General features: G+C 40.1%; 2 protein-coding genes across 4 annotated transcripts; both read left to right on the forward strand.

The window, feature by feature from the left end:
• The first annotated feature begins 1532 nt into the window (after window positions 1–1532).
• LOC121318696 (liver-expressed antimicrobial peptide 2-like) lies at window positions 1533–5092 on the forward strand. Its single transcript, XM_041255646.1, has 3 exons — window positions 1533–1675; window positions 3059–3237; window positions 4421–5092. Exons 1-3 carry the CDS (start codon window positions 1607–1609, stop codon window positions 4458–4460), a joined length of 288 nt encoding a protein of 95 aa, XP_041111580.1. The 5' UTR covers window positions 1533–1606; the 3' UTR covers window positions 4461–5092.
• Window positions 5093–26421: 21329 nt separating this feature from the next.
• LOC121318697 (phosphorylase b kinase regulatory subunit alpha, skeletal muscle isoform-like) lies at window positions 26422–60505 on the forward strand. 3 transcript variants are annotated; one of them, XM_041255647.1, is made up of 33 exons: window positions 26422–27404; window positions 29992–30150; window positions 30565–30612; window positions 31906–32074; window positions 32632–32714; window positions 33562–33642; window positions 34438–34536; window positions 35476–35622; window positions 36547–36600; window positions 36711–36833; window positions 36972–37067; window positions 37596–37703; window positions 38208–38286; window positions 39463–39597; window positions 40409–40518; window positions 41932–42076; window positions 42521–42599; window positions 43157–43335; window positions 44725–44895; window positions 45053–45150; window positions 45441–45577; window positions 49136–49292; window positions 50467–50546; window positions 50637–50715; window positions 50988–51117; window positions 51435–51536; window positions 53476–53588; window positions 55157–55195; window positions 55731–55781; window positions 56186–56344; window positions 56604–56657; window positions 58301–58501; window positions 59089–60505. In XM_041255647.1, exons 1-33 carry the CDS (start codon window positions 27327–27329, stop codon window positions 59260–59262), a joined length of 3717 nt encoding a protein of 1238 aa, XP_041111581.1. In that variant the 5' UTR covers window positions 26422–27326; the 3' UTR covers window positions 59263–60505. The 3 variants fall into 3 exon arrangements, with proteins under 3 accessions (XP_041111581.1, XP_041111582.1, XP_041111583.1); XM_041255649.1 differs by having other exon boundaries at window positions 26423–27404; window positions 43157–43236; window positions 59089–60504; XM_041255648.1 differs by lacking the exon at window positions 55157–55195 and having other exon boundaries at window positions 59089–60504.
• Window positions 60506–60948: the final 443 nt, after the last annotated feature.

Genomic DNA, 60948 nt, shown 5'->3' on the forward strand with positions numbered 1-60948 from the left:
TAGCCTCACTCCTAAAATAAATGAAACGACAATGTATTTTAAGGGGATATCACAACTCTTGCTCCTAGATTTTTTTCAAATGTCACTCATTTGGATGATCTTGTTAAATCAATATTTTATTTAAAAATTAAGCTCCAAACTTGACAGCCATACCTGTCCATTGTAAGCACATAAATAAAGAATATTGTATGATTATTTGTTTCTGTTTTTAGCCTGGACACTCCTGACCTTGTGACTCCCCCTGCACACCACATGGTCGTGCCTTTAATCCCTGGCCCAGTTCATCTAACACTATTGGCAATGAGGGTCAAAGTTGAACAGTTTGTTCAGAACTTGGGACTGTCGACATTATTTGACCTTAGCTGTTGCATTCTTGTTTGTTCAACTGTTTGCCAGTAGAATTTTCCCTGATTCATGAGCAGTTGAGATTTGATGGTGAAGTACAGTGTCCTGTGCAAGCAGCTTCTACCCACAGCCAAATAATGATCCTCCCTGTACAAAAGTTCCATATCCTATGGCGTAATAAAGAGTGATAGAAAGACTATGCATTTATAAGAGTTGAGGTACCTGCACATATGTAACCCCCATGCATGTACGTACTTACTCTGTGCCACACTTATATTTAGAGTTATAGCTTCAGAACTGCTTATCCAATTACAATACAACTTATATATGACAATCTTTACCACAATTCATTGAGAGTATCACAATCTGGGGATCAATGGAGGAACTTGTATGTACTTAATGGGGAACCATATGTACGTAGTGAATTGGCATCAGCCGTTTGAGTTGAATAGAAAGGCAAGCCATAGGTGCAAAGCACTGACCATAAGTTTTAAATACTCACTTACCCTAGAACTAAAGGGCAAGCTTTGTCTTCGAGGGGCAAGTATGTTTCTTATGCTGACATCAGTCTTATTAGCTTATGCGCCGCCAGGAAGAGATTTATTACACAGTATTTAAAGTTCTTATGCATGGTGGAGGTAGGTCACGAAGATCTACTGTTTATGATCATTTCATACTTACAAGTCATGGCAGGGGATGTGTGTTTCTAAGATACATATTAGAATAAAGGGACTCACTGAACAATATAAAGTAGAATGATAATTAATCAAGTGCTTAAAATGTTTGGACAGCAGCAAGCAGAGACAAACATATGGCTCCAGCCTCATACTTCATGAAGTGTACTGTGCCTGCTGATCCATAAAATCTCTGCTACTTGCATTATGTACATTACATCCAAAATAATTTTAGCAAAATATGTAAACATACCAGTTAAATTCCTCTGAAATATATAAACATTTATACAAGAATTGATGAATGACTGTTAACTTGATGCACTCACTGAAACTTCAAAACAATGTTGGCAGTCAGATAGCACATCATTCAGAATAAAGACAGCAGTCTCTATTTTATCGAAGATCTGGCTTGTGCCAGACAGAGCAATTGCCTCAGAGTTGGGGTAATGTAACAGTTAATCAGTACAAGTTTCCAGTATTTAACAAATGTGTGACGTCAGCCTGGGTACATATATCAGAGTGAGAGATGAAGTGAGGTTGGAAACACAGCAGGATTGCTAGCAAGAACTCCATCCACTTCCTTCACAATGCTGTCACACATCTTTAACTCAAGGGCTATAGCAGTGTGCATTGGGGTGCTAATGCTCAGCTATCAGGTAATATACAAGATTATATCATAATGCAAGACATTTCCTTTCATGATTAGGACACTCTGAGATTTGCAGCTGTCAACATTAATTTACAGAAATGTAAACTTGGGAAACTGTGATAGTTAACTTTAAATCAAGGTAAAAGTACTGTAAAGCTTTTTTTTAATGCATATACACACCTATAAAAATGTACCACAGTAAATGTGTACAGTAATGTTGCAGTCTGGTTTTTTCCATGGCTATACTATGCACTTAACACAGTTTACCATGCTTTGCTTTACCATACCTCCTTGGAATTTACCATGCTTTCACTATATTAGACTTTGCTATGCTTTTACTGTTGCAAACTTTTATCAGGGCAAATATGGTAAATTGCAGTATTGGAAAGCATGGTGAAAACTGTTTGAAAAGTATAGTAAACAATATAAGTATGGGGAAAACATTTTATAAATGACCATGCTCTACTTGTAGTGTTCTTTGAGCTAATCTTGTGCTGCAGATCCAGCCTGCTGCTCGTGAATGAACAGTGCATTGGGAAGCTTTCTTTTCAGCAAACTGCAGCCCCAGAACTGAAGAGAGCGGAATTGGGATATTCATCCTTAGACTTTGCTCAGTTCAGTTTTCCGACTGTTTGACTGATGTGGAAATAAGCACAGAGGAAGGTCGTCTGCAAGAACAGAACCTAAACAAATAACTTAATCGTTGATTGGCTAACTGAACCTTAACCCTTTCTCTCCTGTGTTTCATTCACATGGTAGCATTGAGGATTCCGATATTTAGAGACTGAATGTTACTTACATTCTGTTTTTTTTTTTTTTTTTTTTTTAAACTTGTTTTGGAATTTTATTAGCTTAATTACCCAAAGTAATTTCTATTTTGTAAATTTGGTCAAAGTTGTAATTTGGCAGGGTAAAACTGCACCAACACATTTAAAAACAAAAGTATAAGAAACTCAGATACACTTTAATGCCTTTTTGTCTCACAAGGTTACATTGCAGTAAAGTGGGGTGAAGTTGAAATCAAGACTATTTCTTGAAAACTAAAGATAGCAGGGTGTATTCGGTTAATCTAAACAATGGGGAATCAAAATACCGCCAGCATTGAAATATTAAAAATAGGACCGAACTTGGCATTTTACTAGAAGAGACTCACATACATACACACTCTAACAGGAGTTCCCTTGTTTTACTGTTTTTAGATCTTAGATCAAATGAATAGGATGTGAATTCCTATTGCAAATCATGTACAAGTATGAACATCTGTATTATGAATTCCATATTTATAAAGGTATATTTTAAATACTAAGAAAAACAATGGACTATTATAAGAATAACATGCATTGAATGAGCACAGTATGAAGTATAATTGACTGCATTTCCTTTTTGCCAGGTCTGTTCAAGTCCCATCCAGATCGTTGATTCCTCTAGTGTGGTTGACAGTCCAGCCTCCCTCAGCTTGCAGGCTCTAAAAAGGTTCGCTCGGATGACCCCCCTCTGGAGAAACATTGGCACCAAACCCCACGGAGCGTACTGCCAGCACCACCACGAGTGCTCAACCAAGATCTGCAGGCAAGTCCAGCATGGCCAAGTGCTTGTGCTGCTGGGTGTGATATACTCCATTCTCATTCGTTTCGTACAGTGAGCAAATCAGAGTTTAACTAGACAGGCTGTGGGTCAACAGGGGTAGCCAGGACTACACTGGTTTCACTTGATGAGTCTGCACGGTGTTTAAATGGTTCCATTCCTCAGTGATTACCATTATAGACATTTTCCCTAGTGAAAGCATAGCAAAATGTACTAAAGCACAGCAAAAGCATGGTAAAGCATAGGTAAGCATTGTTAAGCACAGAGAGGTATGGAAAAACTTTGCAGTACATGGGAAACTATGGTAAATGCAGAGGATAGCCATGGGGAAAGTATGGGAAAACTGTACATATAAGTACTATATCTGATTCCTTCAGGGATGTTAAGGGTGCTGTGGAGTCTGCTCTCCAGACTGACTGAAGCTAATACAAAGACACATACTGTGAGAGGAGAAAGCAATTGTAACAACAAATAACTAGAAAGAAACGACTTAGATGCACGAAAGAGCAACTGTATTCATTTTCATGATGATAATACAGAAAAATCTACTTCTCTGAAATTTAACTTCAAAATATGGCCAGCATGTACTTTACACATCAGTGACTAGTATCAGTCTTACATGCTGATGCATCTTTCAGCTGGTCACCTGCTGGTCAGATTGTCTGTTTAGTCAAGTACAATATCAGGGCTCCCACTAGCTTAACAAATTAATCAGTCTTGTGAGAGATGGCCCCTTTACATAAAAGTGCATGTCACAATGTATATTTCATATAAATGAGCTCTTCATACTATGGGCAGAACAACTCCTAGTACAGTAGTCGCCTAGCTGACACTGAAAAAATGTGCTCTGTTTGTGAACATACTGTTTTGTAACACTATGCTGTTTGTGCAATGCACTTTTAACACTGCTTGTTTTTTTTTTTTTAAACTACCTATTCATGTTCTCAGATGTTATTTAGATGTTAATAGATTTGCAAACACAAATACTCTTCAATGACATGCTGTCGACCACCCGTTTCTGAGGTCGACTGTTACTTTTGTATTTCACTAGTTCACTATTTGGTGCTACCCCTACTCCATACCATATATAGGTCAGAAGGGTCTGTCTGAAATCTGCATTGGTTTAACATGAAGCCTTTTCATTGAGTTTGTTTCTCCTTCCTGACAGGGAGGGCCATTGTTCGCTGAACCAGCACTTCAAATCCTAAGAGGAGTGAGAGAGGAGTTTTATTTGGAAGAAGGAACAAGTATGAGCAAGTGATGGACTGCAATTCTTAACTACTCCAGTTACTGAAATATTGAAATAATACCAGTACTGTATATTTATATATTTGCTATGTTATATAATCAATGTGAATTGGAAAACAGGACTGTTTCAAATTTTATGAGGAAAGGTTATTATGAAAGCTCATGTGTAGAGTACTTTGTTATAGTATCAAGTTACTAAAAAACAAAAGGGTTGCTGTTTAATGCTTTAAAGAAATGCTGTATTCTACCAAAACGCCTGGAAGCAAAAAGTATGCTAGGCATTGACTTGGGTAGTCCAGATTGTGCAAGTTAATAAGCATTAATTATACGATTTTCAGCTTCCTTATGTAATATAATAAACTTCCAGTAGATCAAGACAAGCGCCCCAGTATTTAATAAACTGACATGAGCAGATTTGTATACAATAGACAATGAAAGACAACAAATTCCCCCCTTTTTTAACAGAAAAGACTTGAATGTACAAGAAGATAAGTTAGCCGGAGTCAAGGTTTTTATACCAGCAAGAGATTTAAGACATCCACTTAAGACATTGGTGGCTTGCACTATTGGCTTTAAAGAGTGCGATGTAAACTGTTTTAATAAAGTAATATAAAAAAAGCTACTTGTTTTTGGTGTAATGTCTATCACAACTGTTCTGCATTTGCTATATGATGGAAAGTGATAATCAAAGCTATTGAGCACTTTTGTTAAAATTAACTATCCCTAATTAATGATTACTGCAGTAATAGTGAAAGCATAGCAAAGATAACCTGCAGCTAATTGTTAAGGTTAGCATGGTAAAGCATGGAAAAGCAATTAAACTGCAAATTCTGTGCAAATTTAACAGGACGGACCTTTTATAAAGGAAAGCCCTCCATGTATTTTTGCATAGCTCCCAGTTCATAATTTCAGCCAGTCAGTACATTACAAAGTAGGTCACTGTAATCCATATGAACAATGTGGCTGGAAGTGTCGGGCTCAATGTTCCAATGCAGCCGCTGTGAGAAGAGAGCGACCTTTACCCAAGTCTGCCAGCCTGTCAGACACCATGTCATTAGTATAATACATCATCCACTGTTTGTATACACACTGTACGCCATGGCCTCAAATATAGAGAGAAGATGTGTACTGTAATTCTGTTGTAATCCAGCTGGAGTGATCATCCTTTTTCTCACAATATTCATTAGAAAATAATTCAGACATTCAGCTTTATTAGGCCTGTCTGACTCTACTGTCAACTCAGCAATCTCTTGTGTAATGCAGATTAGCAGAGGTGAGAACCTGCTTCCCTGCTACTGGTGTAAAAACTGCTTATATAAACGCAGATTATCCACTGTGCACACTAACCAGATAAACAGTGTGTTCTTGTGACAGGATGGTCGCAGTGCACAGGTGTGTGGTGATGTCACAGACCAGGAAGAAGCGAGACAGCACTCAGGAGACGTGGAGTGTGGTAAAGCTGAGCGCTTGCTTGCAGTCAGCATTTAATAAATGAACAAACAGAAAATAAAAGGTTGAACAAAATACAGGACATGGCACTGGTAGCCAAAATAAACAGACAAACAAAATGTACAATCACTAAACTAAAATGACACTAACACACAGGAACGAATATTAAACTTACTCATGTTTTAATTCTCCTTCCTCACACCCGTTCCTTCACCCTGAACACACAACCCCAAGTGAGTGAAAACATGCTGCTTTTATGCAGCTGTACCGAGACTCAAATGCTAATCAATCATTGATTGGAGTCTCGGTCCAACTGCACGTGAATTAATCTAGTGCAATTTCCCGTGCTCACACATTATTACGTTTTACCTGCACATGAGGTAGCACACATGGCCTCAATCGCCACCTCCCTCCTTAAAATCCCAAAAGTCCCAGTCGAAGTCTTGGGCCGTGAAGGGAGGATTCACTGGGCCCATGGCTGAAAATGCTGTCAGCTAGTGGCACGGCTGACAGCATGGTGGTCCACTCCTGCAGCGGAAAACCTGCTGAGGAAAGTGGTCTCCTGACCTTTCACCCCTTCTTCACAACTGACAGCTCCCTCCTGTGGGACTCCAGTCACAAGAACTCCTGCAGGGACATTGCTGCGGGGGGGAGGGGGGTGGTCTCCTGACCTCTCCCCCCTTCTTCATAACCGGCAGCTCCCTCTGGTGGGGCCCCGGCTACACTGACCCCTGCTGCCAAGCTGAGCTGACGGCAACTCCAGGCGAAGCAGTTCCGGCGACCCCAGATGAAGCAGAGCAGGCGACCCCAGGCAAAGGCAGCAGTGGACCCTCGGGAGGCGAACTCAGGAGGGGAGCCTCTGGCCATAGAGGCAGAAGTGGGAGATCCACCCTGCAACCGGTGGCTCTACAGGCAATGCGGAGACAGAGGCAGCCCCAGGCGATGCGGAGCAGCAGGCAACCCCAGGCGATGCGGAGCAGCAGGCAACCCCAGGCGAAGCGAGGCAGACATCCTTGGGCGGTGTTGTGCAGGCATCCCAAAGCGATGACGTGAGGGCATCCTTGGGCGGTATTGTGCAGGCATCCCCGAGCGATGACCTGAAGGCATCCTTGGGTGGTGACGGAGTCAGGACCAGTCATGGTGCTGTGGTTGGCCACTGTGGCAGTGGCTGTGGCAGTGCTAACCCTCTTCATGGCCGCTGTGGCCAGGCTGTTTTCCGCTGTGCTCCCCTCAGCAGACTATGCAGTGGCTCTCGAGGAATGCCAGCATCATGTCCTGGTCCTCCTTCTGGTGAAGGGAGTGGAAGCTCCTGCTCCTCTCCCCCTGCCCCTGGTGGTGATGGAGGCAGAGGCAGCTCCAGCTCCTCTCCTGGTGGGGGAAGTGATACCAGCAGGCATTCACCCTCTGCTGGTGGAAATGGACCCAGCAGGCATTCTCCCTCTGCTGGTAGCCAGGGACCCAGCAGGCATTCACCCTCTGCTGGTGGATGGGGACCCAGCAGGCATTCACCCACAGTGGCCAACCACAGCACCACAACTGGTAGACGGGAACCCAGCAGGCATTCGCCCTCTGCTGGTGGAGGTGGTGGAGGCAGAGGCAGCTCCTGCTGCTCTCCTCCTGGCAGTGAAGGTGGCGGAGGCAGAGGCAGCTCTGCTCCTGCCGGTGGAGGTGGTGGGAGTGCCGTGCAGTCTCCTGGCGACGGAGGTGGGAGTGCCGTGCAGTCTCCTGGCGACGGAGGTGGGAGTGCCGTGCAGTCTCCTGGCGACGGAGGTGGGAGTGCCGTGCAGTCTCCTGGCGACGGAGGTGGGAGTGCCGTGCAGTCTCCTGGCGACGGAGGTGGGAGTGCCGTGCAGTCTCCTGGCGACGGAGGTGGGAGTGCCGTGCAGTCTCCTGGCGACGGAGGTGGGAGTGCCGTGCAGTCTCCTCCTTTTGCAGGGGACTGGTGCGGCTCTTCTTCACTTGCAGGGGACTGGTGCAGCTCTCCCTCACTTGCAGGGGACTGGTAGGGATCTCCCTCTGGTGGGGCTTCTCCCACTGACGCTGGACACTTGGGAGCCGACGGCAAGAGGGGAGCCTGGAGAGGCAATGGCAGGTACTCCTCACACGGCGGTAGAGGTGAAACCAGCAGGCATTCTCCCTCTGCTGGTGGAGGTGGGAACAGCAGGTATTCTTTCTCTGCTCATGGAGACTTAGGCTGTGGACGTCCTGCCTTCCCCTGGATGCTCAGGCTCCTCCCATTCAGGTGTAGGACGACTGGGATCCTCATCATCTGGCTCCTGCTCTGGGCAGTCCTCGTCCTCATGCCCATAGGCAATGCACATGATGCACCACCTTGGCTACTTCTGCTTCCTCCTCACCTTTCCCCCTCTCTGCCTCCTTCTCCTCACTTTCCTCTCCTGGGCCGGTTCCTCCACACCCTCTTGGTAGGGAGAGCGCGCCACCTTGTGCCCGAACTCCCCACAGGCAAAGCACGCACTTTCCCTGGTCTGACTTGGAGGCTGTGGTTTATCCCAAGCAGGACACCATATGTGACAGGATGGTTACAGTGTGCAGGTGCGTGGTGATGTCACAGACCAGGAAGAAGCGAGACAACACTTAAGGGGATGGAACTTTGTGGCTGAGAAATCTTTTAATTATCCTTACACATGTTCTTTGATCCCCAGGGTTCTGCGCAGACAACAAGTTTATGATTAATAAAACAAACTTTATTAATTCTCCACAGGGTTAGGTAAACACACAAAAGGAAGCTCCCACTAAAACAAACACAAATACAAAGTCAAGAAATACTACTTTGAGCTACCCTCACGTGGGTAAAAAAAGTCGATTAATAATCATTGCAAATCCAACAAAGGAGACAAGGTGCAATAATAATGCAGTTCGTAGTTAGTAGTCCAGAATCCTAGAAAGGAATGGAAAAGATTGAAGAGTCCAAAGAGGGGGGTGCTACACTCCCTCACCATGCCTGCCTGAGATCGTCATCCTCCAGGAGGCGCTACACCCACCAGAACCATCCTCCAATCCACCACCAACTCTAGAGAGGGGAGATCCCAGGAAACCTAGGAAAGGTCAAAAGTAGCTATCAAGGAAGACGAAATACAGGTAAGCAGGTTCACAATTCCCCTAAATCCAGCAAAGCTGGTTACTTCCCTTTAGCTGGACTTGTGCCCTTGCGTGTCTCCACCTTTTTGTCTCCCCAGCCCGGATGGAACCCGTGTCGCCGCTGCTCTCTCCTGAACTCTGTAACTGTATCGACCAGTCCACAAATCTCAGAGAGCAGCACGAAGAGGGAACATACAACACAACAAGAAGCCACACACAAAAAGATAATACCGGGGCTACCACAATATAGCCTTTGGTGCGGCCTCCAAATAGTTTCCACTATTTTCTGTTAAAAACAACCCTTTTACATAAAACCATCAGTCTTTTCCTTCTTTGTATAATAATAGTTATGTGCCAGGTAGAGTCCAATAAGGTGCAGTATTCAGACTAGAAAAGAAAATAGAAACAAAGAAATAATTGTGGCAAAAGATAAACAACACACAGTCCCAATCCAACCACAAAGAAAATAAAGTCCCAAAACAAATGGCTGTATTACCTGTGCTCCAATAAAGTCCCAATATCCAAAAGAATGATCCAAAAGTTTACAATGTTCCCGTTCATATTCCACACCGCCAGTCTTAGATCCTTCTTCTTCCAAATATCATTTACTCAGAGAACCATCCTTCCATGCCTCCAAGGCTCTCCCCAGTGCTTCCTCCTTCCTGGTTCTTTAGCCACCCCCTTTATACACCCCCTTGATCTTGCTCAACCAATCACCAGTCATGCAGTATGCTTAAGGAAAAACCTACTCAACAGTGCTGATGAAAGCACACTGAGGTAACACAAGTAGTGCAGTCAGAAATAAAAGCAAACATTTCAGTGCAGCAGATTCAACAAAACAGTCCACAGTGCATAAACAATATAAAATAAAATAAAACAACACTAACTCTGCGGTTTGTCACCTGTGACAATTGCACAATCACTCCACCTGCAGATTCAAGTGGGCATCAGTATGGAAGCACGGAGAGTGCAATTAGTTCACGTGCAGATGTACCGAGATGCCTACTGAATGACTGATTAGCAATCAAGTCTTGGTACAGCTGCATAAAAGTGCTTCATGTGTGTTTGAGAATGGAGAACAGGTGAAGAGAGAGGAGGGTTAAAAACGAATAACACTTGCTAACCTTGCTGGCTTTTAAACCATCACGAGACGTGCTCTTTGTCCACTGTTTGTTTAGTGTTAGTCAATTCTGTTTGTCTATTTATTTTGGCTCAAAGTGCCGTGTGCTGTTTTGTTCAACTGTTTTATTTTCGCCGTATTGTTAAAACGCACAAGCATATCACGGGGCTGAACTCAGCCTAAAGAAAAACACATTATAAAGGGATAAAGATACTGTTTACAATTGAAGTGACTATTATGCAAGCCTTCTCTTCAGTTCTATCTTTACTGTGTAATCCAACATCCTTGTTTAGAATTACAGTAATGTTCCATCAGGTTTACATTTATATGAATATACAAGTGAATTCAAGTTATTTTATGAAATTTCAACACAACTATTTTAAGAGTAATGTGATATACGTGCACATATTATGATAAAGGTGAATTGTATTTTTTATGTATTGAATGCTCTTTGCAGATACTTCAAAACTGCACTTTGGTCAACTTGCAAGAAGTTGCTATTTATAGGAACAGAAAGGATTGGTGCTCAACAGCAAGCCAATGCATGAAGCTTTTGGGAGTTTGAGTTATTTTAAAGAAAATGTTTTTTTTGTTTTTTTTATAATTATTTTTTGAAAAATATATGTTTAAAAAAAGATGCTCAGGAAGAATGATTGACCAACCAGCATTTAAAAGAGTAGTGGGGTTCTAAAAAATAAAACAATACACCCCCCACGTGTTGCTACGACTGTTTAAATAATGCAGCTGTTTTCTTTTCATTGTTAACATCCTGCAACCTTTTACATTTATAACTTTAAAGTCTGTTTCAAAGCTCTTTTCAAAATGTCCGCTCTTGTGCACTGATAGTGTAAGGATTATTGCCCACATTGTCAAAAAGGTAGCATAGCAATAACGATGCATGATGCGGTACGGAACAGAAAAGCCAGACAACCTGTAGTTATGTTTTTTTGTTTTTTTTTAATTGCTCTTCCTGCAGTGATTTAGAGTACAGATCTCAAACCAAAGTGCACTGGAGCGGCCATTTTGAAAAGAGCTTTGAAACAGATTTTAAAGTTATGTGTAAAGTATATTTTTCAGAAACTACTCTTTAAATAGTTTTCTCTGCAAGAACTCAGACTCCTAAAAGCAACTTACATGTGTTGACTGCGTTCTTTTAATGGGAAGTGCATTATGGGAGTGCAAAAGTGATGATAATACATACTTAAGATACGTAAGATTTACTGAAATAATTGTGTTAGCACCATGTACTTTGAACAGTTTTACTAGGAGTACATCCTGTAAATCACCCCTCTTTCTCTTATATCTTAAGGACTATATTGGGTGGGAGTGGTTTGTGGTCAGAGTTAAGGTCCTATTAAGGAGGTTGATAGGCCTGGCAACTGATAGCTATTGTGCCAGGGAACAATGTTCCTCCTGCTACATGTGGTCACATCCTGCTTTGGTTTACTTCAATATAGACAAACAATCAGGGTGTTTTGAAAACGCAACAGTTAATTAAACTAGCTCTTCTTTGGAATCACTCCAAGAAGTCACAGTTGATCACCAGACCCTGTCTAAAGTTGTTTTGATGGGCAGCCAAGTGACTGTGTATTTATTTAACATTATCATGCGTTCAGTTGGGTGGGTTCATTGATGTAACACTGGTTCTACAAAAGTATTGACTTGTAGTCTCATAGACGCCAAGTTTCATCACCTGGAATGCTAGTCCAGACTATTTGCTGTGGAGGGGTGGAGATGGGTGTTCAGGGTATCTCCCTTCCTCGGGAACATTTTAGACAACTATTAATCTGATCTAAATTATTCAAATTACATTTTGATTCAGTAAAAGAAAAAGAAAACTACATCAATGAATGGAGTGTACATACAATAGTTTGTTGATAATGACAAACCCGTTTTTTACATCCCCCAGTGATCTTACATAAAAGTTTCATTTTGCAAGTTGTGCAATGACTGTCGTGGGTCAGCAGGTTATAATGTCAATTAACTTGGGTGGTCTATTACAGCTGGTTCTTGTTATAAAAATAGTTTATCATGAAATGTATTGTCACACCAGTCTCTTCTGAAAAAAAAATAGCTTTTCAGAACACATCCACTGTATCGGTTGACCTTGAGACTGCAAAATTTTATCATACACTGCTATTATTGCATTTGTTAATGACAACGAGATGAGTGCTGCTCCTGATATAATGATGACCTGGATTTTGTTTCTTCTTTTTAAAACTTTATTTAGAGTACCCTGGATGTTGTCCCTAATTGAGAATGTCCAGTTATGTTCACTGCAATTCCAATAGCAGTTCCGGAGAACTGAAGGTCCAAGCGAAGACTGCCAGCTTGGCACAGCCAAGAAGCCACATACGCTCCCTTGACTGTATAACACCATGAGGCCATGCTTTTACCAGATGAGCCACTCTGGAAGCCTCATGACCCTTACCTTCTGAGGTCTAGCTACAAAAAAAAGTGTGCCGAGATTCATCCAGATTTTCTAGGTCTGCCAGCGGCATCAAAGCCAGCCCAGTGCAAAGCAATCATTAAACCCAATTAAGCCAACTGCATATGCCCTAATATCTGCATAACAAGGATGTGAGTTGCAAAACATTTAGTTCAAATTTGATTCCTCTATAAAGAGCCCTCAGGGGGCAGGTGAAGAGAAATATTGAATTTTTTTTTTTTTATTCATACAAATTCAGGTACATTTTTCCAGTGTCTTTTCTTAAGGAAATGTGAACTACAACTACCACAATGCATTGCATAAACTGCATTGTCTCAAACAGACCTGCTTGACCTGGAGCCATATGGCCACCCTACTCAGTGTTTAAAAGTTCATGGCAAAGGTGATCTTTGACTACAGTGGAGAGCCAGCCCAAAATAACTCTCATGGTCATTCCTGGGTCTGCCACTGGGGGTCCCTGTGGAGTGAAGCGGTGGTCTGTAGTAGAGGAAAGGGGCTACTTTAGCAGGCAAGAATGAAGTAATGAAAAGGATACAGAACAGTGCAGCTGCATTTCTGCTGATAGGAATGAACAGTAATGGCCTTGAGGTGGAAAGTGACTTTACATGGATTTGTTTGTTTTGTTTCCTAATATCTATGATCATGTGTGAGCCAACTGGCTGGAATTCAGCATATTCTGAGAACTCAATGACTGCTGTACGTTTCGTTTCTTTGCAAGAGAATGGCTGTCTCTCTCCCCCCTTTGAATTGCCCTTTAGAAAGCTGGTCAGCCAGCCTTAGTGGATATCACCCTTCAGACCACAAAGCTTTATACTAGACCACATTGTTTCTAAGAATTATATAATATTTTTTCATTAAATCAGTAGCAAACTACCCACTGCCATTGGGTAGGACTCTAAGACACAAATAGGCGAAGCAGTTCCAGCGACCCCAGGTGATGCCAGGAAGGCATCCTTGGGCAAAGCGTTGCAGGGATTTTTGGACAAAGCTTGGCAGGCATCGTTGGGCGAAGCGAGACAGGCATCCTTGGGCGAAGCGAGACAGGCATCCTTGGGCGAAGCGAGACAGGCATCCTTGGATGAAGTGAGACAGGCATCCTTGGGCGAAGCGAGGCAGGCATCCTTGGGCGAAGCGAGGCAGGCATCCTTGGGCGAAGTGAGACAGGGAGTCAGGACAAGCTGGGGGGCGGGTGTTGGCCCTCTTCTTGGCCACTGCGGCCAGACGGTTCTTCTACTTGCTTCCCTCAGCAGCCTATGCAAAGTCTGTTGAGGACTGCCATCATCTAGTCCTGGTCCTTCTGGCGAAGGGAGAGGCAGCTCCTGCTCCTCTCCCCTGATGGTGATGGAGGCAGAGGCAGCTCCAGCTCCTCTTCTCGTGATGGTAGGGGAAGTCATACCAGCAGGCATTCATCCTCTGCTGGTGGGAGAAGTGATACCAGCAGACATTCACCCCCTGCTGGTGGACGGGAACCCAGCAGGCATTCACCCTCTGCTGGTGGACAGGGACCCAGCAGGCATTCACCCTCTGCTGGTGGACAGGGACCCAGCAGGCATTCACCCTCTGCTGGTGGAGGAGGCAGAGGCAGCTCCTGCTGCTCTGGTCCTGGTGGTGGAGGTGGCAGAGGCAGAGGCAGCTCCTGCTGCTCTGCTCCTGCCGGTGGAGGTGGCGGAGGTGTGTAGTCTCCTGCCGGTGAAGGTGGCAGAGGCAGAGGCAGCTCCTGCTTCTCTGCTCTTGCCGATGGAGGTGGAGGGGGCATGTAGTCTCCTGGCAGCGGAGGTGGGAGCGACGTGTAGTCTACCGTTATTACAGTGGACTGGTGCGGCTCTCCCTCACTTGCAGGGGACTGGTGATGCTCTCCCTCACTTGGAGGGGAAGGTGATGGAGGCAGAGTAAGCACCTGCTCCTCCTCTCCAGGTGGTGATGGTAGGGGAAGTGATCCCAGCAGGCACTCACCCTCTGCTGGTGGAGCTGGGAACAGCTCCCTCTTGGGCTTTGGATCCCTGCGGTCCCCCCGTCTGGGCACTGGAGACCTTGCTACCTGGGCTGCTGTTCTATTTATAGATGCCTCCAGGTAGCAGAGGACCAACTCCACACCTTCCTCCAGGGAGTTTGGGGTGTGTTCCCTCTCGTACACCTCCAATCGCTCCCTGTCCATCAGCCAGAGGACCCGGATGGCTATGGACATGGACTGTGCCTTCAGACCAGCATTGTCCTGGATCCAGTCCCTCAGTCTGACGACATCTTCTGACATTTTTATTATTTTTTTTTAAACAACAAATTGCGGTTCCTGCTCTGGTCGGCGTCTAGGTGCGCCGGTAATCCCACTAGTGACACCATGTGTCACAAAGACGGCCGGAGTGGGGGACGTCCAATCAGAAACAGGAAAATAAACAAAGAGAAAGGTGGAGTTTGGTGGAGCTGAGCGAATGATCTCGCTCAGCATTTAATGAATGAACAGACAGAAAATAACGGTTGTAACAATACAAAAACAGGACACGGCACATTCGGCAAAATAAATAGACAAGCAAAACGGACCAAACAAAACACGGTGAGCAGATATTTTATTACTACTATGACTGCTATTATTATTATTCATATTACCTCCGTCTCCAATCCCGTTCTCCACTCACCGAACACACAACCCCGAGTATGTGAAAACATGTTGCTTTTATGCAGCTCTCGATTGCTAATCAATCATTCAGTTGGAGTCGCGGTACAACTGCACATGATTTAATAAAGTGCAATTCTCCATGTTCACATATTATCACTTTTTACTTGCACGTGAAGTGCTGTGCAATCCTCGTGCCTAAATACAAATATACATCTTAAACACTCGTGTTACACAGACCTGCTTATATCCTGTGTACAAATGACTATACACCAACATTAACACACAACATATAACACAAAATATACACAGGGCGGGCACTTTGCCACAAGGTTGTATGGTTACAAAAAGGATACTGGTAACAAACTGGAAAAATCTAGAATTTGCAAATATGGATGAAGCTTTTTTTAGAATTCCTTGTTCTGGAAGTTTAAATATCCTTGAGGTATCTGCAACAGAAAACAGCTGAGAGACCCTTACCTCAAAAACCTCAAAACTAAACTGGCAACCTTGAATTCACTGGGAACTCTTGATCAAAAATAGATGGTTAAAAGCTCAAGAAACTACAACGAAATATGTGATGAACTTTGTGTTACCCACATTTTTTTGTTTGTTTTTTATCTCCATTTTTTTATTTGCAACTTCTGTATAAAACTCATAATCAATAAAAAATATATGGTAGTAGTACTTTGTGTTTTTTTTTTTTTTAAATGGCAGTGCTCTACAAACCTTGCCAATCCAGGCACGTACATCTGCAGTCTACAATCCAATCTGCAACTGCATGTTCCACACAAATCAAAGAGCACCTGTATGCATCATGATTTTGCTCACCAAGAGAAAGACCTTGGTGTTGTAATATACTTACTTCTGTCCAAAGGCAAACAGAATGTTTGTGTAGGTAATCAAAAGTGTAGCACAAATCCAAGGATTGTATGACTCACTGGTGAGACCGCATTTACAGTACTGTGTCCCATTCTCATCGCGCAGTACCAAATGGACATTGTGGCCCTAGACCGAGCCCAGCAAAGAACAGCTAAACTAATCCCAGGGCTTAAGGACTGAGCTACAAAGATGGGCTGAAAGTATTGAACCTATTTAGTCTGGAACAAAGATGATTCGGTGGGGGGACAAAGTTAACCCTAGCCAATACTTTAAGCACAACACAGAACAAACACAGATGAAAATGAAGTGGAGCTAGAATCAGAACAGTGCATTAAACTGAATCACCCACCATGAGCACTACAGCACGCACCCAGGGCTGGTGACTGTGTTTGTACATTGTGGGAAGGATACTTGTGTTTATTGTTTGGGACTGCAAACCCGTTATTATTTACGCCGTGCATTACACATTGCTGTGTATGGCCGGGGATCACTGTTTGGTCACCAGACCTGGATTGTATAAAATAATAAAAAGCACTTTTCTAAACAGGATTACAAATCTCTGTCTGTTCATTGCGCACTGCATTACTCCAGCACCTGTACACAATCAGCCACTTCGCCACAATCAGTTATGTACGATTCATATAAATATTTTACTTGCCCTGTTTATTGCATGAACTTTCAATTTTCAAATTTTTTAAACATATTTCTCAATTTAAAAAAGGAACATAACTTGGCCGTCGATATGATTTTGAAGCGTTCTTATTTGATTTCCACATTCTGTGGATCGGACTGCTATAGTTTACTATGTGAAAGTGCAAATTCCAGTTGTTGCTGTAAATATGTAAAAGCTTATGATATTATTTTTGTTTATGAAGCTGTGATTACATTTCTGTGCTGTGCTTCTTTTAATTTAATTTAGTGCGGTTCAAAAAATAAAGCTTTCTGTATTTGCACTATTTATATACAAGTTATAATACATTTATTTACATATTGCACGCCCTAGACCACTAGTATCTTTCCAATGGTACCACAAACATACTAGCAAATGTCTACTTTTCTGTTTGTCAGATGTATTGTGTAATGAAGATAACAGTTAAATGTGCTGGATGGTTAACCTGTAGCTAGCATTTCAGCATATATTCTGTCTCAGTCATCAGACTCAACAGATTAAAGTACCCCTGTGGCTTCACTAGAGCTAGTGAATGCAAGAAATACAACATTTGTCCTATGTGGAATTTATTTCATCCACTAGGGGCAGAGTATTAGTAAAACTCTGGTGTACCATCTTTACTGAGATGTAAGGCATTTCTGAGAGCTCTGTGGAGGCCCTGGGTTTACACAATGTGCTGACTGAAACAGAAAATTATACAAAGTGATTCTAAACAAACAAACAAACAAACAAACAAAAAATACAAAATCTCTGATATTTCACCCCCATATTAAACTGTTTGTAACTAACAAAATAATTCAACAAATCTTAATGTCATGTTATTGTAAAACATGTTGTCTGGTTGCTGCCACTAGGATACCAACAATGATAAACACAAGCGTGGGGTTGCTGTGGTAACCCTCCCTCGGCATACCAACAATGGTAAGACCATTAATAACCGTTATATAACAGGATCATACAATCCCCTCTAAATCTAATCTACTCATTTTTCAAACACTCCTGCTAACAGTGAATTCTAAAACCATGAAACAATACAGAATTGTGACTGCTGTGTCTGAGCACTGCTTGCTTCATAGCTGATTGAACATGATTCTTTCTTTCCCTCACCCTTTCTGAGGAATGCCTCCCCCTGCATGTGCCTCGTATGCATCTGAGAAGTCAAAGATGGAAACCTGTCCTTGCCACAATAACCGATGAGCTGCCTGCCCCATTGAGTGACACATTTGCAGCCAGTAATATGTTATGACCCAGAAGACACTGCTAGAGTGAAATGACCAGGAAGTGCAAGTAACCTATTTCCTGTGAAAAAAAGGAGGGATACTATTATTATTTCATGTTCTTGTATTATCTTGTTGCCAAAGCATTAACTTACAGCACAATACAATTACCAGTTGATTTCCTAATGAAAACCAGTATGTGACTGAAGGAGATTCTTGTTTGGGGCCACATTAACTGATAATAGCCATGGCTCCAACCCTGAAATGAAGATAAGGGAGATCTGGTATGTCTTCCCAAGGATTCTCGCTATCACGTTTTCTTTTACCATTACAATGGTGAAGCAGAGTCGCAGTCAAGGCTAGTCAGTGACAGAAATAGCAAACAGAGACCCAGAAAACTGCAATTTCGCACACTTTTTATTAACTCCCAAAACAAACTTTTTTTAAACAAACACACATATCAAAACCCTATGTAAAACAAAACAGTACCCATGCTGCGGCTATCTTGTTGCATAGACAGAGAGGACATTTGCTGCTCTCTATCCTTCTCTCATTTTCTTCTCAACCCACAAAACATTTCTTTCTTCTCCAGGTGGCTAATTGACTGATTGATCAGCCAACCAGGAACTGCACGTCTAGCTGATCAATAAGTCAATCAACCGCCCCAGAAAGGCACCACACCAAATCAATTCACTTAAGATATGGCTGTGAAAAGGGACTCAATCTTGGCTCCAGGCTGTTCTCTCACTCTTGAGCCCAAATGGCTGCATGACACAAACCCACATATTTGAAAATGCTGGGCCTCTCTCCTGCCACGACAATAAACACAATGAGCTCCATTTAAAAAGTGATATCTGTTATCATACTAAGTTAAAAAAGTTCCCAGTTTGCATGCCTTACTTTCATGTATTCTGTTAACAATGCCTTTTCATTTGGAGAGCTAGACGGCTCTCCCTCTATAACTTTTTCCTTCGTCTCATTAGCCAACACATTTCTTCCTCTAAAGATGCATTTGGAGCCAGTGACAAGAACATAAGAACACAGGACATCATTGATAAGTGCACAGCACTTCAGCATCATGCTGGTCCCAGATGTCAATGTAAGAACAAAAGAACATAACAAATTGTACTAAAGAAAGAGGTCATTTGGTTCGTCAGTGCTTGTCCAATTCCAAGTTGTTTGATCTCAAATTATGTCAAGTCGGGTTTTAAAGGATCTCAGTAATTCAGTATTTGCATTTGGGCTTCTAGTTTGCAGAACCTTGATGTAATCTCTGTTTCTGTGTTTTATCCAGAATGTGTCTATCGTGCAGAATAATGTGTCCCCACCCCGCTACATACTTTGCTATCATTTGCATGCTAGTAATTACCCTTGTTTGAAAATATGTATACAGGGGTGTAATCAGAGTGCTTGTTAGTTGCTGTGAGTTTACAAAAGAGGAATCAGTTCAGAATACTGGAGTCAGGTCAACCCAACCTTTTTCTTTAGCATCATAAGATCTTTGCCATAGACCAGCTTACAGCTCATATTGATAAATCCCTGCTCTCACTCAGACAGTAATGAATGCTCAATTCACAACCTTTCAAAGACATTAGCCTTCTTGTGCATGAACAGCTATTTATTATCAGTTGGATAGAAAACATGATGTACCCTTTGAACAAAACTAAAACAGTGGTAGTAGCTAACTAAACAATTCCATAAACTGTACCTGTCATGCACCGTAGAGGTCGTGTTATAACACATGTATTTTAATTTTAATAAATGGCATCTGCTATGTATATATTGGTGTGTAGCGTCCTTAAAGGAAGTTGGGGGTGGACATCAGTGCAAAAATGTGTTCTGCAGCATGCATTTGAGACCACCTTGTGAAATACATGCGATTTGTTTTGCCCATCATGACTGAAACTGATTTGCGATCATTTTAGTATTATGGGCTACATATAATCTTGTTTTATGGTGAAATAAAAATCAGAAATTGAACATAATAACTGGTTTGTATAGAAGCCCTTCAATTAACTGTAAGTTGTTAGTGCTTAATTATGACTTTTTAGCAGTTTTTTAAATTTCATTTAAAAGAGTGGATCATTTATTTGCACTGTGGCAAAACACTCTACATATGGCATAGTTTACCATGCATTTATTATAGTAGTACCTCATGGTTTACCTTATGGTCTACTCAAGATTCTCAATGCCTCAGCATTCGTGTTGAATGTACAGTACTTGTGTTGCAAGCAATGACTCCCTTTCCCGTGACTGTTTGTTAGTTCTGCCCCCATGTGGACAGAATTAGAAGCTGCACTTGTAATATTACATGCACTGGAACAATGCTGTGCAGCCACGGTCCAGTTCACAGATACAGAATCTGCTCAGTTTGTTTTACAAGCACAGCAGGGAATTAAACCCCAGTTCAGATAATGATAACATTTGACGTCACAGGTGCTGGAACGACAAACATTTTATTCACTTACTTAATTACTGAATAGTAAGGTAAAGCAAACAAAACCACAGATTATTTTCCTTTTATTTAAAATGTATTGAAACGTTTTTAAAAACCTAGCTCTAGATGGGTTATTATTTAGCAGCATGCAGGTCTGTTTTATCTAATGTTGGTCAGTTATACGTGTGTTCCAGATTTGACCAACCGAGCAGTTTAAATATCATCTCTGTGAAGTTGAGGTAAAGAATAAATAAACATGCTAAAAACCAAATGAAAGCTTCAGTAGTTTTTTTTTTTTTTTTTTTTAAAGCCTCAAAAATAGATTCATTGGGGTATTGTATTCAAAATATGGTAATTATTGCTATAAACAAGTCATTAATTAAAACAGTATACACAGTTACTGAACACGCTATAGTTAAATAACTAAACTCTTTTTTCAACTTCAACGCATATTTCTGTAAATTCCTAGTTTCTCTTTACAACAATATATTATTGTTAGTATCACACATGAAATTGTTCCACTGAAATAAGATGACATTACTAACTCCATACCGTCTTAGTAACTTTAAAGATGTCATTACTAACCCCATACCGTCTTAATAACTTTAAAGATGTCTTTACTAACCCCATACCGTCTTAGTAACTTTAAAGATGTCATTACTAAGCCTATACCGTCTTAGTAACTTTAATTTAAGGATCGCACCTAAAGTATTCTGAAGCAGGTTTCCACATACCAGCCAAAAATAAATAAAATGTTTTATTTTACCACTAGATGGCAGCCGATATCAATTAATTTTAAACTGCCTCACGATGTTTTCCTTCCTGGCTGTGTTAGGTACTTTTATGAACGTCAGACATGGCAGTGTATAAACCTGTCTGAATTAATAATTATACTGTTAGGTTTAAAGTACCCCCATAAAGCTTGCATTTTATATCCCATTCGTTTTTGTCTTAAACTTTAAACAAGCGAGTGGCGTTGTACTAACAATTAAATACTAGATAATTCGTGCGCTTAAATTTCAGTTATTTTAGTCCTGACTACTTTAGCACTCTATCTTCTCACAGAACGTTAGGTTATAATCATAACCCTTGTTCCCTGAAAAGAATGACAACCATTACCGAATGACAAGAGCACTCTCTGACCATCAATCACTGAGCATATTTTAAAAAGCTGCCCTATCAAGGCCCTGCTGTGAGGAGGAAGTCCCGCCCACCTCCTGCTGAAGAGGGTCGTCCTCACAGTAGCATATGGCCATTTTCTTTCGAAATCAGAGGTCAGCTGGGGACATGACCTGGAAGGGTAATGGTTGTCATTCTTTTCAGCAGCCAGGGTTATGATAATAACCTAACGTTCCCTTTCAAGTGGAATGACAACCATTACCGAATGGAAAGCTGTACCAAAGCTGTCGTGGCTCCAGATTACTGACAGTACAGCCTCACGGCGATAGCCTCAGAGCCCACATGACGCCTAAGGGCATGCCGCCTGCAATACCCTAGAGCCCAGAGAGGGCCTCGCTCGGTTTGCAACATCAAGGCGGTAAAAACGTGCAAATGCCTGACTACCTGTCCATGTGGCAGCATTGCAAAGCTCATCCAAGGAGGTGCCATGAAGGAAAGCCCACGAAGTTGCTTGGCCCCTGGTAGAATGGGCCGTAATGTCCCCCGACATGGGGGGTCCATCTGTTCATACGCCAAGCGTATGGCATCCGACACCAAGTGTGCTAGACTTTGCTTCGATAGGGCTTGACCTCTAGAGCGGGACCCATAGCAGACAAACAGATGGTTGGACTGTCTCCAGGACACTGCCCTATCCAGGTAACAGTGCAGAGCCCGGACCGGGCAAAGCGAGTGTTGTCTACGGTCCTTCTTTGACTCATGCGGGAGAGGTCTGAAAGTTTTCAAAACCACTGGTTGGTTAAATGGAATGATGAGACCACATTTGACAAAAAGGCTGGGTTTGTTCTTAATGTTACCCGCGAGTCATTTCCTGTGAAAGCCATACATGTGTCATCGATGGACAGCGCGTGAAACTCACTTACTCTCCTGTCAGACATAATGGCTAATAAAAACGTCACTTTAAGGGAAACAGGGTGCAGCTTTGCTGAAGCTATGGGCTCAAATGGGGGACCCGTAAGGACCGCAGCACCAGTTCCAGATCCCACTTAAGGACCATGCTTTTCATCACAGGACGGCGCCTCCGAGCCCCTTTAAAAAATTGCACTGCCAGGAAGTGTGCCCCAGGGGACACAAAGTCAATTTTATCGTGGCACACTGATATTGCAGCCAGGTAGACCTTCAGAGTGGATGCGGATTTTCCCGCATCAAACAGGTGTTGTAAGAAGGTTAGGATTGTCTCAATAGGGCAGGTCACAGGATCGTGACCCTGAGCAATGCACCAGTCTTGGAAAACGTTCCATTTATATGAATACTGGGCTCTAGTGCTCGGCGACCTAGCAGACTGTAGTGTCTGTAGAGCTGCCACTGTAGAGCTGCCACGGTTGACCCAACAACATGTTGGAGAGGAGAGCAAACCAGGGGTGCTTTGGCTATCTGGGTGCAACCTGCAAAACCTGTGCTCTCTCCACCCTGATCCTTTCTACTGTCACGGGTAATATCGTTAGCCAGGGGTGAGCTAGCACGTCTACTCCCAGGGGGCCCCCGTCTCTCTCTTATAGAGAACCATAGGGGGCAATGAGTGGACTTGGCTGTGGCGAAGAGGTCAACTTGAGCAGTATGAAACCTCTCCCAAATCTGTTTAACTCTCCACTCCGAGCTGTCTAGAGCTCCTCTGGACAGGAGGTCTACTGCCCTGTTGTCTGCACTGGGGAGGTGAACCGCCCTGATGGAACGCAAGTTTCTGTTTAGGAAAGGAGTCTGCGCGTTGCGTGGTGAAGGCCTGGCGAGCACAGACCGCCTTGGTGGTTTATGTAGGCTACTACTGTAGTGTTGTCCATCCGGACCAGTACATGTTTGTGCGCTAATTGTTTGCGAAAATGAGATAGTGCCAGGGCTATTGCTTGCAGCTCTTGGGCATTTATATGCGCTTGCTGCCAATGTCCCTTCCACTGACCTCTTATTCCCCTCCTATTCCAGACCACTCCCCAGCCCAGGCTGGAGGCGTCCATAGTGACAACTTCCCTTCTGTGAAGGGAGCCGAGAGGAGATCCGAGGCGCAGATTGCTGGGATGGAGCCACCACTCCAGTGTCTTCCGGCATTGTCTGGACACTCGCACTAGCCAGTACTGATCGTGGACTGGGTGCAACTTGAGTGTATTTAACCAGGTTTGAAGTGGGTGCATTCTCAGCAGCCCTAAGGGAAGGATTCTCGAGGCAGCTGCCATCAGCCCCAACAACCTTTGAAATATTCTGACCTGTAGAAGAGCATCCTCTCTGAATTGGGATAGTGTGACTTCCAACGACCGAATACTGTCTTCTGTCATTGAGGCAAACATGCTCACAGAGTTCAGTGGACTGAGACGGTACGAAGTTGCTCTTCTGTTGATGGATGGAGAGCCTTAACTTCGTCACATGATCTATGACCTGTCTGGTGTGTGCCTTGGCGCGTGCTTTGGAACACGCGTGAACTAGCCAATCATCCAGGTATTTCAAGATCTGAATACCTCGCAGCCTGAGTGGAGCCAGTGCTGCATCCATGCACTTTGAAAATGTGCAGGGCACCAGCAAGAGGCCAAACGGCAGTACGCAGAATTTGCACATGTTGTCTTGAAAGGCAAAGCGCAGATATTTACTTTGTTTGAGGAACATGTTGAGGAACCTCAGGTCCAGAATAGGTCTGAAACTGCTGTCCCTCTTTGGCACCAGGGAGTAAAGTACCTGGAGTAGAAGCCACTGAGGGCATCGCTTGGGTTTACCAAGTGCACAGCGTTCTTCTGTTTAAGATTGGCGAACTCCTGTTGAAGGAGAATCACGCACGCTGGTTCAATGGTGGTAAGGAGCACACCCTTGAAGGGAGGCGGGCCGAAGCGGAATTTCAGAGCGTAACCTTATCTCATTGTCGATAGCACCCAGGAGTCCTGGGTGCAGCCTTGCCATGGGTCCAGTGGTCAGTCCGGTTGTGAGGGGGGAAGGTGGCAGCCAGAGCCCCTCAGTGGCGGTCTCCCTTGGGCTTGGGATGGGACACGTCTTTCTTGGGCCCCGGCCTTGGTCTCCAGCCGGAGAACCGGTTACCCCCGGCCGGTGGTGGTCCCTTATCGCCAGCTCGTCCTCTGCCTGATTGCTCGGTCTGGGGTGGAGGGCAGCATTCAGGCCCAGTTGCCCTTGCAGGCTGGGAAGGCCACCTAGGGCATTGGCGGTAGGCAGGAATGCGCAAGAATTTTAAAACGACTTCTGTGGCCTTGTGGGACCTCTCAAGGCTCACATCAATGGTTGCTCCGAATGTCTACCCCGGTGTTATAGGGGCATCTAACAGCGCCACTTTCTTGGTCTCCACAACCTTGGCCTGGGTTAGCCAGAGGTGTCAGCGAGCGGCTACCAGCGACGCTAGAGACCTGCCTGATGCCTGACCTAACTCCCCTGTTATGGCCATTGCATTCGCCACCCTGACTGATAACGCCGCTGATGCATATGCTTTTTTTGAGCGTGGTGTCAGTAGTTCTGCAAGGCTTGGACGACCAAATGGGTCTTTGTCCCCTCTGGTGACGGTGGAGCCTTGCACCAGCACCGTGACCTTGTCCCCGATAGTAGGGAACATGCCTAGGCCAGCTTCTTGGGCTCCTGCGGTGTATAGCAGGGACTCTGCCAATCTGGAGCCTGAGGGTGTGGACGCTGGGTTGCTCCAAGATGCGCGAACCAGCTCCAGGAAGTCATGACACAAAGGTAGGGCTTGTTGTGGGTGCCCTTTTTGTTTTAAAAATGGTTCCCCTTCCCCTCCTGTTCTGCCAATCAGGGAATGTCCGCGGCAGCAGCTGTACGCTGCATAAAGTCCCGGAATTCCTCCCTCTGTGATACATGCGGAAGGGGTGGTATGGAGCCCCTCTGCTGTGGCCTGCCCAACTGAAGTGACAAGTCTGACCTCAACGCTGTAAATGACAGCTCGCCTGGTTTTGGAGGTCTCGTGGGAGCGGGGATGGACAGCGGGAATGGGGAAGCTGGGGCTGCCCGGTGGTAGGGGGCAGTCTACCCTGAGACTTCAACAGGGTCTCCAGCATGGTCTGCTGGGCCCTCACTGTCTCCGCAAGCTCTTGGAAGCGTCAGTGCAGAGCTTGTTAGCAATCAGCATCGATGTTGGCGTCAGCGCCAAGGAAGCGCGGTCGGTGCTGAGCAGTCTGTGCTGAGTCAATTGGCACCGAGGAGAGCGAGGTTGATGCCGTGCTGATGTAGCCGAGTCAATCGGCGTCGGTGTCGAAGGGAAGCGCAGCTCGCTAGGAGAGCCCGAGGCTTGACAGGGGCGTGTAGGCCTGAACTGGAAGGCAGTTGAGGCCGAGAAATTTGGCAAAGAGGACGGCGCCATAAGCCAGCGGGGTCAACCTACAGCACCACAAAAGCTCTATCAACGGTAAATTAAAATACACAAGGTAGTGAAAGAGAATAATGGCTGCTTGCCAAGCTCATCAGAGGGGTCGAAACCAACTCTAATCAGTACTGACTACTGACACCAGACTCAGGCAATGAGCAATCTCAAAACACTCAAAGGTGTAGCTTACCCTTTGTATGAATTTTGTAGGTCGAACCTGTACAAAATCAACCAAATTCCAGAACAATGAAAACACAAGGCAATCTAAAACCACTCTCAGTGGAGTGAGAGAGAAAATGGTGATATGCTACTGTGAGGAGGACCCTCTTCAGCAGGAGGTGGGAGGAACTTCCTCCTCACAGCAGGGCCCTGATAGGACAGCTTTTTTATACATGCTCAGTGATTGGCGGTCAGAGAGGGCGCTTTCCATTCGGTAATAGTTGTCAATAGGGAATAAGCCAACAGACATGCTTTTACAATTTGCACCGAAAGCACGTGCCTCTTTGACCTTAGAAGTGGATAGGGAAACCTGAATGTCCTTACAGGGTCAAAAAAAAGGTTAAATAATATTACATCATCAAACTAAAGAAAATATATGAAAAATACAGCTATTAAACAAGTAGATAAATGACGTACAGAGTATAAAATTAGGTGCAGGTGGTTTTGTATCATAATTTTTTTAATATATATTTTTTGTATGAGTTCCAGGACCTGCTCGTTGTCAGCTCTGTTTTGTTTCTGTGCGAGTCGGGTTGTAAAGTAAAGGGAAGAGGGAAACGAACTGGCAGTAGAGGGTTTTTTTTGTTTGTTTTGTTTACCGAAAGAAATTAAAACGTAAGAAAATAAGCACGCTTTTCAAACTGAATAAAGGAGTTTGCTTTTTTTTTTTTTACATATAAATGACATACAAAAGTCCCGAGCAGTGGATCTATATAACGCAAAGTTTGATTAAGCGGAGGGCAGTTCACTTTGAGTTTTGAAAGTCACGTATGATATCAGTTGCAAGGCTTTTTTTTTTTTTTTTTTTTAAGAACAGATATTTCTCGGATTACATGTTGTTTATTTTAAAAATGTAAATTAAACTGGCGGCATTAGTTTAAAATAAACTATAAAATAAATAAATAAAAATAGGGAATCTTTATTTTACCGGCAGTTGTTGACATTTTATACTCGGGAACGTCAACAATTCAAAACAAGAGCAGCAAGCTGTCAAAACTGAGTGAAGGTCTTTCTTATCACCATCAGAAACTGGATAGTCTTACTTGCTTTATTTTTTAAAATCCTAGAAAACGAAATCAAACTTTATTCATGGTTGAGTTGTGTTTATTTATTTTATGCAATGTTCTGTTTTTTTTTTTAATGTGAAACTGCATATGCCACTTTTGGAGAATTACCTGTAAAGCTACCAAACCACGCTAAGACATGAGAAGTCGAAGCAACTCTGGAGTTAAGCTTGATAATTATGCCAGACTGGTGCAACAGACCATCCTGTGTCACCAGGTGAGTACACAAATGATCTGTATTTGTTTTACAGCTAGTAATAGTCACCTGTATTGCTGTATGAGCTCATGACCAACTTAAAGTGTGGTGTTTGTGTTACTACAGTTTTGTAGCTGCATATTATCGTGACATATTGGTGACATTCTTGTATGTCGTTTTGTATTTACTGACTAGTTTTTGTGCAGTTTTCTAACGCATTTGAACCCTTATTTGCCTTGTTCATATTTACGTAGGGCTATTCCACCAGTCTGATAATATGTCTCCTCAGTTTGGTCTGCTTGCATAAAAAGTGGTCAATTACGTTAGAAAACAATATTAATCTTTACATATCAAACATTATGTTTTTAGATATTTTTTATAGATACATATCACCTTTTAAATGTCACCGGTATGAATAATCGGTATGAGACTGCTCTGGCAACACAAAGAAAGGCGATTGGAGTATTATTACTCCAGTACAACTGTCTCCTTTTCAGTATGTTGACAAAAGAAGCAATTTTAAACATTATTCAGTGTATTTTTTTTTTTTTTTACTGATGTTTGGTTTACACCGTGATAGTAGTTTTTAGCCATTCTAATTTAGCATGAGTACAAAGTTTGCCACGTGTTTACTTTCTGGGATGCGTTAAACAAAAAATGTGGCCATTCCCGTTCAGGACATCGTTCAGTGGGTGTAGTCCAATGACTTCCTCAGAATTTGGGGCGGGGGAGGGTATTTAATATACCCCACACCCAGACTTTGAACCCAGACATTTGGTTTGTAGCGTAATGTGCCAGATATTAATCTTATTGTATGCGTAAAATCCAAACAAACTGAAAACGAGTTGTTATAGGAGGCTGCGTGGTACAGTGGTTAAAGAAAAGGGCTTGTAACCAGGAGGTAAACGGTTCAAATCCCAGCTCAGCCACTGACGTTATGCGACCCTCCGCAAGTTACTTAACCTCCCTGTGCTCTTTTGGTGAAACGTTCTTGTAAGTGACTCTGCAGCAGATGCATAGTTCACACACCCTAGTCTGGTATCTTATAAAGCACTTTGTGATGGTGGCCCACTATGAAAGGCGCTATAAAGATTATTAGTGTATGGGTGTGTGTAATCTCAGATTTTAAATTGGAAAAGATGGTTCTGACACTGGGTCTTGCAGTCAGTTGATTGTAAACCAGGTTTATGGACATGCCTTGCCAATGTGCTCTTGATCATGATGAAAACCTCAATCCCCATTACGAACACCAGAGAAAGCAAACATCTTTCAAATCTACAGTATTGCTAGCCATCTATATGGTGTGAATTGTATTAGCTTAGGTAGGAATACATAGCCTACTTGATGCTCTTGAAAGAAGACGGTTGGCAGGACCAGAGTCTGCCATCATTATTTTTTCACAGAGGTTGTAATGAGCCTTTATTACTTGATCATTGTACCTTTTAAGTAATGTAGTTCATTTGCTACTGGTTGTACACTGGAATGTCTCTGTTGGGAGTCGAGACGTATTAGGAGTAACATGGATACCAGTGGCCTAATAGTAGAAGTACTTGACTCAGTGACATGTATGTTATAGAATGAAACTCTGGAACTACTGTAGGCTATGTATGGTTTGAAACATTTGACTACATGTACTCTGTGCTTGTATCAACAATCTGCAACTGGTGTCTCTATACTGCCTTCATGGCTACCCATCGTTAAAAGGTATACTCAAGCTGTGGCGAGGTTGTATTGCTCCAACTGCCTGGTTTCCATACAAACTTGAACATAATATTGGCATATTAGTACCTGTTCCAAAGAGGTAGAAGAGGGCAGCCAAATCTAACTGTGAAGGGGCCAAGTCTCTAGCACCTGTTTCTGAAACGTTTGTGTCAGCATGTTCATTTTAAAATAGACAATGTCCTGTCAACATAGTAAACGAGGAAGATGTCATCAGCAAAAGATCATAAGACGTCTGTTAATAATCAAGTCTAACCATAACCCTTCTTTGTTCTAGGCCAGTTAGATTCAGTTCCCTCAACTCTTCATAGCTCGTACCTTGTAGGGTTACTGTGGTTGCTGTTTGATGGACTCTCTCTGTCTCTCCAAAGCTGCAGTTTTTCAGTATGCTCAATGTGGTTTCACCAGTGCATTACTATTTGTAATCTACAGCTATGACCAAAAGTTTTGCATCACCTCGAATTTTAGGGTTAAACATTATTTAAATATTTTATTTAACATCACGTTTTTTGCAGTCATGTATTTTATCATAATATATGTGGAAATAATAATTTGATTCCAGACAACCCTCTTCTCCTGATGATATTATCTAAAAATATGGAACAGAGTACATGTTTTTAATACACCTCTAACATATGTCTGATATTGTACTTTAAGTGCTAAATGGAGACTGTGATTAGCAGAACAAAAGTACACTTGGGGCCTATAGTCAGTATGCGCACATTGAATAGGCAGTGCTTTATTAGTGATCTGCAACTTTTCAAAATCACTAAAGTATAACAGTATTGTTTAAATAAATACATAGATAAATGAATAAAGTGGTTATTAGAATGTAAATCTGGAAGTGTTTGAATCTTATGTTTGTTTGTTTGTTTTTGTTTTTTTTTAGGATCCAGTGACTGGCCTGTTGCCTGCTAGTGAAGAGCAGAGGCACGCCTGGGTTCGAGACAATGTGTACAGCATTCTGTCTGTGTGGGCCCTGGCGCTCGCCTACCGGAAAAACGCAGACCGGGACGAGGACAAGGCAAAAGCATACGAGCTTGAACAGGTGCATACAACTGCTGTAATAACATTCGCATTGCAATGCAGTAGGGCTAAACTTGATTCTAACAGTCAGTTAAACTTGTGTTGTATTATTTATAAAATTCAGTACTCCTCCAAACTCTCTTTTGAAATCAAAATGACCAGGGCTGACAATTGTCATTTTTCAACCCATTTAGAATGTTTTTTTTCAGTAACCATTTCCTTTTATACACTAAAGCAGAATATACAGTATCTGTTGAGAAAAGCCATCCTCTCCAGTGTGTTGTTTTGACGTGACTAACGTTAAGGGGAAATGCCATGCAATAATGTGAGCCTGGTATAATATTACAGCATCGGTCAGCTAAAAGGTCACTGCTGGGCACAGTTGCTGACTAAGAGATCTGTGTACCCTGTAACTGGTTTGTGTTTCATTCTACAGAGCGTTGTGAAACTGATGAGGGGGCTTCTTCAGTGCATGATGAGGCAGGTATGGTATTTTATATGTAAGCATATTCCATAGTGCTTATTTTAGCCTTTTAGTCTTGTTCCCCTTTCTTAAGAGGTATTCTTACCTCTTACCTCCCTTAAGTCCTGATTTCAAGAGTGACCTTTGTACTGTTGATTTGATGGACAACGACACTTGTGTCTTCTGCCAGTTCTGTTGTCAGTTCAGCGCTTGTCTTCTTTCTATTCCTTAACCCTTTGCAGTCCATTTATTCAGCACTTGTCAGACGCGTGAGGTCCAATGTATTTTCACACGCACTATTTATTTTACATGTGCTGTTTAATTTTTTCAGAGTAAAACAGGTTTAAAAGGCATTAAATCTCAAAAGGACACTCAGTACTGTATCTACAGCTAATTGCCTTCAGGGATGGTCATGTATCTCTCCAGAACAATTTCAACACCTTGCAGCTGAATTGTTGTTGTCCTGGCTACCCATGATGGCCCTACACCCTGTTGACAGTGTTATTCCAAGCATTTCTGACATCTTGTTCATCCTCTGGTTTCTAAAGGGAACCTTGTGGGATTCAAAGCAGGATACGTTTTAATATAGCCACAGTTTTCAGTATTTGTCCCTACCTTCTCAGTATTCAAATAAACTCTGAAAGGTCAGAGGTCTGCAGTGATGACATTGCTAGGCAGGTGCATTTATAGGGCAAGTACAGTTAACAAGCTTGCCTTAACATTAACAGTGGTGAGCAGTGCTCAGGGCAGTCAAAGATTAGTATAAGCTTCTGTACATGTGTAGATAAAAATTACAATTGATGTATGAGTTTATAGACAAAGAGAAGGAGATGTGATACCTTTTATTGGACTAACTAAATAATAATTATTCACGAGCTTTCAAGTCCTCAAAGGTCTCTTCAGGTAAATGCAGGAAAGAGAGATTGTCCTACTTTCATCTGAAGAAGAGACCTTTGGGGTCTTGAAAGCTTGTGAATAATTATTTAGTTAGTCCAATAAAAGGTGTCACATCGCCTTCTCTTTGTTTATCATCTCTGGACCAATACAGCTACCATTTCATCTATCAACGGTGTATGAGTATGGAATGCTGTCATTGTTGTTTCAGTGTCATATTCTCTCAGCCTTCTGACCATATTAATGATACAGACTGCTCACTTTCTTTACAAGCTTTATTCTATGACTCGCAATAAAATGCTGTTTTTAGTTCCCATGGTTTTTTTTTCTTGGATTGAGCTTGGACAGTGAATAATGAGTAGATACATTATTTTAATGATTTTATTTGATTTTTACTATATTGTTTCTTCATTTGAAAAGCTGGAGAAAGTGGAGAAGTTTAAGTACAGTCAGAGTCCTATGGATGCCCTCCATGCGAAGTACAGCATCAAAACATGTGCCACTGTGGTGGGGGACGATCAGTGGGGCCACCTACAAGTTGACGCCACCTCCCTTTATCTGCTCTTTGTAGCCCAGATGACAGCTTCAGGTATGAATCAAAGCATGCATGTAGAAATGATTAAGTTCATGAAATGTCCCATCTTGTGTTGGACAGACCAATGTTTAGCACAAATATTTCAGATCTTTGATGCAGACGGTCTCATTTTTCATTGAAGACATTACAATAAATCGTGCCGCTCTATGGAAAGTGTTCAATCGTTTACCTGAAACAAACTGAACCGACTGCAAGGTTCCTAAATGCAGTGTAACAGGTAATGCATCAAAAAGGCAAACGTTGGCTGTGATTATTTTTAAGTGATAAAAATGTATATATTTATACTATTCTTTAACAAGTGTGAATCTTCACAGGGAACTACATATTACACAGCAATGGGTATATTTCACGGAAATCGTTAAATCAGTAATAACTGAAAAAAAAAAAGCCTTACTAATAGTAGGTAAGACAATAGAGTGTAAAGCCTTGGATATCACCCTTTTAAGATCTGTGTTTACAGGGGTTCGTGAATTATACAGTAAATTTGTGTTTATGGTTTAAATGTCTTAACTGGAAACTGCTTTTTTTTTTTTTTTTTTTTTTTAATAAAGGTCTTCACATAATATACACTCAGGATGAAGTAGACATCATCCAGAATCTTATGTTCTACATAGAAGCTGCTTATAAAATTGCAGTGAGTATGCCTGCAGTTTGCGAGAGTCATTATAATCAGGTGTTATTACCAAACTTAAACTTTTTTGAAGAGTAAATGAAAAAACTGAATGCGTTTTGGAAGAAATGTCTTCTGATTTTAGTAGTTTCAGCTTAGCTCCTAGCTCCCCACTGACAGTACGGTTTTGGAGTCCTCGCTCCTGGGGCCTGTTGTTCACTGGCTGGGAGCGGCATTGATGGCATAAAGCTGTGTCTGCTGCATCTCTAATGTTAGCATTAACATTATCCACTATGACTTATCCTGGGGTGGATATTGTCTTGTATCATAGCTTGTACCCTATATTCTGTATATATTAACTAGTGAGCAGTTTTGTTCAATGGGCCTATCCAGTTGATATTTCCCATATCACACGACCCCATGCAGTTTTGTGTGTATACATAGTATAATTTACAGCAATATCTACCAAAGACTTAATTGAAGTATTACGGCTGGTTTCACAGATCCAACTGATGCTTACAAGATTAATGCTAATTGGGTCTGTGAAACCGTCTGTTTTTTATCAGTAAAGTTGATGTTTTTGACCTACTATTTCAGAAGACCATACATCAATTCAAACTATTTTGTAACTGACAGCTATTCAAATGAATGTATTATGTAGGGAAACTGGCGTACTTTATGTCCCTCTTGAAGGATTTTTTTATGAATCTACACACAAGTACACTCTTACCAAATTTCATGCTTCAGTCACTAACTGAACACATTTGTTTCTTAATTAGAGGGAACTGTACAGAAATGCATTCCCCTTTATTTGTATATTTATCTGCACTATATATTTTTTAAGACACTGGTTTTCTTTGTTTATCTACAGGACTATGGCATGTGGGAACGAGGAGACAAGACAAACCAGGGAATCCCAGAACTCAATGCCAGTTCAGTAGGCATGGCTAAAGTAAGCTAACCCTAATTTAAAGGGAATATTTATAGGTCTTATAGTTTAACCAAAAAAGTTTACCAACATTGCGTGCAAATTTTCCCTTCTTGTGATGCATATTAATGACCTTAAAATGACACATTATACAGCGTATGGGAAGATATACTACTACATCAAAGTGCTATTTAAAATGAAACTTGAAATGAATGGTTCTACCTTTTGATTTATCAGTGCTTGTATTGTCAAGGTTGTGGAGCTCAGCACATGACTATTCTGCACAGAATGCTGTCTGAGAAAAACAGTTTAAGCAGAGGACAGTTGTTGGTACACCACAGGAAATTACATCAGAGGTTAAAAAAAGTTTTTAAAAGTTAAACAAAGCTTTCAATAAGAATACTGGTGTGGTTGGATGTTAGGGAGTTATATAATTGTTAATGTTGAAATGGCCAAAAGGAAACTAAACACATTCAAGGAAAGTTTAGATGTGCACAAAACAAAGGCGAGCAAAACGAGAGTAAACTTTTAAACCCGTCAACATGTACTTTTTAAAAAACTTTTTCACACTGAAGATGTATACAAGGACTGGACAAAAAAAGTGAGGAACACCAGCCAGAGTACTTTCAATAGGAGCAGCCAGGGAGGCACACATTGAGTGTAACATGTGTGCAAGGTGTTTTATTGTGCCTTTCGGGGAGATACAGGTTTTATAGATTTCAGAATACATGGCAGCGGACCATTTACACCAGATGAATCGGTGTTTTGGAATTTTGTAAATGCTATAGAATACATCAGATGTATTGTCTGTATCTACAGGCAGCACTGGAAGCCTTAGATGAACTGAACCTGTTTGGTGCTAACGGTGGGCCTGCATCAGTAGTTCATGCTCTATCTGATGAAGTGGAGCACTGTCAGGTAACGACTGCACTATACTGTTGAAAAAATCCTGCTATCACATTAAGATTTCTTTCAGCACTACAAACGTGTGTATACAGCAATACAGTGAATAAAGCAATACCATGATGTACCATATCCATACAACTTGTTTTTTCAATCAATAATGGCTCCAACTCTGATACAAAGGAAGTCTTACCAATGCACATGTCGCACCTTTAGCTATGTATTGAGAGTCAAATATCTAGTAGTCATTGAAATTGTTCTGTACTGCCTTAAGCACAAGATTATTAGGTTATCATATTCCAGAATGCCCTTCATTTATAATGAAAATCTACAAATCAGTCAGTGCATTTACATGAGCATAAGAATTCCGATAGTTTTCGGAAAACTAATTCAGATATCAAAAGTCATGTAAACACAGTTTTCGGAAAATGTATCGGAATATTCTGAAAGTCAGTTTTTGAAAAACAGCACCTAGAAATTTCCAGTTAAATTCCAAAAGCTACGAAAATATGTATCATGTAAAAGCACTTTTCGGAAAACTTATTCCGATAGCGTACTGCACATGTGCAAACTTTGACCTTCATTCCTGTACGTGGTTTTAGAAAACAGAAAATAATAATAATCTGTAGTCAGTCTGCATGCATCCATTTGTCTAGTTAGGGATAAAGTATCATTACTTTACTGACAATGCTAAATGACTGGGTGGAGCATTTGTTTTGTATTTTACCCCAAAAATTATTTTCTGGCTGGTGACTGACCATTCACTTTATATAGTACTTGTACATAATATTTCTGTGTAATGCCCTCTTCATATTAGATAATCAAAGCTAAACTGATCAAGTAGCTGATGAAGTTTGATAATAGAAGCAGAGCTTGACTGAAAGTTGTGGAATTTGAGTTGCTATGCAAACCCCCATTTGTTAATAGGGTCATGTTCTTTTCATTATATTCCAGTCAATTCTTCATTCAATGTTGCCAAGGGCTTCAAACTCAAAAGAAATTGACGCAGGCATCCTTTCAGTTATCTCATACCCAGCCTTTGCAGTGGAAGATATTCGGCTCGTAAATATAACAAAGGAGGAAATAATTTCAAAATTACAGGTCAGTTTTGGTGCACTTTGTGTGTGCTATTCCAGGGTTTCATTATCCCTTTTTTAAAATTACAGTAACAGTTGGTCTGGTCTGTAAAGTCCTTCAGACACTTGCAGACCACAAGCTGGCTTTCTGGGTCATATAATGTGATATTTCCCAAGAGTATCAGAGACTATGTCACTTTTCTGCAGTTGGATACTCCTCCCTTGAAAAAGATTTCCATAGTAAAAGCATAGCAAAATATAATAAAACATAGTGAAAGCATGGTAAAGAACAGGCAAGCATTGTAAAGTCCATAGAGGAACGGTAAAGAAAATAAATCCTGTCAAAGTAAGATGCATATTATAACCATGGCAGAAGCACAGGAAAACTGCAAAATGACTGCTAGGCTTTTGTAAGGGCTGTTACTGTATTACTACCATTGTTCAAATCGCTTGACTTTGTCGAAGTAAGTAATATCACACGACAGGGTGTGCAGCAGTTATTAAGTTACTGCATGCCCTCGGTACAAAATCCACACCCTGGATTTTAAGGTCACAAAATTCAGTGTTCGCTGTGATTACTAAATTAGATCTGAGCTGTGTGGTATTGCATTCCTTCAAGGTTATGTGATCGCCAACAGGCAATCAGAAAGCTAATAGTGGAACCCTTTTTTTGTTGACGTTGAATATAATTTTTAATGGGACTTTTTCCATTGATAATAAATAAAGAACAGTTGGTTATTTATTAGCAGGGACAAACAATCCTGTAGTATAAAATAAGAAATATTTGTATCAACGCAATTATTAACATTGGCAACTATGGACAGTTTTGGACAAGTCTTCTGCAGTTTATGTGTATATCAACAGGCCATTCAAGTATTTCATGAGTGTACAAACATTTACCTTTTTTGGTTGTTTTTTTCCTTGTTTTATTGTTGTGATTTTCTTGCAGGGCCGGTATGGTTGCTGCCGGTTCCTTAGAGATGGACACAAAACTCCAAAAGAGGTATAAATAAATGAATCATGTAACTAATAAATCAGCCATATTGTTGTTTCAGTCGTTATTGAAAAAAAAAAAAATATTAGCAACTGTTACATTCATTTTGTTTCCACTAGGACCCCAATAGGCTGTACTATGAGCCTGCTGAACTAAAGCTGTTTGAGAACATCGAGTGTGAATGGCCCTTGTTTTGGACCTATCTCATTCTGGATGGCATCTTCAGTAATAGTCCTGAGCAGGTAAACATTCCTGCTTTTCAGAACCATGCCAGATTCAACAGTGCTCAGCTTTAACAGTGTTTCTATACTGTACTGTTGCTTGCTGTTTGTAATGATGTTAGACGCTAAATCAAAGCTGTTCTGGTTTTTGTCATACAGGTTCAGGAGTACAGAGATGCTCTGGAAGGAATTCTGATTAAAGGAAAGAATGGAATACGACTAGTACCAGAGCTTTACAGCGTCCCTCCTGACAGGGTTAGAAATCAGTTTAAAAATGTACTTATTGGTCACGTGTTTCCGGCAATTCCCAGTTCCGGCAATTCCTACAGTTCGCTTCCCCGGCACTTCTGTGATGCATTCTCAAGTTACCGCATGCAGTATATTCACAATTGACCATTGAGATGGCAGGAACCAATGCAGTACAAGAACCTTGATAACATGCAAACTCAAGCTGTGCAGCAAAATTCCTATGCGTATTGCATTTAAATGTCATATGTAATTCATATTTTTCAATGTGTAAAACACCCAATACACAGCTTATCAGGAGCGCTGCAAAGAAATCTGTACAATCTCAGAGCTTATGATCATGAAATTTTGAATGAAGTAAAAGTTGGTTGTTAGAATAGGATTTGATCACGCTTGTATATCCAGATGTATTTACTATATGTAGCACCATGTAGTGGTGTTTTTAATAGTGCTTCTTTATAGAGAGTGAGTGGTTGTTTTAAATGGCAGCATTCATATTGTGTATACAGTGAACGTTAATTCCGATCCCTTTTGCAGGTGGAGGAAGAGTACAGGAACCCTCACACCGTTGACAGGGTTCCCATGGGAAAGCTGCCCATTATGTGGGGACAGTCTTTGTATATTGTGGGAAGCTTATTGGCAGAGGTAATGGCGAGGTTTCTTTGTTTTAAAAAATTATAATGTTAGTATTTGAAAATTGAGAAAGATGTTTCATGAATTACAGATTTATTTAACTTGTGTTACCCATACTCCTATGCCTGTGTATCTAATCTGCCTATACACTGTATTGCATTGATCTATAAAATCGGTTAAATTATTTTTTAATATACACAAGAATGTGTTTCTGTTATTTAGTTTAGAAACCTACAGTGTTGGGAGATTTTTATTTATTTTTTTATCAATCTTTGTGTTTGTCTTTTATTGATCCAGGCAGGGAAATGTTTCACCTTCGTAATGTGTATGTTTAGCACAGGCCTGGTTGCTGGTCTCTGGTAGTTTTATTAATAAGTTTCAACCATGTAGTTCTAAAAATCAGTAGTGTAAGCATGACACACTGCCATGAACTGCCACATGACTATTTAGAGAGGCTGGCTTGCTTTCTCCAGTCAGGTCACATATCCCTGTCTCATCACTCCCTTTGTTTTCAAGGGATTCTTGGCTCCAGGTGAAATTGATCCACTAAACAGAAAGTTCTCTACAGTCCCAAAGCCTGATGTGGTTGTCCAAGGTTTGTTACCTGGGCTGTGTTCAATAAGCAGAGCGCTTTTTTGTTTTAAAAAATGGCAGACAAAGTTGCAATGGGGTTAGTTTTGCAGGAGTTTCTGGAAGATAGACAGCATCACGCCTATGTGTCAGTATACTCAGCAACACATATTGCAGCGTTAGCTGCTGTGACAACAGTGAACTCGAATAGTCTAGTGAGGATAGACAATTACGTTGAGAATTGTTGTGATATAGCCTACAACACCTATGCTGCATTTAAAGCTCATTTATGGATTGGAGAGAGCAGCATTCGAGGTAGCCTATGTCATGTTTTATTTTAATAATACTAATAGTAATTGTAATATTTCTAATAATAATGATGAAGTTAATGTCACTCTCCCCCTTTAAAAAAAAACAAAAAAAAAACGTTTTAACTGCAGGGGTAGCAAAACGTTACTGTTTTTAGTACAGTATGTGACCATAAGTTTCTGTTTATTTACAATAACAGTCATAAATGGGTGCAGCCGTTACAAAACATAAGACTGTTTATTTCTTGTACTTGTGGAAACGTACGAAAAACTTTTTAAAGCAAACAAGATTTACATATTAACAGTGACTACAAGCATAGACAATACTGTTTTGGTCAAATGTGACTGGACATTGCACACTGGTAGTTCACCTCTGCCATTTTGACATGTCCACAGAGTCAACTCCTGAGAGTGTTAGCTAATGTTACAGAGTGCTTTTTTGTAACAGGGCGTTCAGTAGATTTGGATCTTGGGAAATGGTTGCTACTATGGCGGTTATCAACTCACAAGCTCCTGGTGGTCCTAGATAATTTATTATATTAACACTGTATACTATGTGTTGGTGACCTTAACATAGTCCTCTGACTTAATATGATTGCCATAATATTCTTGATATTTGGTACAACACTGTATACTACTGAATTGTTATCCACAAAAATTCTGTATCAAATATTACACACTACACACTTTTCATCATAGCTGCCTTTATCCTTATGCCACTAGGTAGGCTTTTTATTCTTATTTTAATATTGATACATAGATACAAATTTAAAAAGTGCTCATGTTTTAAAATGAATGGCCACTGTCTGAATTCTTTGCTTTTAGAATGTATTTTATACCAGTAAGCATGCCAGTTAATTGTTTATTTCTCATGTGTTCTTTTGTATGCTTAGTGTCCATACTAGCAGAGACAGAGGAAATAAAGGCCATCTTACAGAAGCATGGGTTTAATGTACAAACAGTAGCTGATGTTTACCCCATTAGACTTCAGCCCTCTCGGATCCTCAGCCACATCTATGCACGGCTAGGTAAGTATGTTTTTAAACGCTGCGTATGAGCCAAATAAAGTTGTGTGAAGATGTAATGGGCAAATTTGGTTCTTAAAAATAATCAAGAACTTTGTACAGGATTATTTTAGTGAATAAACAGTAGGCTTCTTTAACGTCCTTAAAGTGCAAGGTATATTCAGTTTAATTTTCATAAATTCATAAATTTCTAGGAGATATTAATTAAATTTCTTTATTCTTGTTTTGACTACTTCGTACCCTGCATCTCTTTTGAGAAATGGATTTGTGTATAGATACCTTTGTTTCCTAGTCTCCTGAAACACAATGGAATATATTTTGAAATAACTGGAAAATTTGCCTCAGTTTTTTTCCAATGGAATAAAAGAAAAAGCTCGACAATCATGTAACTGCCCCTAACTACAGCTAAGTTGTTTCTTAGTTGTTTTCTAATATTGGTGGCATGTATTCCTTGCAATTCCTTCAGAACCTGAAATAATAGAGAGGGAGTACAGAATGAAGGTTTTTACAGATATCATTGAAAGGTATGTTAATAACAGTAGTGTTCAAGCATATGAGAAAATAAAGCATAGTAACCTGTTTTGAATGGTTAAACAAAAGCATGTACATGTTTAAACATGACTCCCCAAGAGATCCACTCTGCACTAAACCCTACAATACGAAGTGTCTGGATATTTAAAGTGCAGGCAGCATGTCTGTGTGGATCTAATGGGAGGAAAAAACCTTGGCCCTCTATCAAGTGATAGCAGCAGGCCAGGCTTATCTCCCACTTTGGTATTATAAAGATGGCTAATACAGGCCTTGTGTGTTTCAGGTCGCAACAGGAGGCTTGGCCTGACCGGGCGACCTTACCGCCGCATGGGCGTCCTGGGAACATCCAAACTGTACATAATACGAAACACCGTCTTCTCTTTCACACCACAGGTGAGACGACTTTATTAGGAAGCTGCGAATAAAGATCTGGCATGTCTTTTTTTTATTTGGTGTGTTTTTTTTAATCTTCACCACTAGAGCACATTGAACATATTGTGTTGAATTAAAAAAAGTATCATTAGCTATCGCGCCACCCTTATGTTAGGTTAGGGATGTTTTGTGAACATGTAATAGTCATCTGTTATCTACAATACTCCCTGTTTTTACCATATCTATGGTCCTTTAGCTGTGTCTTTCGTGGAGGTATTTCAGGAGTAAAAACAAGTTTTGTGATTGTAACGAAAGTTATGTGTTCGACATCGTGAAGTCTGCTACTTTTTTGGTACTACCTCATAAGAAATTATTATTATAAAAAGTCATCTTCTGTAATGTATGGGCCTACCTTTTTAAACTCAAGATATCTTCTTGAATATCTGAATGCAAGGTGCCTTATCTGTTTATGTCTTCATCATTGTAGCATCCAAACTTATGTCTGAAATCCGTGAGGATTGGAGCTATAATCATATTTATATTATATGTTGATAGTTCAAATAAAAAATGAAAGAATAAGTTTTAGTTTTATTCAGCTTTGTTAACCGTAAAAGATCTGCTTTATCCTCAGAATGATCTTCTTCTAAATTAAATGGCAGGTTTAACTTTTATGAATATGTTCTATAAGAGATATGGTACTGTTAATAGATAAATATTATTTAAGACACATTTTAAAGAACAAGTCTCTTTGCTTTCTTACAGTGCCTTAATTTACCAACAGATGGTACCATTGTGCTGTTACACAGATCAGTTCTGTATGCCTGTAACATGTACTTATAAGTGAGATTGTTTCAATGAGATCATGTACATGATCTATAGGATAACCACTGGAAGTACACATTTAGACAGGGTTGTCAAAGTACCTTTGTCCACAAAAGCTGTTTCTTACCTAGCCGATAGGTGCTGAATTATTGTAATGAGACAACAAGTTACAAAATAAATTGCCCATAGTGGGCACTATTGAAGCCCAAAACACAAGGTTAATTAACAATGAGCTGTAGGCTCAAACCTGAACATAAGCATCCCTGTGAGGGCAGATTATATGTTGCTGTCAGATGCTAATAAAACTGTTGTTCTTAAAAAGACCTGAATGTAAATCTAACTATACCCTTCACTTTGACAGCTGACATATTTTCATCATGTGACTTAAGTATCTTGATGTTACAGAGCTAATGTTTTGATATAGACATTCTTCATACTTGTATTGTATGGTTGTCTGGGTCCAGAGGGATCGTTTTACAAAGTTGCCACCTCCGCACTACAAGGGGTCCGTATCTCAGATTTTTACAGTTTTCAGGCTTTTACCGTGCCACCATGGGCATTTTCTTGTATTGCATTTCAAAGCACTGTTTGTGACTTGTATAGGTTGTGTAGTTTATAGATCAGCAGCAGTTCTATTTGGCCCTGGATAGCCGGATGATTGTAGAGATGCTCCGCACTGACCTCTCCTATCTCTGCTGCCGCTGGAGAATGACTGGTCGACCCACAGTCACCTTCCCCATCTCACAAACCATGCTCAGTAAGTGCAGCCCTATCAACCCAGATGGAACGATGTCTGTCCCTCGATTTAAACCGCTTCATATAGAAAATAGCCTTGGACACAATTCAGTGCATTGGTTTCAGGGAGATGTGTGGTTTTTATTACTCCGAAAAGTGTCATGAGATTTACTGAAATATTAAATACTGGCATTAGATTGCTGCTTTGATCCTGCAAAGTTTCACTCTAATCTAATTTCCTGAAGTTTATGGCCTTTTTGATTCTATGGCATTTTCAAACACTTACTCGGTGTGATTTCCTGCCTCATCATTTTCCCATTGTGGTTAATCAAGCATAGTGCAGCAGACAACAAGGGAGCTGTCAAGTTCAAGATTTTTTGCGGGTTTTGATGGAACAAGATTGGACCTCATACTTCCTGCTGACCCTACTAATATGTTTTCTAATTTTGTGTTCTTTGTCTTGCAGCTGAAGATCAGTTAGATTTGGATCCAGTTATCTTAGCAACACTACGAAAGCTGCAAGATGGATATTTTGGAGGAGCTAGGTATGGAAAAAAACTAGACATGGTCACAGTCAGAATTGATCAACTGATCCTGTAGTTAGTGTGGAGGACTGTAGTAATGATAGTCTAAAGGATAGTTTCAATTGCAACAACTCGTACCCCTTCAGATAGTCTGCAGGTAGGTTCTCAATTGCAATGTTCTCAATTAAGTATCTGTTATCTGCCCCTCGGAGGATTGTAAAACAAGGTATTAAGTTGGTCCAGTGATTCTTTAGACTATGAGCTGCACTAACTTGTTTTCAGTGCACTAAACAAAGCGGTTATTTTGTAACATCAAGAAAGCATAGAGTTAAACATACTTCTGAATGTGTAAATCAAATAAAGTACATTGACATTAAAATAAATTCCATTCATTGGAAGGGCTTTAAAAAAATAACAAAACACATGTTCCGTAAAGGTTACATGGCACACAGCAAAAAGCCTGTCTAATGAATTTCAGTGGCTATTTTTTATGGTACATGATGGATTATTTTGGGTAAAATAATTGAAGGTAACAGTGCGGAACCAATTGGAGATGTCCTTCTCTGTTTTCCTGGCAGGGTTCAGACAGGCAAGTTGTCAGAGTTCATGACAACTTCCTGCTGCGCACATCTTAGTTTCATGGACCCCAAACCTGATGGTAAGATGCTTCATGATGACTATGATGATGATGATGATGATGATGATGATGTTTTAGACGCGGTGGAGTCTCTGCATGCCTTTCACTTTGCAGATCATGGTAAGGATGAGAATCGGATACATTTCAACAACATTTCTTTTTCGGCTTTTGTCATGTCTCATTTTAAAATGACAATCTCACTTCAAAATCAGTAACAATTTTCAAAACAAATTTAAGTATCTTATGTAACCTATTTTGGAATCATGTAATTGGGTGTCTGTTCAGTCAAGTTTTAACCCAGGAGATCCAGGGTTCAAATCCTTGGTCCAGTAACTTAAGTAACTCAAAGGGCCCTTGTGTTCGGTTCTCACACCGACCTATAATACTCAGCAGGATCTCCATTGGATATGTTGTACCCCAGGAGGGTAATAGAAGCATTTTTGTAACAAAAATTGGTTTTGCTACCTTGTACTGGACCAATGTGGAGGTCTACAGTATAAGCCTTCAAAATCCTGTATCCCTTTTGATCTTGAGTGGTTAGCTAAATAGGCAATTTAAATAAAAATAGTGTGTAAATGTACTGATGGGGGGGAGGGGGGGAGTTTAGAGTATGTATTATTGGTTCTAGCTATAAAAACTGGTTAATGTTCATCACGTGTACTGTATATAGACATGTAATTCTGTCTAGTTTTTGACTGGTGCATTACCAGTTGCTAACCTGTTCCTAACTCTTTTCATTTGTTATAAACAAAATAATAACACCTGTTTACTCCGGCATCCTTGCCATCATTGCAGGAAGTAAAGAGGTTTGTGGTTATATTGGTTTGGTTGTGTGGAAAGCATTCTTCATCATTTTTGCAATTAAAAGAAACATACTTGGCTGATGAGGCTGGATAATTTATAAATAGCATGCCTGTAAATGTGCTATTTTGTGCAATCTGTGAATGAACTGGGTCAGCATGAATGCTTGATTTAATGAAGCTGTTGAATGCCTGCTTACTTGCTGTTCAGTAGCTTGTATGTTTGAAGCTCTGAATATGTAATGGATCATTTTCTCATCTTTTTGTTTTAGTTTTTTCTTTTGTTGATTTGTTTCCGATCTGTCTTGTATACCCAGTATGAAATACTGAATTCAAATTTCAACACACCATTGTAACTCACTTACTGATTAGGAGGACTGAAGATCAGCAGGTGACCTCCAAGCCATGGAACCAAGAATCCAGCCAAGGATATCTCCTTCTGTACTTGAGTGTCTGACCAGTAGGGGTCGCTGAAGTGCGATTAGATAACCTCTCCACAGGCTCCCCATGGGAACATAAAAGCCCATGCAGCATTCCCTGTGGATCTGGTGATTCCATAAATATGAGCTCCATAACTATTACTCAATAGTACCTAAGTTAGAAATACCAAAAGAAACCTAATACATTCAGTAGAGAAATACAATTCAATTATATTCTTGCATTTCTAACATAAATCTTTTTTGTAATATTCACTGGGTGTTTACTACAGTGGACACCATTGACGATCTTGCCAAGTATTTAGACCAGCTGTTGAAAAGTCCAGCTCCCACGCCATCGCAGGGTCCCAAGAAAGGAGGAATAAGTCGTTTCCGTGCTGTTGCACACCAGACCTGTGAAATGGTGTCTCTGATAAACAAGGCAAAAGAACTGGACGTACAGAGTGAGTTCCTTTTAACTATTTTTCTTGAAATAAAATATTTTCATTAAATCAAGGTGTGATATGAAATGGTCCTGTAAAATATGTTAAAGATTTAAAGACTGCATGTGTTTATGAAAATGCAGGGTTTTTTAAGTGTTAAAACATAGTTCTCCTCCAGATGTGAGCATGTACCTTCCCAGCAAGCTGTACCGTGTCCCTCAGGCCTCGTTCAACCTTCTGGACTCAACTCAGCCTCAGCCAGCTCAGGATATCAAGGTATTTTACTTCATGTTTACAAACCTATCTGTTACTGTGGGCATGCTTTTGCTTTCTTCAATTGCTTGCCTGTATGTAATGAGCGTTTGTAATAACCTTTGTTACAAGAAGTTATTTCACATAATGTAGGATTTTCTGTTGGATATCTCTTAGATACTGCTTGTTCGATTTGATGAAATTTGTTGTAAAAATGTATCCATATTATTTCAAAATAAAAACTGAAACATAGGGAATTCAAGAATTACAAGGATGTCATGTGCAAGTTTTTCACAGATGGACGTTTTTCACAGATTACTCGGATTTCTGAAATGAATCTGCCCAAAGATTCGTCCGGTAAAACTGACTTCAGGGCTCTGATTGACCAGCTGAAGGAATGTCCTTGTCTGCAGGATCAGGCTGACATCCTCTACATTCTCTTCAACTTGAAGTAAGGCTTTTATTTTGCAAGAGGCATAGCATTATTTTCTTATTGGTGTAAACTCTATTGATAAAATGTGCACTGATCAGATTCCTTCTGTACCATTCAGTTGGTAGCAGCATGTGTAAATTTCACATGCCAGAGTTCCATAAATGGTATTGTAGCTTACAGGATTGGATATGATAGTTTGTATCATATATAAATGTCTGTGTGTGTGTGTCTGTATATATAGACACACACACACGCACACACACACTAGGGATGCACCGAATCCAAGTTTTTGGAATTCGCCCGAATACCGAATCCATCTCAAAAGATTCGGCCGAATACCGAATCTACAGAATCTGTCAAAACTCTTGAATGAAAAACAGACTGGCAGCTACTAACATTGGGAAGTGCACAATCATTTGGAGCTTTTTAGTTAGTAGTATTTTTATTACCGAATGGAAATATATCCCTGAATAAGATTTCAGTTTGAAACTTACACAATTTACCGCTAGCCCCATCCCCTCACAACAGAAACGTCAAAATACAGTTTACTTTACCTTTACAAGAAAGGAGAGCTGCATTTTTGCCGTAACCCACTATTTTCTTTAATGACGTTTCAAACTGTGTCAGCTGATCTGAGAGTAAGGTTGCCAACAGGCTCCAGAATCTCTGAACACTAAGTCAGGTTTTGTAAATTGTAACTCACCTCTCTAAACTGCAGTGCATTCAGTAAAGTGAGTGTGAATTGTGCGAGCTGTTACTAAATTAATTGAATTTTTTTACTTAGTTGTTACCAAAAGCACACACGTCTGCGAGGATCGTTTCCATCAGTCAGACTTACAGTGGCTCTCAAAAGTATTCACCCCCCTTGGACCTTTCCACATTTTATTGTGTTACAACGTGGAATCAAAATGGATTTAATTAGAAATTTTTGCCACTGATCAACACAAAAAAAAGTCTATAATGTCAAAGTGAAAAATAAAATCTACAAATTGTTCTAAATTAATTACAAATATAAAACAGAAAATAAGTGATTGCGTAAGTATTCACCCACTTCGCTATGACACACCTAAATAAGCTGTGGTGCAACCAGTTGTCTTTAAAAGTGACATAATTAGTTGAATGGAGTCCACCTGTGTGCAATTAAGGTGTTTCACATGATTTCAGGTTAAATATACCTGTCTCTGGGAGGTCCTACGGTTGGTTAGTACATTTCCTAATAAAAACTACATCATGAAGATGAAGGAACATTCAAAGCAAATCCGGAATAAGGTTCTTCAAAAGCACCAATCAGGTGTAGGATATAAGAACATTTCCAAGGCATTGAATATCCCCCGGAGCACAGCAAAGTCCATTATTAAGAAATGGAGAGAATATGGCACAACTGTGAATCTGTCTAGAACAGGCCGTCCTCAAAAACTGAGTATCCGGGCGAGAAGGGCACTAGTCAGGGAGGCCACCAAGAGGCCTATGGCAACTCTAAAGGAGTTACAGCCTTCCACGGCTGAGCTGGGAGACACTGTGCATACGGCAACAATAACCTGGGTGCTTCACAAAACTGGCCTTTATGAGAGGTGGCAAAAAGAAAGCCATTGTTGAAAAAAACTCACATTAAATCTTGGCTAGAGTTTGCCAGAAAGCATGTGGGAGACTCTTGAGACCAAGTGGAAGAGGATTCTATGGTCTGATGAGACCAAAATAGAGCTTTTTGGCCTCAGTGCTAAGCGCTATGTTTGGCGCAAGCCTGACACCGTACATCATCCTGAGAACACCACCCTACCATGAAGCATGGTGGGGGCAGCATCTATGGTGATACTTCTCTGCGTCAGGGCCTGGAAAGCTCGTGAAGATAGAGGGCAAAATGGATACAGCAAAGTACAGCAGGACAATGACCCCAGACATACAGCCAACGCCACACTGGAGTGGCTTAAAAACACAAAGGTCAATGTGCTGGAGTGGCCCAGTTAAAGCTCAGACCTCAATCCAACTGAGAATATGTGGAAAGAGTTGAACCTTGCTCTTCACCAATGTCCCCATCCAACTTGACGGAGCTTGAGCAATTTTGCAAAGATGAATGGGCAAAAATTGCAGTGTCCAGATGTGTAAAGCTGGTAGAGACTTATCCAAATAGACTCATGGCTGTAATTGCTGCCAAAGGTGCCTTTACCAAATATTGACTCAAGGGGGTGAATACTTATGCAATCAATTATTTTCTGTTTTGTATTTGTAATTAATTTAGACCAATTTGTAGATTTTATTTTTCACTTTGACATTATGGACTTTTTCTGTGTTGATCAGTGGCAAAAACTAATTCAATCCATTTTGATTCCATGTTGTAACACAATAAAATGTGAGAAAGTCCAAGGGGGGGTGAATACTTTTGAGACCCACTGTATACAGCAGCTGATTGGCTTTCTTCGACTGGGCTGGACTGTGTGAAGCAAGAAATATTAAACAAATAGAAACTTTACCTGCTGTCACAAAGTTAAATGAAAGAGTGCATGTGAGTGCAAAGATGATAATAATAATAATAATAATAATAATAATAATAATAATAATAATGATGTTGCACTGTTTTGATAGATATTGTTTACTGTATGCAAAAAGAAAAATCAAGCAGAACGATTTAATTGTTGTTACGAGGCTCTCCGGATAGACACGCCACAACAATTAAACAATTAAATACATTTACTAAACTGCTGAAGCAATTCACACTCACTTTAATGTTGAATACATTGCAGTCTAAAGAGGTGAGTTAAAAAAAACCTGGACTGCCTTTGTTTTCCCAAGGTTCTGGAGCCTGTTGACAACCGTATCTGAGAGCTATAAGGAAAAAATGATGAGTGACCTGAATCTCCCTGTGAAATGAAACCCACATTGATTTAAATGCACTGCATGTGTGCAATATCAAATAGGCTACGAAATAGTTTTAAAAATATTTTAATAAAGCACAACAGTTCACAAATAAATCAACTTCTGTTGGCACATTACAATAACATAATTTAATTTAATAAAGCATATTGTTCAATACAGTCTATCTGACAGTTGTAAAGTTACAAAAAATATATATTTCTGTGCACTGATTTTTTTTTTTTCTCAGCATGATCTCTAGAACACATTTGACAGACAAAGCACTAAATTCTAAAGCAGTTTGCTGTTACTATATATTACAGGTTTACTGCATAACTTGATGAAAAGTGTGATCTGATGCTGTTGCATACAGGGGTATGTTTTCATTCAGCAGCTGCATGACTGTTTAGTGCATGTGCCACCAGTAATAGGGAGTTGAGAGCTGCGACAGAGTTCATCAAACGTGTTCTTGTTATTAAATACAACAGTTACGTTCAGTACCGGATTTGTGTATTTTATTTAAATAAGAATTGCACACATTGGAGGGATGTATTAAAATGGATGTGCGTGTGGGCAGATTTTGGATTTGGTTCACTGTATTTGGCCGAATCCGAACCCTGCTCAAAAAGTAGGTATTCAGGCCGAATACTGGATTTGGTGCATCCCTAATATATACATACACACACAATTTCAGCTGTAAACCTGTTTTTTGCTGTTTCCTTCATGCAGGGGTGCAGACTGGGACACAGAGTACTATGGCGAGCCTGGCACCACGGTGAAGGATCTCTTGACTAAGCTGTACAACAAGGCGGGTGCCATGCGCCAGTGGGGGCTCATCCGCATGATCTCTGGCATGCTAAAGAAAAAAGTGGAGGCACTAGACGAGGTGACATCATACAAGGATTCTTTCTCAGTCACACTGAGCCATTAGCAGCAGTTTCTTTTTTTACCAAAATGTTGACACTGTTATTTCTCCTGTATCGTATTCCTATTTCATTTTGGCCTGTTCCAACCCTTGACGGTTTTTCAGGGAACACAAAAAAAGATACATATCTGAAAGTACTGTCTTTTAAAATAAGTAGGCTTCCATTTAGATGCACTGCATTGGTTTTGTTGGTACAGTACTATATTTTCAACATAAGATCTTAATTCAGAACGATATGATTCGGAAAATATTACTTGCCAAAATAGACGACTGGACACGTGGACTGTAATACAGTACATACTTTTAAATCTGGTACGTATTGTAGCAGTATGTAAAATTCCTCATTTAATGACCCAACAGCAAAATGAAATCAAAATGTTACCCGTGCACAGAACTGCATACTACATAAAACATAATGCAATTTAGCAAAAGATTTAAAAAAAAAAAGTTTCCAAAATTAAAATAGTATCCAAAGTCAGTATTCAAAATTGCAGAATATAGTGCTCGATAAGGCCCTAATGTCATTGTTCACTTGCAAATGAAAATGCACAGATTTCAAAAAAATACATCACAGTATTAAAACGGTTTACATTACCGTAGCTTGTCTCTTCGGTTTGTTTTGGCTGCATAATAACTGCACAATAAAAACATACTGATTTGGCATGCAGAGAGAAAAAAATATATATAACACAGGCTGTGACAGATATTCAAATAAATTGTAACGTTGAATAGATGGGCTTTGTATCAGAAAATTTGTGACGGAGTCGGAAATCACATGTGACGGGTAAGCGCATTAATTTGTTGCATATATGTAATGGGGATTGATTTTATAAGGGTGGTAAAAAGCGACCGATGTGTATCTGGGTAAACGATATCTGAATGCTGACTGTAGTCAGTATTTCTTCGAAAAAAAAACATTTAGAAAGTCTCCTGGGAGATTTACAGTAGTTGTATTCAGTTTCACTTTCTGGGAAATACAGGTATTGTGTGTCATACCATTTTTAACAGTTTTTGGGATGGGAAAATGTATATTTGGCCTAAAGATCTAAAGAAATGTACCCCAGTGTTTTATTTGTGTATAACTTTAAGCAATTATTCCTGTTGTAACAGTGCAAGTTGTTTTGTGTATTGTTAGGCCTGCTCAGATCTGTTGTCACACCAGAAGCACTTAACAGTGGGACTGCCTCCAGAACCTCGTGAGAAGACTATTGTAGCGTGAGTACTTCCTCTCTTTGAACATGGTTAACAGGAAACATTTACTAGCATTAAAGCACAATAAACTGATCTGTGTAAATCTCTCAACAGACCTTTGCCTCTAGATGAGTTGACAAAACTGATTGATGATGCCAGTGCGCAGAATATCAACATAGCAGTTCTTACCCAGGTCAGCAATGTTCGGTAGAACCACCTTACCCATTTATACATTATTTTCTGAGTTGTGTACGTGACAAAGTACTAGCATAGCTACTTTGCACTTGAGATGCACAAACAGACTACATCTCCGCTAACATACTCAAAAGACACATGCTTCCTGAGCTAAAGTAGCTGTGGAGCGATATTTTATTTGCTTTGATTAACATCATTGATGTCTAAGTTCCAAGAAATTAGCTTGAGTGTTGTTTCAAAGGTGTTTAATGATGCTGGTTTTGTTCACAGGAAATTATGGTGTACCTGGCAATGTACATTAGGACCCAGCCATCACTTTTTACTGAAATGTTTCGTCTGAGGATTGGCTTAATCATTCAGGTGATGACAACAGAGCTTGCCCAGTCCCTCAACTGTTCAGGTAAATAGTGAGAGTCCTAATGGGAACTACTTCCCTAGATGTTCGCCAGCCTGTCTAATGAAGTTTGAATACCATCTATGTTATTCAGGAAGGACCTCGTCAAATCTTAACTCAAACATGCACTGTTTTTCACTTAGAACACATGTTCAAGTCTGGTTTCCAAACCAAGTTTCAATTAACATGCATAACATTTTGTAATTCAAAGACCTTACTGACACTTCTTCTTTCAATAGGCATGTTTTTTTTGTATCTATGTGTTTAAACTTTAAATACTGAATTTCCCGGAGCTGTTTTTAAGTCTTTTTCACCTCTTTCAGGCGAAGAGGCCACGGAGAGTTTAATGAGCTTAAGTCCATCAGATCTGAAGAATCTTCTGCATCATATCCTGAGTGGAAAGGAGTTTGGGGTTGAAAGAAGCAGTAAGTACTTCAATGTCCATTTGTATTATATGTAATACTTCCCTTTACTTTAATCCCTAACATTATACAGCTGTCATATGTGACATTTTAGGGTTCCTTTGGGACTGCACGTTTTACCCTAGTGCTTGTTTAACCACTTCAACTCCAGATGTAAAAATGAAACCCCTTCCCAGTTACCAGATTTTGAAAATAATAATAATAATGTTTTCAAGCCTGTAATTGCTATAAAATGTTAACATATGATAAATAAAACACAAATAAATGACCTAAATAGTGTTATTCATTAACCCTTTATGCTCCTGTGTACTACATACCCATGTTCAATACAGAGATAAATACATGTTTTTGGTTTTTTTGTAACAATGAAAAAAAAAACGCTGCTAATAACAACAATAAGTAAACAGTAATTCTCAAATAAAAATCAAACAACATCAAAACGCGTGTCATTATCGACTTGCTCTGTGCCATATGTTCCATACAACAGAACCTGGGGTTGTCTTCGCAACCACTGCATATTTTTCTTGTGTTTTTTTGTTTATTTCCATTTTCGTAACAGATCCTGCACCTTTGTTGCAGTCTCTGCTTCCCTTGTGTTGGAGGGATAGTCACAAATGCACAGACGTTGTGATGGATCTGGCTGCCGCATTGCCTGTACCTAGTGCTGTGTTTTGATAGTATTTTGTCACAGAACTGCCATTTCAAACCAAACAGCTTCCTGTTTGCAGCTGGCTTACCTGTAAAGTAGCTGCATGCTCTTTTGTTTGTACAGTTTGTACTGGGCTTGGCTTCACATCCTCTTCATCATCATCATTGCTGAGTGATAGGTCAGCATCACTGTCGCTGGTATCAAAATCCTCTCAACCAGCTTCACTCCCGTTGCTCATTATAGAGAGATGTTGCCATGTTTAGCTTTCACTAAAAACAATATAAACTACAACTAAACAAGTAAAACTAATAATAAAACAAAAAATAGTAATTTAAAACGTGTGTGTCTGTCTGTCTGTATTATAATATATATATATATATATGTACATATATATATATATATATATATATATATATATATATATATGTACATATATACCTGTAAAAATTTAATGGCTTTCCGCAATATATCTTAGTCTTCTAAACGCCCACAGGTAGTTTGGAATCACTACATGACATGCAATTGGATACAAATGTCACCTGAACCTCCCCCGACTTTCATTGCACATTCCACGGTTCTAGCACTGCCTTAGAGAATGAAACCTGAAACGCTAGACTGAGAAACCGATCATAGACTAGAATGAGAAACTTGACGTACGCAGGTACGGCATGGTACTGTAAGTGGGTTTTCATTTGACGTACGTGCGTACATCATGGTGTTGAAGTGGTTAATAACTTGCTTGTTAACATTACTAAATTTAATGAAAAATACAGAGGAGAGAGGTTCACGTTAGAGCACATTTGTAGTGACAAAAACCTTGTAGTTAAGTGGCTATAGCAATGAAAATAATACTCTCATTCAGTATATAGGTCTCAAATGTGCAGTATTGAAAGGCACAGGATGTAGCAAACATGTATTTCCATTTTAATCCACAGGTAAGAGGCTGTGCAATTTGTGTTCCACTATATAAAGAGAACACAAATACTCCAGTAATGGTGTTACAATATAGTACAAAACTGCTTTATAACCTTCCCCATGATATAAAGGGCTGCATTTATTAAAGTGCTAGACTAAGTCAAAGAGAGCTCAGTTTGCTTGCTTTACTTTCCGGTGGTCTGTTACTGCTTCACTACCAGATCATTTTACCTCTGAAATGTCTTTCAGGGTCACTAGCTGCAAAGCTGCAACCTTTTTAAGCGATGCTATTAATTGGAATTTAAAGTTGTGGATTCAGGAAAAATGATGAATGAAGTTCTCTCAGCAGTTATCATGCTTGTGTTGTGTGTCTTTCAGTGCGTTCTGTTTCTGCAATAAGTCCTGTCATATCAATCCACGAGGTGGGCAATGTGGGAGCAACCAAGAGCGAGAGAGCAGGAATCAGTAAACTCAAGCTGGATATGAAGCAGGTAGCTTACCTTGTTTGTTTTCTATTTATTACTCTGTCAAAATGTAATAGAAGTTTAAGTTATACACCACATTTCCTCCACACATAATGCAGAATCACTGAAGGGAAGCTGAAATCTAGTGACCTCTGAGGTGAAATGCAGAAGTCAGTTGTACCAGCACAAACATGTTGTCTTTTGCCCAATTTATTGTTGGTGTGGAAATGGGTGAGAATTGGTGGAAATTCACTCAATAATCTGTGACCACCAGAACTAATCACACTGGTGCCACTGGCTGGAAATGAAACAGACCACCACGTCTGGGCAAAGAGATTAAGAGGGATAGAGATTTGCAGCCTCATTATGTGTGCCCTTTAATATTTTCACTAGTTTTATTATATTTTTTATTCATGATTATGAATAGGGATTCTAGTTTTTGGTTTATTACATTTTTTCAGCTGTGCCCAAAATACTGTAATAAAATCTGTTTTTTGAAGTAACATACTGCGTATATGTTGAGGTACTTACTGAAACTTCATTGAAATCTTTTTTTTTGTGCAGTGGGGAGAGGGTGTAGTAATCTTATTAGTGTAGGAGACATTTTACATATCTAGAATGTATAACTAATCAAAATGACTCTTACGGCTTGAAAGTTATTCTGTATTAAATTCACTGCAACCTGTTGTGCGTTTTAACAGGTTTTCCAAGATGAGTAAATGTTGGTATGACACCTGTGCTCTTCATCCAAAAGAGCTTCTGTTAACCATTACCCTTTAATTTTGAGTGGTATATATATATATATATATATATATATATATATATATATATATATATATATATATATATATATATATTTTTTTTACAGGTGATCCTCAACTTACGACGCACAGGACATACGACTCTTTTGCGTTGTTACCCTGCTTCGACTTTACGATATTAATACGACATTTACGACACAGTGAGACCTGAGCCATGCGTAATGTGCGCATGCTCGGTGTCCGAACTGCATTCCCTGCCGTGGTCGCCCTGACTCAGTCAAGCTTTTATTTTATTTTTTTAATGCATGTAACTAATTTTTTTAATTTTTTTATTTATTTGCCCATAACAATGTCTGTTAAGAGCAATGGACTCAAAAGGAAACCTAAGCTGTGAGCTCTGTCACATGATTAGGAGCTTAACTTAAGACGGTCGTATTTCCTGCTGGGAGTACCACGTACACACACTGAATACGTCATTGGAAAGCCCCTAGTCTGTACTTTTTAAACAAGCCATATAGATGCCTTAGTAATATGCGCGTACCCACCGGGCTAAGTGTAAAGAGTTAAATAAATATTTGCATAAGTAGAATATAACAGGTCATTTTTGTAAAAATATATTATCTGGCCAGAGTCAGGAATGTAACCCCAATTTATAACATCGTTCCTATTTGAAAATTTGCTTCGACTCGAGACGTTTCGATTTACAACGCAACTTTCAGGAACCAATTGTGTTGTATATTTAATCTCTTATACAGTAATTTTCAATAAATGCAGTTTCTAGCATTTATATTTTCCAGAGTTCAGTTTGTGATTCATATTGTGTTTTGATTCCAGATGGAAATGCGTAGGTTGTCATTGCCAAGTGACCTTAAGGTGATTGGCGCACGTGATTTATCAGCTGTTAGGATGGGGGTTAATTTCCCATCTTTTAATTGTTACACATCATCTCCGACGTTTGCATGCACCCTGGTACTCTGTTCATCAGGGTAATACATGATTAAGTCAGCCTGTGGTTTATAATTGAGTAATAACTTCAATCAGTTTCTAATTCTCTGTGGGCTTTCTGTCAAACTGTTTAATACATTAAAGCGGTGGATAAAAGCGTCTGCTAATGACTGAGTAATAATAAAATAATTCACAGTACGTATGAGAGGCATGGGAATACCCTGATTGTGACCGTACAGCTTTAGCAGCTCATAGCAAGCAAACAGTAACAATTTGTATTTTCTAACATAGCAACACTTTCAATTAACATTTTAAGAAACAAATTACTTTTTAAAGATGTTTGATCATTTTCAAATCAAAGGCTGTACTGTGCTATTTGAATGTTAAACAGCTTTGCCAACTAACAAAGCATTTCAAGGGTTACCATGTGCTCCCTAATTGTTTTTCCTGTTTTACCTTGCAGTCCTCTAACTTTCAAGTCACAGACGTTGATATCAGTGAGTCTTCATCAATGGTAAGTGTCTTTTTAAAAGGGTTTTTGTTGATTTAGGTTGTGTTACATCATTTCCATTGGTAAAGCAAATTTCAACGTTTTGTGACGGGGAATGCTCTGTTTTTGTTCACAAATCACATTCCTAGTACTATATAAGGGTGCACAGAACTTTTCTAATCTCAACGATGACGGCTATTAACTTGCAGCTCTGGCTCAGTATTGACTGGTCAACCTCCCTGACTCCAAAGAGCTGGCAAGCTAGCCACAGCAACTCATAAACAACTTTTTTTCTGCAAATAAATGTATGTGGGCAATACAGATCACTAGGAATAGCGTGCACATGTCAGTTGCCTGGTGTTGCTGTTGATCTAAATCTGAATGTACTTTTCTGTACTAAAAGCTCTCTTATTGTTTTGTGTCTGTAGAAATTCAGTTCTTCTCCCAGTATGGATGGGCTCCCCTTCCCTGCTTCAGCGGCCACCGATAGCCGCCAGGGGCAGTGGCTACGCAGGAGGAGGCTGGACGGGGCCCTAAACAGAGTGCCAGTGGGCTTCTATCAGAAAGTGTGGAAAATCCTACAGAAGGTGAGATGGCTGGATGTCCTTCTTGGATGTTATTGAGCTACATACTGCTGTTTGTTAAAGGAAAACTTTATGAAAGGTTTCAACAAAATATTTTTTTACTCATAGCAATTTATCTGAAACCAACCCCAACCTCAATACTACTCCTGTTTGCATCTGAGAATTTTGTTTGCATTGTATAAAAATAAGATTTTCTTGAGCAATAAAATATTATTTGAGAAAAAATAACTGTACATTAACTTTACCATTGCTGTCCCTACAGTGCCATGGACTCTCCATTGAAGGGTTTGTTCTCCCGTCATCAACAACTCGAGAGGTAGGACAGTGTCACTGTTTGTTATGTTTTACTGTATTGTCTACTTATTGATACACCAGCAAACAAAAACAAGCCATAAGTATAGTAATAGTGATTCATTTTTGGTAGCTGTATACTCTTATAAACTCCACCAGGGGTGCATATTTATGTAATCTTCTTTTAATTAAGGCCATAGTCATCAAAGCAATACAAATAATAACCTGTTTTCTGAATAGCCATCATAGAACTTCACTTACAGGTTTCCCGTAATGCAAAAAATCCACTACAGCACAATAAAGTAGGACACATTCTTAATTTGTGATGCAAATATTGCCAGCACATCTCAGCAATTTTTATAACATGTTGGTCCGAAGAAGACAGACCAAGGTTTGTTTCTTTTTGTATATTCTATTTCGCAACTTAAATAGAATTATGTATTGGGGGAAAAAAAAAATATATATATATATATAATATGTATATATATATATGTATATATATATAGATATATAGTTATTTTTATGTTCACATATACAGTATGTACATGCAAAAAATATATTCCTACAAAATACAACCATTACACTCACCTGCATCTGTTTGAATTTGGTATCAATCCACCTCCATGTTTTCAATCACTCCAGGTCCTTAGACAACTTAAAAACATAAAAGCTTTTACAAACAAGAGGAGTAGGTAGCCCATTTCATATCATCCACTCAATGTGATAGTAGTGAGAGCACACTTCCTTCGCCAAGGAAGGGAGTCAGGATCTAGATAACAATTTAAACTGTGTTACACCCTGTATTACTATAATGAAGTTACAATTACTAAAAATGATAGAGATTTGACCTGACTCGGGATGAGCCCTACATTCGACTGACGCCCAAAACAACGTTTAGTTGTTGGTGTGTGTGTGTGTGTGTGTGTGTGTGTGTGTGTACGTGTAAGACTGGGTTCAGGAAATGAAGCGCCCACTTCTAACGGTAATTGTGTGCATAGTCCGAGGTCGGGAGGTGGACGGGGGTTTTGTTCCGGGAGAGGGAAGCTGTAACGCACCAATAACTGAGTGTATATCCGAAGTTGGAGTTGGGTGAACTGCATGAGCAACAGGGAGTTAGTTTCGGGATAGTGGGTCCCACCCAGTATAGCAGATAGGTGTGGAAGCGAGACCGCCATTTGTTAACGGAGTAGCGCGAGCCGTCTTCACGGCACCTTTGATTGCTTTTGTAGTTTTTATTTTGTCTTTTGTGCGCTTAGCTATATGTCACCTGTGAGCTACCATTGCTGGTAGCGTCAGGTGGAGTTCCTGTCTGTTCTATTTGTAAGTAAAACCTGTGCGCCTGGAGGGTGTGTCAATCCCAACCTTCTAGTCTCCTGACCACGTTATCCAAGTCATCATTTCAATTAATCATTTCATCACGTGTAGTGAGTCGCCTGTTACAGGCACATAGGAGGAATTTATTCTGTGTCACTCTCTTTATATTTACTTTTAATGTTTTCTTTAAATGATTTATGTTTGTTCTATTGTAAATCTCCTGTTCTTCATTTGTGTTTTTGTTTCTGTTTCTTTGCTTGGGACAGTTTGCGGATGAATTGAGAACTGCACATAAAACATCTGTTAGCTTCTATTAGCCAGAAAAGTGACCTTTTTTTCCCCTTGCTTTTTTAGATGACACCTGGAGAAATCAAGTTTTCAGTTCACGTGGAGTCAGTCCTGAACAGAGTGCCACAGCCTGAGTATCGGCAGCTCCTGGTGGAGGTCATTCTGGTGCTTACCATGCTGGCAGACATTGAGATCCAAAGCATTGGGGGGATTATCCATGTAGAGAGGATCTTACACCTTGCCAATAACTTATTCTACGAAGAGCAGGTCATTATCTCTCTTTTTGTGTACTTTTGTTGTTACGTATTCCAACAAATGTATTCTACAAAATGAATGTTACGCTACGTTAAACGAATGACATGCATGGTGTGAAAGGACCTTTACACAGACCTTTTGAAGAACTAAGTAGAAGCAACTTCACATTTCTTTTTTTTTCTTTTTCTTTTTTTTTTTTTTTAAGTTTTAGGGGTAAAAACAAACAAAAAAAGCAATGAATGATAAGTGGGAAAAGTATTGCAATTTGGATGTATGTCTACACAGATTTCTTTAGCCTAGTGTAGTACCAGATATGTTTTAAAATTAAATGCATGTTTGCTACAACATGTATCACATTTGAGACGTGTATAGTGAAACAACTTGCATGGCAGTGAAATGTTATACAAATAAATGATATACTTGCATTTAAAAAAAAAAAAAAGAATAGATTAATTTGAGATGTTTGACTTGTACAAGTAACTTTGATTCTGAAAGAATGAAATGCATTATTAAGTGTTTTCTAGAGAGACAGTTTTCAGTAGTGCGTACAAGAAAAGCTGTCCTACATAACTGCTGTCTTGTTGGTATCTGTTCAACAGAAAACTCTTGGTGCAGGTGACGATATCTTGAAGAAAGATCCAGCCACTGGAATCTGTGTTCTGCTATACGACAGTGCACCCAGCGGGCGCTTTGGTACCATGACATACCTCGCTAAAGCAGTTGCAATTTATGTGCAGGATTTCCTACCCAGCAGTGGCTGTGCAATGCAGTGAAACATGAGAACCAAACCACTGGCATCTGAGGGTTTATAAAAGAAAGAGAGGCTCAAATTTGCACTTTCTTTTGTTTAAATAAAACAGGAACTTTTATCTTTTGTGTTTTTTTTCACTGTGCCTTTTCAGCTACATGACCTGCATGATCCTGAAAAATATTGAATGTTTTATTGTAGTGGTATTTAGACAGTTGTTAGACTGTCACATTAGATCTGAATGAACAGTTACTTGTATTTTCATTAAAAGGGATGATGTGAAAGGCTTTTGATGTGGAATACAGTTATCTGGAGATGCAGTTCAATTTGATACTTTCTAGAGCAAGTACAGATACACAAAATCAGCCCATGCTAAAACTAGACTTGACTTCTTTGTGATTACCATTTGCACTGACTTTTGGATGGACATGGTTAGGACAAGACTTACATTAGTTTTTTTTTTTTTTGTTACAGTGAAGTGTTACAGAACACCCTGCAGTGTTTACAAGAAACACATTACTTTACAGTAGCGGGATCCCATGTTGTCTGTATCACATAAATATATTTTAAACGTAATGCTGATTATCATGGGAACACCATGCTCCACCCTGAAACAATGATTGTTTCCTGTTCCCACAATACATCTGGATGCAGTACACATTCTCTTTTTCCTGACAAACTGGCCTGAGTAAAAGTTGAGAAATGTATTCCCCAGTTGATTAATGACCCATGGTGTGGAAATAGAAAATATCAAACTATTACATTGAAAAATACATTGCTGTGATACAGACAATGCAAAGGTAATGTCATGTTTCTTGTAAAACACTGCAGGGTGTTCTGTAACACTCTAAGACTCCTGTGTCTAGTTGTTTCAGTTATGCAATACAGACAGCATTGAAGGCATCACACTGGTGTACCTGCAAAGTGGGGGCTGATGTTTGTAAGCTTTCCTGAAATACAGTGGGGCTGTAAGTTCCAGGGTTATAGAGCTGCAGTAATACCTTCAAGTGCATCTCACTCAGCAACTATAATTCAATATGTACAACAATAGTTCTCAGTTTGCATTGTGTTATACTTTTAAGATTTTACATTGTTTTACTAGTTAATGTACCTCTGCTATAACAAATGGATCAATATGGGAAAGTGCCTGATCCTTTTTTATTGTCGAGCTTCTGTTGTGTTACTTAGAGACTTGCAATACAGTACAAACAAAATGTTTTGGTTTGCCTCTAACGTTAACAACTTTAAAAAAATGTTATTTTTTGTGAAAGTTTTTTTTAAACCATTAAAATAAAATAGTTGTTGTGTCTTTATTTGGAATTATACCTGCCCAAGTAAAGTGTGTACAAATAGTATATGGGGATAAAGAGGAGGTTCCTTTGATTACTCTGAATGGCTGAACGAATGCTGTAGTTTACTTTGTATCATGATGGCCATGGTTACTTTAAACATGATTACACATCCATCCACTGTGGCAGAATTGTGCGTGAATGGCTTGAGGGGCATGACAGAGACTTCAGGCATCTTCAAAGCCCCATAATCTTGGGATCTCAATCCAAATGAACTTGAATCTATGCCACATCCTCACAATTCTTTGCCTATCTTTGCACCAATTGCATGAAACATTAATGACTGGACTGATTAACACCCCTGGAGACACCATCCAGCACCTTGTAGAGTCTATGCCACATCGTGTCAAGGGCAAACTGGC

The sequence above is a fragment of the Polyodon spathula genome, chromosome 7 (assembly GCF_017654505.1).
Source record: "Polyodon spathula isolate WHYD16114869_AA chromosome 7, ASM1765450v1, whole genome shotgun sequence".
In the NCBI taxonomy this organism is placed as follows: Eukaryota; Metazoa; Chordata; class Actinopteri; order Acipenseriformes; family Polyodontidae; genus Polyodon; species Polyodon spathula.

Excerpts from the sequence above, each read along its gene's own strand:
- LOC121318697 (XM_041255647.1), top strand. The coding sequence starts at position 27,327 with ATGAGAAGTCGAAGCAACTCTGGAGTTAAGCTTGATAATTATGCCAGA. Across the intron at positions 42,077-42,520 it reads CATCTCACAAACCATGCTCA|CTGAAGATCAGTTAGATTTG; the intron begins GTAAGTGCAGCC and ends TTTGTCTTGCAG. Across the intron at positions 58,502-59,088 it reads ACTTATTCTACGAAGAGCAG|AAAACTCTTGGTGCAGGTGA; the intron begins GTCATTATCTCT and ends TCTGTTCAACAG.
- LOC121318696 (XM_041255646.1), top strand. The coding sequence starts at position 1,607 with ATGCTGTCACACATCTTTAACTCAAGGGCTATAGCAGTGTGCATTGGG. Across the intron at positions 1,676-3,058 it reads TGCTAATGCTCAGCTATCAG|GTCTGTTCAAGTCCCATCCA; the intron begins GTAATATACAAG and ends CCTTTTTGCCAG. Across the intron at positions 3,238-4,420 it reads TGCTCAACCAAGATCTGCAG|GGAGGGCCATTGTTCGCTGA; the intron begins GCAAGTCCAGCA and ends CCTTCCTGACAG.